This window comes from Dasypus novemcinctus, chromosome 22 (assembly GCF_030445035.2).
Source record: "Dasypus novemcinctus isolate mDasNov1 chromosome 22, mDasNov1.1.hap2, whole genome shotgun sequence".
Classification (NCBI taxonomy): domain Eukaryota; kingdom Metazoa; phylum Chordata; class Mammalia; order Cingulata; family Dasypodidae; genus Dasypus; species Dasypus novemcinctus.
The window spans coordinates 63,857,785-63,929,492 of record NC_080694.1 but is presented as its reverse complement, the minus strand read 5'-3'; the positions used below and the strand labels follow the sequence as shown (position 1 = coordinate 63,929,492).

The window sequence follows — 71,708 nt, the reverse complement described above, 5'->3', positions numbered from 1 at the left end:
CTGATGATCCCTACAGAACCACAGCAAGGCTCTTTGATAGGTCATCTTTCCCTAGATTTCAGTTTTCTCATGCATAGAGCTGAAAATGTAAATGATAAATTACACTTCTAGTTGCTTATTTGTAGCAGGCCCTGGATATTTATTTTTATCACATTTACTCCTTATAGCAGCCTCCCAGGTGGTCTATTATTTCCTTGATTTTACAGATAAAGACACTGAGACTCAGAGACAAGAACTTTTACAGTCAAAGAGTTAGTCAGTGGTATGGGTATTTTGAATTCAATGACCTCTGCATCCTCAATCTTTTTTTTTTTAAGTTTTTAATGTTTTTATAGTTTTATTAATCCTCTGATGAAAAACCTGCACAATCCTTTACTCCATCTTTTTGCCCACACCAACATTGGCCTTTGGAGACCCCCTGACTTTCTTGACTCAGCTGTTGTGCTCCTTTTCATTTTCTTCTGATATGGGCCATGTCTTGCAAGTCTGTGTTTGGGGAGGATCACTCTGCACCAGCCAATCACATCAATGCACACAGTAGGTCCTGCCTATTCCCTTGTCCACCAAGGCAACCAGTAGGAACTTTTGGTAATGGAGTATTTGATACATGGCTAGTCTGAACTGGCATCTTCTCCAACCTCCTGGGATCTCCGGGGTGTCTTGCCCATGGCCCATGGCCCGTGCAGGTGGGACTCAGTCATTTTTGAATTGAAAAGGGTAGAGGGCAGAATTGCTTGGGAATGTGTGTCCAAAAGGAGAAGCCTTCTGCTTGGCTGCCCTAAGGGCCTTGGGCACCTGCCAGGCTGGATGTGGTGACAGTCATGGGGCCACTGAAGAAATCTGAGATAACCAAAAGCTTGTCTTCCAAGAGAGTTCACAGGAATTCAATCCCATCCAGACCTCAGCACCTGAAGACAAGGGCTGCCTTTTGTGTAACCCTGGAAGAGACAGGGCAGGCGGAGGGACCGGATGGAAAGCGGCTTACAGAAGAGGAAGAATTTATCACTTCAGTTAACAAGGGATCTCAGTAAAGCTAAGCTGGCAGTGAAAAACCAGGTGGGAGAGGAGATAGCTTGGGAAAACAACTCTGGCCAGTTAACAATCCAAGCACTTTCAACAAGTTTCTTCTCTTTATTGTTTTAGGGCCTCACAATAGGTTTACATGGTCTGCAGACAGAGAGGATTACCATCATTTACAGAGATTGAGACACAAGCCCAGAGCAGGGTTTGACTCAGGGTTTAGTGCTTTTTCCCTGATAACTTTCCACCATGACTCTTTTTTCTGCTACTCCCGCATTAATGAGTGCTTCTCCCCAGGACAGATTGCTAGACAACGTGTGCAAACACTCAAGCCTCCTGTGCTGTGAGGGGTGGAAGTTTCTGGGTACAGGACAAATTCTTCTAGGGCGATGCTATTCAATCACATTGATATGCATATTGATAGCGTACATACTGATCAACTGATCTTTTTTATTTGCTGCATTTTCTTTGTCCGCTTCTGTTGTTGTCAGCGGCAAGGGAATCTGTGTTCCTTTTTGCATCATTTTGTTGTGTCAGCTCTCCGTGTGTGCGGCGCCATTCCTGGGCAGGCTGCACTTTCTCTCACGCTGGGCGGCTCTCCTTACGTGGCGCACCCCTTGCTCATGGGACACCCCTGCGTGGCAGGGCACTCCTTGAGCGCATCAGCACTGTGCATGGGCCAGCTCCACACGGGTCAAGGAGGCCCGGGGTTTGAACGGCAGACCTCCCATGTGGTAGACGGATGCCCTAACCACTGACCTTGTTTTTTTTAAAAAAGTAGATTCTGGTTTAGTGGGTCTGGGGTGGGGTTTGGAGTCTGCCCTTCAGGAATCTTCCAGGAGATTCCTGTTATGGTGCTTCATGGACTGCCCTTTGAGCAGCAAGGCTCGAGAATGCATTCATGGGGAGCGGTTGTGGCTCAAGTAGTTGGGCGCCCACGACCCACAAGGGAGGTCCTGGGTTCGGGTCCCTGTGTCTCCTAAAGAAGACGAGCAGATGGATGAGGGAGCCCTGGGTTGGGGGGGGGGCGTGCATTCTTACCTAGCCTACCTCTGATGGACCAAAAAAAAGCCATTACAGCTCCAAGTAGCCCGAGTAACTATCCGATGACTAGGCCAAATTCTTCTGTTAACCGATGAGAAAACTGAGGTCCAGAGAGGAACGGCTTGCCCAGTGAATTGCTGTCAGAGTGAATTACTAAAACCCAATGCCTTGACTCCTGACTTCAATGTTATGTTTTCCTACTACGCCCTCATTGTTCCTAGGGTAAGAGTCTAATGAAATGTTTTGGGGGACGAAGTAGGAAAGGGAGGGAGGGAAGAATGTATCTCAGGGTTTCAGTGTCATTCTCTGAGTTTTTCAGCAGCTGTGGAGAAGTAAGTGTTGGGCAAATTACCAGGAAGACCAGGGCAGTCTCTTCCCAGTAACCACTCAAGAGCTGCCCATGCCCCACCCACCCAAATTCCACCTGCCTGAACTTACTGCTCCACATGGTAGTGGATTCAGGAGAAGGGTAGGGATTGGTCATTGGCCCTTATTATACTTTGCCCCTCACTGGGCAGCGCTATTGGACAATGGCTTAAATCACATGTTTATCTGAGACTTAGTGTTCTTACTCTGCTAGATTTGCGTGTCTTTTTGTGCCTGTTATTGCAGGTTACAAGAAGTAGGTTAAAAGGACGCTTTTGGGTTGACCTTAGCATCATGAAGGAAGTTGCTAAAGCTCGCCAGTGCCACCAAAGCACAGATGTCTATACCTTCATCTTACATGCCATTGCACCGGAGTGCGTTAGAGGCCAGGAAATCACAAACAGACTCAGGAACGAGTTAAAAATGAGGAGTAAGAGTTAACAGTGGCAGCCAGGAGCATCTTAAAGTACAAGCTCCTTGCTGCTCTGGCTGCTTAAAGTTGTGAAAGTCACTCCAATGCCTCTGGCCTGATCCCTTAAATAAGGCTAGACAGGCTGAATTCTCCAATGCAGAGTTTGTGATTGTGCCCTGCCTAACCTTAAGTGCACTAATCCTTCACAACTTGAAGTTCAACTAGACGCAGGAGGCAATGGCTGAGCAAACTTTAAATACAACATTTTGTACTTTTTTATGATGTGATCTCAAAAGGGCTCTTGGAGTCTCAAAAATCAGCTTCGTCAAGATCCCTTCAAACCTCTAAGCACTCCTTCCTCCTTCCGGAGGATTTTATGACCTTTCTTGAAGGCCCTGAGGGCCTCTGGGAGGTTAAGAGTCTTTCTTATTAGATTGTTATCTGAGTCTAGTGTTTACTGTGAGATAAAGAATGTCCTGCGCTGACACTTTAGCTGAAAACACAGAGGAGTCTATTATTCCGACCCTCCCGCATCCTCAGAGATACCTTCTTTCCCTGAAAAGCTTATCTTGCAATTACTGGTGGTTTTGGATTTTGTGCTGAGTGGAGGAGGAGTGTTGAGTTTCTTTTCAAAGGCTTCTGTTACCACTGTCCTAAAAGCCCCCTATCTCGGTAGCTCCTTCCCTGGGCTGTTCCTGAGATCTTGAGTTTCCGTTCCCTGGGAGTGAATAAGCCGAGGCTATTACAGTCCTCGGGAAACGTAAAGTTCAGATGAGAAGACCTCAGCGGTCTCTCTCGGCTGCTTGATTCAATGATGTCTCTGCAACTCTTGAGGCAAACCCTCCACCCTCAACGTTTCTTGTACAGTAATTCCTTAACTGCTTTTCTGTGAATTCTATGAGCTATCTTCAGTATTTCCACGGTTAAATGAAATAAAGTATTTACCAAAGATGAGACTGCTCAGACTCACTAAACTTTTACTCCTTTGATTTTTAGATCACAGGCTCATGTTCTAATTATGACTCTGAGCTGTGCATGCCCATGATTCATTCAAATAATGCAGGCAAAAGATATGGTTCATTTATCAGATCATTGATCCTGTAGGGATCAATCAATAAAAGATCTGCTGGGGAGCAGATGTAGCTTAAGTGGTTGAGCGACTGCATCCCATATATGAGATCCCGGGTTCAATCCTTGGTAGCTCTCAAAAAACTCTGAGATTATTTAACAGTTTTTAACATCTCTGTATGTTCACTCTAGTGAAGATAATTTTTAATGAAATTACTATTATTGGACTTTTAATTGGTTTCTCAGCTTTTGCAACAACACAACACCAGGGCGGATATCCTCAGGCGTACATCTGTCTTTATATTTTCAAATATTTTTTGGCACGTAACTGTTCAGAAATGGAATTATTGAGTCAATGATTCTGTCCTTTACTACCTTCGTAGTGATAAATTATCTCCCCCAAATATTTTAACAATTAATACACCAACATACTGTGCCTGAGAATGCTTATTCAATTAAGTAGACCCCAAAGTTAGGTGTTATTCTTATTTATTTTAATTTTGTGATCTGATAGATAAAACCTGATAGCTTACTTCATCTGCATTTTTTGTTTACTTGGGAGAAACTGTTTTTCTGTACCTCCCTCATTTTCATTTCTTTTCCAGTGAATTGCCATTTTCCTGTAGTGCCATATTTCTTCTAGACTTTTCAAGCACTATGGATAAAATACACGTCTTAATCTTTTGCCTTTTGTTTACATGGAGGACGTTTTTCTCCCGGTGTCACGTTTCTCCTGCCCCTCTCATAACATGGGGGGCTGGAACCTTTAGGAAGGGCTTTTTGTTTTTCAGGCTGTAACGAAAGTATTGGGAAGTTTTGGGTGGACAAGCGAAACTCAGACGATCCGGCAGTGGCTTTCCTTCCGGGTGGTGGAGCCGGCGCCTGGGAACCGCGGGTCACCTGGGGCGGGCGGGGGCAGCCCGTCCGGGTCTAAACGCAGAAGCCTCCCCGAGCACGTGGGGATCCCACACCCCCGGGGTGCCCGGGCGGGCGCGCGGGGAGCGGGCGCGGGTGGAGGGCAGGGAGGGGTGGGGTGCGGGCGCGCTCTGCCATTGGCGCGCTCATCTTCCCGCTGGTGCGCGCCGGGGGCTCAAAAGGCGCCGCGACCCCGCCGACCTCAGAGGCGCGGACCCCTGCGAGGACCAGCATGATCCGGCACCTCTGCCACCTTTTCCCGCTGCTCCTGGTGGGCTTCGCTCAGCCGAACCCCAACGAGCCAATGATGAAGGTGAGTGTCCGCCGGACCCGGAGGCCCTCGGCCCGGGGTGGCTGCTTTGGCCGCCGGGGACGCGCGGTGCCGCCCCCTCCTCTTGTACCCGGCCCCCTTCCCCAGCCTTCTGTGCCAACTTCACGGACTGTGTCTGACGCGGGTTCTCTGCCCCCGCGCGTCTGCGGTTCACCGAGCTGGACAGGAGCGCGGGGTGAAGGCTGCTCTCCCGCGCGCTCGCCTGTCCCCTGGGGGGACAGCTCTCGAGCCACCACCACGTCTGCCCGGAGCCTGTCCCCTTCGTCTTATCCATTACTTGGCGCAGCTCGTGAGCCCGAGAAAGGAGGCTTGAAGCGACGAATGGGTTGAGAGGGAGGCGACCTGGGTGCTCCTTCCCAACCCAGGACGCGGCGGAAGAGAAGCTGGCACGAAAACGCTCTCCGAGGGCTTCCAGGGCGACGCAGCGTTTATTTCCAGGCATAGGAAAAGGCACAAGGCCTGTTGTCATTGTAGTGGCGCTGGCGTGGTGAAGGAGAAGGATTTGCACCCAATGTTACACCCTCGGGGTCCTTCACTAGATGTCAGTAGCCGCCGCGTGAAAGATGTGCGCCTGTGTCTGGGTAAGGGGGTGGGGTTGAGGGTTGGAGTGAAGAGGTTAGAGGCAGCAAGTGTAAACCTGGACAGCAGACGGACTCATTAAAAACGGCGGCCTCTCTTGTGTGGCGGCGGGTGGAGAGCAAGGCCGGTCTTCTACGGTGCAGGCCTCTCAGGCTGCAGCTGGCACCAGCGTCTCCAGAGAACTTGTTAAAACAGCTCTCCAGGCCTCCCACTTCCAGGCTTTGAGTCCAGTAGGTCGAGGCAGGGCCCAGGAATGTGCATTTCTAACGTGCTCCCGGGTTCCAGCCCTCATCGCAGGCTCTGAGTAGCTCTGAAATTGGGACGCGTAGGCTGGTGCACGCCAAACCCACAAGCGCTCCAGTGGAACCATTCCCCCTCTCTGAAATTGAGAAAGGTGACCTCTAAAGTGAATTTCCAGGTTTGCGCTCATCACTGCTGCCTGGCTGAGTGTGCATCTCCTGATGGAGAAAATCCCCTTGTGAATAAGGGCTGTGTTTCAGGGTGGCCTGACCTCTTCAAACAGACCTAAGCAAACGGGAGCAGAACCGAAACCCTAGGTGAGCTGGTCTGCAGGGCTGAGCTCTGCACATCTGCAGGGCTCTGGAATCCTGCCTGCATTCCAGCTCACAGGCGGGTTTCATGTGACTTTCTACCGTAGTAGAAGGAAAGGCAAATGCTAGAAATTGTTTAGCACAGAGCAAAGTTGGCATGAAAGCAAGGATAATGCAGGTATATTGATGATTACCCCTTCATAGGGGATTTCTTAGGCTAACAATCCCGAATGTGTGGCTCAATGTGTGTGCACAGGTGTGTACTGGTGTGCAGGTACTCAGAGAAGGGGCTTGCTAGGGTGAGCCTCCTGTCCAAGGATGGCGAAGGAGCAGCTCCCACCAGGTATCCTAATGACAGAACGTACAGACTTGGAAGATGATAAAAGAGCATCTGGCCCCATTTTCCCCACAGAAGCTCGGGATTCCTTCACTGCCTGGGGCAGGCCCTGATGGACTAAGATCTCTTATAGGCCAATTTAAATTTCTCTAAAATTCTATTACTTTCTTCTGCCTCTCCAGTAACTCTAGTTTAGATTTGACTTCTTTTACCAGATGACAACATCTTGGCATTTACTTCCAGGTCGCGTCTGCCTTTTTTCCCTGCTGTGGTTGTGGGTGGGAAGTTTCCTGCTTTCCAATTTATAATGCCTATTTGATGAGCAGTCTAAGCTGTTTCCCAACAGTACAGGGATGAGAAGAGGGGATCACTGAGGACGAATTTGGGAAGTACCAGTGAGCAACACACTGCAAAGATCTGGAAAGGATCTTCAATGGGATCCAGAGGAGGAACACTATGGGCCCAGCTTCGGGGAGGAAATTACAATATAAGAACATGTGAAATTCGTGTAGCATTTCCAGTATAAGAAACTGCAGAAATCTGTTAAGAATATTTGAAAAGAAATGGGATGGCTGGAGCTAGCAGTGAGGATGTGCAGTGTCAGAGTATAGTAGTAAAGTGTATTAATCTTCTAGGAATGGAGAAAACATTTTTAAAAATTGCTTTTACGTCAAAGACATAAATTCCAGTTTGATACAGATACTGATTAAAAATATTACTTGAAAAGGTCTCTTCCGTTCTTAGAGTTTCAAGTTATTATATGAAAGGCTTTTGAATGTTTTTGGAAAAGTCCATAAACGTTGGGAATGCTTGTTTACTGTATCGTTGCATTATAATGATTATTTTGGCTACATTCCAGACAGATTGCTACAAAGGGGTGACAGGCACCATCTACGAGTATGGAGCCCTCACCCTCAATGGGGAGGAGTACGTCCAGTTCAAGCAGTATGCAGGCAAGCACGTCCTTTTTGTCAATGTGGCCACCTATTGAGGCTTGACAGCTCAGTATCCTGGTAAGAACTCATGTTTCAACTCTTTTGGAACTAGCTTTGCCAGAGAGCATTATCCTAATGGTAGAAAGTATTGCTAATGTATTATTTTGGTGGGGGAAGGGGGGCTTGCCCTATAAGGTAGGTGATGATGTGACTTGACTCCTCTGTCTTGCCAGTGCACTGCTCTTGAGAATGCCAGGAGAATTATCTCCAGATTTGAGAACTAAGAACCTCTCAGAGATTTAGCCAAAGACCACCGGGAATACACGTGGTAGTTGAACAAGCTGAGTTTGGTACTCGATGCTGCAAGGGACAACACACACTGCAGGGAAACATGGGGCTTCTCAGTGAGAAGGTGTTAGAAAGGATTTGTTGCAGGAGCTGGACTCGTGTGGATTTTGAGAAGAGTGCAAGGAATTGAAGGATGTTGTCGGGAAACAGGCAATTCTGTAATTGTGTGTGATTAAATCATACCCTCATTGTGGGAGGAATAAAGCAAGTCTAAAGTCATCATGGGTAAAGAAGCAGCAGTCAGGCATCCAGGTTAGGACTGGGGAGTGTTTTTGTGGTTTGAAGATACTGTTAAGATTCTCCCTATGTTCAGACATGACGACGGAATCGTCTTGTTTTCACATTGACCCATCACGGTCACATGTTGAAGTTGTTTATTCTCAAGACGAGAGTGCCAAGGCCCAGCCAGGCAGTTCCTGGCTGGCAGAGCTGCTTTTCTCCTTCTCACTGACGACTTCCGGTAACAACAGGAGAGAGGACTGATCTTTCGGAAAATGCCCTTGGGCTCACCAGGCATCTCAAAATGACAGAGAAGGAGATGGGGTTTTCTGCCTGAGTGGCCTTTCAATGGGGTGAGACCAAGTAGGAGATGGCTGGTAAAACAGGGAAAGCACCATCTGTCCAACCTTAGCTCCAATCTTCAGTGGTGGCCAAGGTGGAGTTTTCTCGTTCCTTGTGCACTGCGCTCTCAGAGAAGAGTTTCTGTCTACTAATGATACAGCAAAAGAGGTTCTAGGTGGTTATATAGAGACAGCATAGTTCTTGACATGACAAGAACTTTATTTCTGCTTTAGTTTTTAATTCACATTTGTTATGTGTTGAAAAGTAATATATTCACAACATTCAAAATTCAAAAGATGCAAAAGGATTTACAGTGAAACCTTCCAAGGCAAGCGATGCCATTAGTTTATGGTGTGCATTTCTATAAATCTTTCATCCATGTACAAGCAAATGTATCTCTCTGTCTTGCTCTCTTATGCACATATACACAAATATATACACACAAAAATAGTTCTGCATCTTGTTTTTTCATATAATAAAATACCTTGGAGGTTACTTTGTATCAGAACATGATGAGTTTCCTCATTCTTTTTTTTTTCATTTTTTATTATCTTTTTTTTAAAAGATACATAGATCACACAAAATGTTACATTAAGAAACATAAGAGGTTCCCATATATGCCACTCCCCACAACCCCCACTCCTCCCACATCAACAACTTCTTTCATTAGTGTGGCACATTCATTGCATTTGGTGAATACATTTTGGAGCACTGCTGCACCACATGGATTATAATTTACACTGAGGTTTACACTCTCTCCCAGTCCATTCAGTGGGTTATGGCAGGATATATAATGTCCTGCATCTGTCCTTGCAATATCACTGAGAACAACTCCAAGTCCCAAAAATACCCCAATATCACACCTTTTCCCCACTCACTCATTTTTTAAGACACATAGTTTTCCATTGTGTTACTATGATACAATTTATTAACAATGATGAGAATTTTAAAGAAAATCTCAGTCAACTATTGCTCCATATGAGGAAATTGTGAGTATTAAAGAAACTTGCCAAAGGATTAGAATAATGGTCTGCTAAATGTTTCTGCTGAAAGAACAAAATATTCTAGATGGCTAAAGATAAGATGGAGGTAACTGTGAGAAAGTAACTGAAGAAATATATAAAAACAGGAAGGCTCTCTCCATTTAGCAAGGGTTTTGAGAAGAGATGTCAGCAGGCAGAACAAAGTCTGAACAGGGCTTACTTGTATGGATCACGGGGATTGGGTAGATCTGAACTGAAAATGGCTAAGATGGAAATGATGGTACAAGTCTGGGCAGACAAGGTGGAAGAATTCCTGGCAGGGGTAAAGAGTAACTTGGAGTTTGTGGCTTGGGGTCACATGAGGTCACTGGAATTGTTAAGAGCAGATAGAATGCCTTGAAGCTAGACTTGGAATTTCTCTGATCCCTTCTGCTACTCTTAGATTACAGCACCAAAGTTTGCTTCTGAGAATGTGACAGGACGTGTGTCATCATGGGGCACAGATTGGGGATAGAATGTCCATTTTGTTTGCCATTTTCTTAAAAATATTTGATTAATCAATCAATCCACCAACTAAGGGAGGCAATGGCTTTCAAGTCTGCCTCTCTTCAGAATCAAACAGGACCCACACATAGAGAGAATCAATATATGTTTTAAGGAAGGGTTCCCATTGGATCTTGAAGTTTTGTCAGTTATGGGAACTCCAGCACAAGAAAAAGGCAGTCATTTGGATGAGTTTCTGGAAACCTTTGTTCTAGCTTCAATCATTGTAGCCATTGTAACCTTGAGTCTCCCCTCGGTTTCTCGCGGTAAGTGGGTAAATCCAGTGGTTTTCTCTGCTTGAGGTGGGGCTGCTGGTCAGGCCACCCATGCTGTTTGTTCCCTACCTGCAGAACTGAATGCACTACAGGAGGAGCTGAGGCCTTTTGGGGTGGTTGTGCTGGGCTTTCCCTGCAACCAGTTTGGAAAACAAGAACCTGGAAAGAACTCCGAGATCCTTTTTGGGCTCAAGTGAGTACCTGCTTGGGACCCTGAAGAAGTTCTCTTAGGATTTTCCCTCCCCACTCTCCCTAGAAGCTCTCCCATTCTGGAAACTTCCGGGGTGGATAGTAGATAAATGAGCTGAAGAATACCATCTGTATTAGTTAGCCAAAGGGGTGCTGATGTAAAATATCAGAAATCTGTTGGCTTTTATAAAGGGTATTTATTTGGGGTAGGAGCTTACAGATACCAGGCTATAAAGCATAGGTTACTTCCCTCACCAAAGTCTATTTCTAAGTGTTGGAGCAAGATGGCTGCTGACATCTGCCAGGGTTCAGGCTTCCTGGGTTCCTCTCTTCCCAGGGCTTGCTTCTCTCTGGACTCAGGTCCTGTTTTCTCCACAAGGACAGCTATACTCTGTGAGGCTCTCTAGGGTTTGCCTCTCTCCACAAGGTGAGCTGTAGACTATCAGGCAAATGGCTCTGACTCTCTCCCCAGGGTGTCTGCCATGCCTAAGGAGCCATCTCCATTCCTCTGTGTTCTTCTCCTGGCTCAGGTCCTCTATTCCCGGGGCTTGCTTCTCTTTCCTCTGTGCACTTACTTCCCAGGGCTCCAGTTCAAGACTCCAGCATCAAACTCCAAATCAAAACTCCAACATCAAAATCCTCCAACTCTCCTTTGCCATACCTTTTATCTGTGAGTCCGCACCCACCAAGAGGTGGGAAATCAACACCCTACTGATGCGGTCCAATTAAAGTCCTAATCATAATTTAATCATGCCCAGGTATGGACCAGTTTACAAACATAATCCAATATCTATTTTTGGAATTCATAACTATATCAAACTGCTACACCCCTTTGATGCTTTGAATTCTTTCTTGTCCTGATGTCAGTGCTCAAGTATTCTCTCTATCTTTGAGGGCTTTGATGGTGAGACCAGAGGAAGAGCTAATGGAGAAGAAGCACAGAGAGGCTGGGTCCTGGTTAATAGGTTAGGGGAAAGGGGAGAATGCAGAAAGTGGAGACAAATCAGGAAGCTTATGCTCAAAATAAAGCCTTTCAATTTTCTTGGAATTCTCTTTGGCTGAATGAAGCCTGAAGTCCTGATTCCCAGAGACCTCTCTTTCCTCACCTTGCCTATCTACCCCTCTCCCCCACTTCATTTCCTTTTATGGTGAAGTTGTGCCATTATTATCCATCCTTGTCTTAATCAAGATCCTCCTGGGATCACTTTGTCTCATTGCAGGTATGTTCGCCCAGGTGGTGGCTTTGTCCCCAATTTCCAGCTCTTTGAGAAAGGGGATGTGAATGGAGAAAAAGAGCAGAAGGTCTTTACCTTCCTGAAGGTGAGTGAACATGTTCCTAAACTGGTCAGTCAAGGATGCTCTGAAAGCAGTGGGACTCATGTCTAGGACTGGGATTAGACTCTTTGTAAAGAGATGCTCAGATTCAGAAATCATAGCAATATTTGCTGTGTGGCTCTGGCTTCAAGTAGAAGGAACATGTAATGCATGACAACACTTACCTATACTGACCTCTCCTATTGAATGGTAATGATTAATTTATCCAACAATCAGTTATTAAATCCCAACTATGTGCAAGGAACCATGCTATAAAGTGAGGTAACAAAGATTAACATGGCATAATCACTTCCCAGAAGGAGCTCATATCTAGTTGGGGAATCAAAGATAGAAGTGAATGTGTAGACTGTCTTCTGTAATAGGTGCCTTTTTTTTATGTATTTTTTATTTTTTTAAATATATTTATATTACATAAATGTTATATAAAAAATATAGGGTATTCCCATATGCCCTTCTCCCTACCCCTCCCACATTAACAACATCCTTCATTAGTGTGGTACATTTATTACAATTGATACACACATTTTGGAGCATTGCCACTAAGCATGGATTATAGTTTACATTGTAGTTTACTCTGTCTCCTGTACAATTTTGTAAAGTTATGGCAAGATATATAATGGTCTGTATCTGTCATTGCAATGTCATTCAGGACAATTACCAAGTCCCAAAAATGCCCCCATATTACACATTTTTTTCCCCTCTCTTTCCCCTCAGAACCTCCAGTAGCCACTTCCTCCACATCAATGTTGAAAGTTCTTCCATTGCTAGAATCGCACTAAGTCTATAATAGAATACCAGTAAGTCTACTCTAGTCCATCATTCATTTCCCAATCCTGAGGATTCTGGGATGGTGATGCCCACACCACCTCTAATTGAGAGGGGGCAGACAGATAGGACTATCTTGCATGCAGTTGCAGACTCTCTCTGTACCTTGGGATGGGCATTGTCCTTCGTCATCTCCTTGTTTGTTGTCCTGGATGAGTCCAATGAATTGGAGAGTAGATGCTGCAATTCCCTTGAGATTCAGGGCCCAGCTGGCACATGGACAGCCAAAAGATTTGAGTCTCTTGGACATACACCTATCAACTCTAGTACTAACTATAGGTTCAAATAGAAGGGGTGGAAGAGCCATGTGTAGGGAAACCACAAATGAATCCAACTGTCACACTGGGGAGCATAAATTCCAAAGTAGGGCCCACTGGCAGGGCACCAACCTCCTGAGATGTCTGTCCTGCCTATAGTGTCTGGATGTCTCCAGAGCCCTAAGGAGCCACACTATTTGAAGTAGTTTTTAATCTGGCAGTCAATGAGATCCTGCTGAGATGTGCATAAGTGTATCCTCTGAATGACCTCCTAACTCAGTTTGATGTCTCTTAGTCATATAAACTCACTTGTCTTTACCTTTTCCCCTTTTGGCCAAAGTCTTTTTCCAGTTGCATTGCTTTATGGTACTTGGTAGTAATCCCTCAGTGCTAGGGAGGTTCATCCCCAGGAGTCATGTCCCATCCTTGGAAGAAGGTAATGCATTCATATGTTGAGTTTGGCTTAGAGAGAGGCCACATTTAAGCAACAAGGAGGCCCTCAGGAGGTAACTCTTAGGCACTCTATGATACTAGGCTAAGTTTCAATTTCAAAAGTAAAGAGTCATAAGTACAGTCATCAATATTAAGGACCCTTCAATGGACCATCCTCCTTCACTAGTCACTGTCCCTATACTCAGGGCATTCTTGCTGTTTCTTTAGAGAATGTGGCAGAGCTCCCCAGGATGGTAATTTGATAGTTTTTTGGTTATTATGTGAATATTCACCCACCATGACAGTGCCCCATGAACACTTGAACACATTTATATGCTTTATAGGTATGCCCCTGGTGAACCTCCTCCCATGTATTCCCATCACTGACATCCCACCTCAATGATCCTCCCGTCATTGTTGTAACCCTTTTGTGATCCAAAACTTCTTTTAAAAAAATGAACCCAACAAAATATCAAATACAATTAATAAGGAAATGAAATAATTATGATAGTTTTAAAAATAAGAAATAAATTTTAAAAATTAAAAAATTTTAGAGTAATGAAAAATTTTTAAAGATTTATTTCATTTATTTATTTCTCCCCACCCTCTCACTTGTCTTCCTTGTTTCTTTAGGAGGCACCAGGAACTGAACCTGGGGCCTCATTTGGAAGAGAGGTGCCCAACTGCCTGAGCCACCTCTGTTCTCTGCTTTTGTTGTGTCTCTCATTGTGGTTTTTTCTTCTTGTGTCTCTTGTTGCGTCATTTTGTTGTGTCAGCTCACTGTGCCTGTCCATCATGTCAGCTTGCTGTCTTGCTCATCTTCATTAGGAGGCACCAGGAACCTCCACTCCCTGCTTTGTCGTATCTCTCATTAAGTTTTTCTTCTTGTGTCTCTTGTTGCATTATCTTGCTGCATCAGCTCACCGTAGCTGCCTGTCAAATCACCTCGGTGTCTTCTTTAGGAGGCACCAGGAACCAAACCAGGGATCTCCCATGTGGTAGGCAGGAACTCAATTGCTTGAGTCACATCTGCTTCCCTGAAAAAATTATTTTAAAAATTTTTTCGAAATTATGTCTTTTATTACTATGAGATCTGTCATCTTGTGTGTACAGTGACATTTTCTTCCATTTATTCCCCCAGTGTCTTTTTTTTTTCATTTAGTCTTCAAAGAAGCTTTAGGTTACAGGAAAGTTAGGTACAGAATATAGGGGATTCCCATACACCAAACATCTTCCCCTTTATCCCTTTTTCCCTATTAATAACATTTTACATGTGGATGGTATATTTGTTACAATTGATGTACAAATATTGAAACATTTTTACTAACCATGGTCAATGATTTACATTATGGTTTACATTTTGGACCATACACTTTTTAAAATTTGGATGAATTTAACGTGGCCTGTATCCATCATTACAAGATCATGTAGTATAATTCCATTGCCCCAAATGCCCCATGTTCTGTGACATGTGCCTTTAAAGTCACAGAGTGTTGGGACCACAGAAAACCAGCACGGAAGGTCCTCAAGGATCTATTAGTCCACTGGTCCAAGAACAAGTCTGGTCCTTGCTAAAATTTTCATCCATCCACAGGAAAAGGAGAAAAATAAGACAATGTGGATAGCTTTGTTTAAAGCTCAGCTTAATGAATATAAAAGATCATTATTTATTAATATTATGTTGGACCATATAAATTTCCATTTTTCTTGCATAAAAATTGTGATATCAGCAATCTTACGTGGTTCATCCTAATATTTTAAAACCCTTTAATTTTTGGATTTATGATTATAGTAGACTTCTTAAATTTCCTTATTGTCATGACAAATGTTAATTGTATATTAATTTCCAAAATAATATTGAGGGAAACGGACTTGGCCCAGTGGTTAGGACCTCTGTCTACCACATGGGAGGTCCAAGGTTCAAACCCCGGGCCTCCTTGCTCCGTGTGGAGCTGGCCCATGCGCAGCGCTGATGCGCGCAATGAGTGCCCTGCCACGCAGGGGTGTCCCCCGCGTAGGGGAGCCCCACGCGCAAGGAGTGGGCCCGTGAGGAGAGCCGCCCAGCGTCGAAAGAAAGTGCAGCCTGCCCAGGAATGGCGCCGCACACACTTCCCGTGCCGCTGACAACAACAGAAGCGGACAAAGAAACAAGACGAAGCAAATAGACACAGAGAACAGACAACCGGGGGGCGGGGGGTGGGGTGGGGGAATAAAATAAAATAAAATAAAATCTTTAAAAAAAAAAAAAGAATATTGAAATTCTACTGGCCTATGAAGCAACAAACTTTGGGAATTTCTCCAATCCAAACCAGTATTTTTCAGCTAAGGAATCTGAAGCCATAGAAATAGCATGATTTGCCCAAGAAAAGATAAAATATTTTTTTGAAGGATCATTATATAATCATGGGAATAGGAGGAGAGACTGAGAAAGGAGGAATGTTTTCCACTTGCCGTCACACTCTTTAACTCTTAGTTGTTTGAATGGTAGTTGCTGTATTGGTGGTGGCGCATTGAAATGCCTATGGTTGATTGGGAACATGTCAGGTTGTTAGGTTGAGGTATGTGATGGTGAGTACAGTAACTAAGGGTGGGGATCAGACTGGAACACAAAGAAGCAGAAATAAACTTATCTTTCTATTTTCCTATCTCTGCTCCAGAATTCCTGCCCTCCTCCCTCTGAGCTTTTTGGCTCATCTAGTCAACTCTTCTGGGAACCCTTGAAAGTCCATGACATCCGTTGGAATTTTGAGAAGTTCCTGGTGGGACCTGATGGAGTTCCTGTCATGCGATGGTACCACCGAGCATCAGTCAGCACAGTGAAGTCAGACATGCTGGCTTACCTGAAGCAGTCCAAAACCAAGTAGGATGGGCCCGAGATGGGCAGGAGTAGCCACCCTGCCTCCCGCCATCTTTGCTCCACACTCCTTCCTACCAAGGCTCCATATGACCAAACCATCCTGGACTCCCCAAGCAGCTGCCCAGGCACATGTGTGTATGCGAATGGATATGTAGGAACATATTTGTACGTGTGAATTCTGAAAATAAGGGAAAGAAACACATCTCCAAACCCTCTGTCCCCAATACATTGATATTTCCCAATCCATTCCAAATGAAAATCGTCCTCCAGGTCGATGGTTCAGAATACCCCATGTCCCTAAAAAGGCAATCCCTAGAAGCTCTGACACCAATCCTTTCCCTGTCCTGAAGCAAAAATGGGCAGCAAAACTCTCTTGTTTCCCCTTGTAGCCTCTTCTCTCCCTAATTAGTCTCTTTCCCCCCACTACCTTGTAGTTCTCCTATAGGACCACTGAAAGCAGGGTAAGAGCAAGACCCTCACTTCACATGAGGAAAAGGGCATCTCCATGATGGTGGGTCCCAAAGCCTCTCTGGGTCAGACCCCACCAGAGCCTTCTCTGGTGCCTGTCCCTTAGTGCATTCAGGTCATGGCACCTGGGCAAGGATGTCCCTTCACTCTGAGTGATGGCCTTTCTCCTCTTACCCCAAGCTTCCTCAACCTTAGATTCTTTTTTATCACTGTCTCAAATAAAAATTCTGCAGCAGCTGGGCTCTCTGTGGTGTTTCCTTAATCTCATACCTGGAGTCAAACCCACCACCCTCTCTTACGTTTTCCATGCTCTCTTGACCACCTCACCTCGTTCTTCAATATTCTGTTTTTCTCAAACCTCTCCAGATCCCTTCCTGGCCTGCCCAAAAGCACCTGGATGCTTATAGAGTGATTATGAATGCAGACCTCTTGGAATTAGTCTTCTCAAGGAGTCTCCTCTCTCACAAGAAAAACACATATATCTCTGTTTATAAAATTAATTCATACTCACTGACAAAAATTTGAAAATGCATAAAAATGGAAGAAAAGCATAACAAAAACTCATCCTAGGAGCAAAGGACCTCCTGGGAAGTGCTATCTAAACCATATTTTAAAATTAAAATTAAAATTCAATCATTTCTGTGATGGAAATTTCAGAAAACTATTGGCAAAAACTAAGAATATTAGATGAGGAAGTGAAATAAAAGAACTGTTTCTTTTCCTTTTCACAGGTTATTTTGAACATAGGTAACAGGACTTTAAAGTATTTTTTCCATTCATTAGTGAATAACATCAAACACAATGGGAGTCCTGTTATTACGATATTGATCATCATTATCATCATTGGTATTGTTATTACTGCAGATGTTTTCAAAGAGGTTCAAAGAACTTGTCATGCAAATTAAAACTACAGCTAACTGGTCTCAAACGCAGCTGTGTTTGCATAAACCAACTTGCAAACTACCAACCAAGTATCTGGAATCACTAGGGCTCCACTGATTTCAAAGCCTTTGAAGAGAGACCTTGGGCAGGATGTAGAGGGTCTAAAGTCTCAGAGAAAAAGATTCTGACCCTCTCTGATCCCAGACTGGTGAAGCAACCCAGTCCTCTGGAGGTATGACTCCAGTAGGGTGTCTCCCACAACAGTTAATGTGTGGTTGCAGCACTCTCTGTGGGCTCTGCCAGTCCCAGAATTTCTGTGAAAGAGTAACCCAAAGTCCATCAGGGCACATCAAAGCCTTGTTCCTGGGGTCTTATTACCATCCTTGACTTGGGTTCTGCTCTCTTGGGTAAACAGAGCTTGAGATAAGGACACCGGCACACATGATTGATTGCCAGAGTGCTGGCAGAAGACTGGGCTCTGGGCTTCTAGGTTCTTGGCTTCTGTCACATCACCATAGGGTAGGCAAGGAAGTAAGGAGTTTATTAAGAGACAAGAAAACAAAAGTACACAGTCCGAGGCGTGGACTCTTGGCACATTGCAAGGTGAGTGACACAGGGAGCCCCAGGTCAGACCCTTCTAAAGTCTTTCCTTCTCCCCTTCATAATGTTGGGGCGGGGCCCCAATTATTTGCTGTTTTGATTGGTTGCCCAACCTGTCAGTTCTCCCAAACAGGATTCTCTTCCAGATGGGATTCCCATGACCAGGGCCTCAGGGGGTTGTTGCTGCATCCTTCCCCTCAGGAGGTTTCCCAGCGGGGTCTCATGGCCATATGGTCTGTCTGCCATGTGGTCTGTCCCCCTGTCTGTCCGCCATGTTTTCTGCCTGGTCTCAGCCGCCTTCCTCCTTTCTCTATGCTAACCTGCCTCAAGAGTAGTCTTGGGAGAAAAGGAATCAATGAAGCAGGACAGGGCAGGGGAAGAAATGAAGGCTCTGCTGTAGTTCACCTTCAGCATAACTTACACGAAGCAGAAGGCGAGACCTTTCATACCCTATGACAGTCAACTGTTTGCCAGGGGCTGATTCCGCACACACATCCCCCCAGGAGAGAGAAGCATAACCTTTTGGGCGAGGAGGCTTCTGTTGACCGAGGGCAAGTCTCTGAAGGGGGCCACTGGGCACCGTTAGCAGCCAGCACTCTGAGCAGTGCCCACTCAATAAAGGGAATCTGACGGGACTGTGGAGAGCAGCTCCTCTACTCCACACCAACTCACTATTCAGAGAAATCCCCAGTAATGACCCCAAGAGACGGATATTGACAATCTTTTATTTCCCCACTCACTCATTATTTTCTCTTCTTGCCTTCCATCTCTAGGGCATTGGTTCCCAAAGTGTGGTACCCTGTCCTGCAGCAGCAGCAGCACTTGGGAAATCATTGGGAATGCAGGTTTCTGATCCCACCACAATCTACTGAATCAGAAACTCTGGGGTTGGGGCGCAGCAATGTGTTTTAACAAGTCTTCCAGATGCTCCTAATGCAGGCTAAAACTTGAGAATCGCCCCTTCAGGGAATGGAGGATCTGCAGAACATGTCATTTTGACACAGGGTTAACAAGGAGAAAGTTTCCTGTACTTGACGTGGCTACCAAGCACAGCCATAGCCATACTGCTGCCCCCAGTCAATTATTACGTGCTCCTGAGATCCCAGGTTGACCTGGACAATCCAGCCAACTGCTTGGTGTTTTAGTTTCCTCAGTCTCCAATCCTCATGGTCTCTATTTGGATCCAAATTCAAGATGTGTTTTCCTCCCAAAGACTCAGATGTCGATTTTTATTTGAAGTCAAAAAAATATTCTCACTTTCGTGTTTTCCTTTGCCGCCTTCCAGTCTGCCACCATCCATTGTGCTAATTAGAAGTTTTCTCTTGCTCTCAAGTTTCAGCTCAAACATTTTATTTGATTTTCTGGGAAATTCCTGTGTAGAAATTCTAATTCTCAAAAAAAAGTTTTCTTTATGAATCCATATATCTACCCTTTCTTGCCTCCTTGCAAAATGCAAGAAAGAGAAAAATATTTTTTAACCTTTGACTCCTTTTGGCCTCTGGAATAGTGACCTCAGCTTATGTTCAAGACTTCCATAACCTCAGTGCGCCACCTACAGTTTGTGACTGCTTGTTTACCTTTTTGTATGTAGAGCTCATACTAATTCTGAGACTACAACCAGTAAGAAAGGTTGATTATCCCCTAATCCACTGGAGGTACTAGGACCTCATTTATGCGAGGTAGTCACCAGTGAGCTATACCCACTTGGCTAATTCATTTACTTTTTTAAAAAAAGATTTGTTGAATTTAATTTATCCCTGTCCCCCACCACCACCTGAGCTTGCTGTCTGTTCTTTGTGTAATTCATTTACTTTTGAACCTTCTGACATAATCCTGGCCAAGGATGTTCTATCTTCATCTAGAAGGACTCAGACATTTCTATTCAGGACCCGGACATCCTGAGCTCCTGTTCCAAAAGGCCAGAATGCTCAGTTGGATGGGTTCATGAATTATGAGCTTGCTGTATTATATCATAATATTCTGAAATAGGAGAAAAGAAAACAAATGGGATGTATTAAGCCTATGTAGGTAATTAGCTAGTAGCTTATGAGATAGAAGCAAAACTCATAGGGTGTGTTAAATATAAATTATGAGTAAGCAAGTAGTTCTTGAGACAGAGGCAAATTTAAGTTGTGTTAAATATGAATAGTAATTTAGTAACTGGAAGATACATTAAAAATAGAAAAAATGGAATATATAATGGAACAAACAAGAACGTTACTAGAAGGGGTGGAAATGTCATAGCTCTCTAGGGTGAGAGCTATGTCATGCCCAAACCAGCCACCAAAGGATGTCACCCACTATGGCCCGACAAGGGCTCTGCCCAAGAAACACTTAGGGTAATTGTCTCGTTACAGTTGTGGTCAAGAGTATTTGCCCCTGCAGCTCTCTGCCAAGAGGTGGAAACAGCCCAAGTGACAATCGACAGATGAATGGATAAATAAAATGTGTATATACACACAACAGAATATTACAGGGCTATAAAAAGGAATGAAGTTTTAATGTACTTTACAACCTGGATGAACCTTGAAGACAACTCGTTGAGTGAAATAAGACAGACACAAAAGTATAGGTATTGTATGATCTCACTGATTTGAAATAATTAGAATGTGCTAATTCATAGTCAGAAACGAGAATACAGGTTATTAGGGGCCAGGTAAGAGTAGAAAATGGGAAGTTTCTGATTGGGGTGATGGAAAAGTTTTGATATTAGATTGTGATGATGGTAACACAGCATTGTGTTAATTAACACCACTGAACTGTATATTTGAATGTGATTAAAATAGGACATTTTAGGTTGCATATATGTTACCAGAAGAAAAAAAAATTAAAGCCATAGAAATGTACAATACAAGCAATGACCCCTGATGTATACTATGGACTACAGTTAATAGTATAATAATAATGCTTCATCGATTGTAACAAAAGTACCATCACATTAATGCAAAGTGTTAATAATGTGGAAAAGTGGGGGGTATATGGGAACTCTACTTTCTGCACTATTTTTCTGGAAATCTATAACTAATTTTTTAAAATTTTTAAATGAGGGGCAGGAGTGGGATTCAAATCCCATTAGACCAGGAAACCTGTCTTCATCCAAGGCCTTGGACCAGTTAGGAACTTACCTCTGGAAACAAAATAGTAAATTATTTGAGTTATTTCTAGTGTTCAAAGGACATAAGGAAGGTAGCTTCAGTAGGAGCTTGTCTATGTCCCCCTTCCTGGATGGGAAACAGGCGCTCACCATCGGCGCTACCTCCGCTTCCCTCTTTCCCCTTTCAGCTCACTCCTCTGGAGCTTCACGATCTTCAACCTGGCAACATGAGAGTTAAAAATTCCCACCTGCCGAACGCCAGCGGCTCCATCCTCAAGATCATCGACCCTGTCATAGCCCTCACGGCTACCGAGAAAAACGGAATTTGGCTTCGGGTGGCGTCCACTCTGTCCAGCCAACCAGAACCCAGACGGCGTGACTCTCGCCCCCGCGCCGGCCCCTCCGGACGCACAGGTGTGTTTGGGGAGGCAGCGAGAGAATAAAACCCGTCACATTCTAGAAACACCAACCACTGAGACAACACGTCAAAACCAGCAGGGCCCGAGTGGCGCGGGACTCTGACGACGCTGAGACAAAAAGGCTCTAGCTGACCAGCTGCGAAAAGTCCTTCTGAATGTCCCCACGCAGACCAGCGACCAGCTCTCCGCCCCAGCGCCAGCCCCAGCCCGGCCTCACCCAGCTGCAACTGGCGCCTCGGCTTTTTGGAAAGACTTGGAAGCACCGATCTTGGCGAACAAACCTTCCGCCTTTTAAAAGCTGAATGTGTTCCCGGTGTTAGTTCCCCAAGTCCAAAGAGGGGTCCGTTTGCATTTGCTGCGTCCTCCCGGGGACGTGTCCGGCCCGGGTCTCCCCGCCGCTCACCCCCGCCTCCCCATCGTCTCAGTCCTCGCAGGCCCCGGACCCTCGGTTTCACGCGGACTCCCAGAGCCCCTCCTCTGCTTCCTTTTTCCCCTGAGGAGTGGGGGGCGACGCCCCGGGGTGCTCTCTGCGCGCCGCCGCGGGAGATGCCCCTCGGGGCGGGGCGCCAGGGCGGCGGCCACGCGGGGTGCACCGGCCCGCTCGGGGAGGCGAGGGCGCTGCCACCCCGCGAGCTGCGGACTCGGGGCAGCGCGGCGGCGGGAAGCCCAGCCCGGGCGCGAGAAGAGGGCACAGGCGAGGGAGGCTGCGGCGCTCGAGCCCTCGGCTCTTCCTCCCCGGCCGGGCTCTTCTGGAGTTCACCAGATTCCCTGAGGTGGGGCCGCCAAGGCGCCCGGGCCCCGCCCCGACCGGCAGGCTCCCGGGGAAGGCTGTCGGGGCAGATCTTCCCGCGCCCGTGCAAACGGCCTTGCGGGATTGGAAGGGAAACCCACGCGCCCACCCCCAGGCTGCAGGTCTCCCAGCTCCCAGCGCGCTCGGCTCCGCGTGGAACCTGCAGCCCCCTGCCCCCGCTCACCCCCGCCCCTCCTTACCAACCTGCAGTCCCACGGACCCCAAGCGAATTACGTTGTTACTTAAGCCGCTGTTTCTTTTTCGTTCCGTTTGGAGGTCTTCGCCTCGTATGGCATAGCCTGGACTTTCTGGCACCAGCTGCTTGGTAGCTTTCCTCTTGGATCCTTAAGGCTGCGGCGCGCCTAGAGCGAGCGAAGCGTCTCGGTGGACTTGGCTATGTTCGGAAGACATCGGGCAATACCGGGTAACGTACTTATTGGGTCACCTAATCGGAACAAAAATTACCTTACGTCCATCTGGCCCCGCGGCTCTATGGCTCAGTTGGTTAAAGCGCCTGTCTCGTAAACAGGAGATCCTGGGTTCGACTCCCAGTAGAGCCTTGCACTCTTCCTGAGGAAGCTTCTTTTTCTGGGGAGCTGTTTTATATTGTCCGGTGAGTGCCTCTCCACCCATCCCCCAAGTGTCAAGAAATTTACAGCGCTTGAACCCAATCTGATGCAGTTTCCCTGCTTTTGACAAGTAGGTTCTTAGAGAAATGATATTTTAAATACAAACCACTGCCAAAAAGTAATGCAAGTTCAGTATGTTTTGCATTCAACTGTGGTAAAATATTTTTGACCCTCTCCAGTGTGTAGATTCATGAGGTCTGGTGAGTCTAACAATCTTCAGCTCTATAATGGATTGCATAACAGTTAAGATAAATTAATAAACAATGAATTCACTATCACCACAAAGGAAAATTGGGATTTTGGCAGGGGCATCTTGCTATTTTGAAGAGTATATGCTGAAGAACAATTGTATTTCCATGTTGATCCTCTTAAAGAAAGAATTGGAAAACCTTAAAAATGATAGTCAACTAGAAGCCTAAATATCCCAGACCACAGTATACCCAGAGCTGCGACAATATTGTTGAAAGAAAAGAACAGGTTGGAGAATTCTGCCAAATACTAAACTGGCTTAGCTTCAGCCCTAGGGATTCATAAAATTTCTACGTCTTTGTGTTTCCTTCATTCATTAATTCAATAAATACCCCTCTACCCCAGGAGATAGCAGGATCAAACCCAGGACCTTGTACATGGGAAGTAGGCACTCAACCACTGAGCTACATCTGCTCCCCATAACTTCTGATATTTTATGTACCTGGCATGTTTCTAAGCACAGGAAATACAACAGTGAATGAAGATAAAAATCACCACTCGCATGGAGGCTTATATTCTGGTGGAGGTGACACAAAACAAAGAAATGAACATGTGAAAAAAAGTAAGCATATCTGTGATGAAGTCTATGGAGAAAATAAAGCAAGAAGGAGTGTGGGAAATGTATAGGATGGGCACGAGGTAATCACAGGTATTCCTGTCTTGGATAAAATCACTGGCCAATGCTTGTCAAATTTTGTAAACTTTTTAATAATATTCACAATGCGGCTAAAATTTTACTTTAATTACCATGTGGAGCAAAATTAACTTGTTCCCCAACGATGCCTAAAATTCACCTCTGTTCCCTTGACTGAGATCAACTGGTTCATAGTGCCTCTTTTTTAAACCTCAGATGGCCCACTTAATAACTAAGGTGAATTAGGCAAATTGCTTGCACTCAACGGAGCTCTCTTTCCTCCGGTGTGAAATGGAAATAGTAATCAGCCTAAATGGAGGACCTGATGATTAATACAAATAAACGCTTAGAAGGAAGCCTGGCATGTAAATAAGCAATCAATGAAGTTCAGTACTGTTGTTTTTATCTATCATTATTCTTATTTATTGAACATTTATTGTTTTGTGCCAAGCATTTAATCCTTTCAATAACACTCTGAGGTATTACCCTAAATTTACAGATAAAGGTTCCACATATTGAACCAAAATTAGTACTTTATGCTCCTTTTGCTGAAGGCCTACAGGGAAGTCCACAGAGAGAGAAAACGAGAGGGAGCAGCGGGACGCTGGAGGTCAAGGGAACCGGAGGGAGGAGGGAGGAGCGAGGAGAGGCCGCCACGTGCACCGCGAGCTACGGAAAAGCCGAGGAGCGCGGATCCCCGCAGCCAGCCCGGAGCGCCTCGGTCCCCAGAGAGCGCGTCTCCTTCACGGCGCCTTGGACTTCTCCTAGCCTCAAAACCGTGAGCCCATAAATTCCCACTGTTTAAGCAAAAGAAAAAATGCGCGTGTGTGTTTATAGCACACGCCGAATCCAAAGCATAGCAACTACAGCACAAAGACTCAAACGGGGAGTAGAGTTTTAATGTTGTAAGTTTCTTTTACCATACAGGAAGTCTACTTGAAGGTGCTTTGATATGTTGAAATTGTCTACTCTAAACCCTAAAGCAACAACTGAAAAAGGAAACCAAGAGGTAGCAAAAGAGCAAATAAAGGAGGTAAATGCAATTTAAAAATATGAAATGACTTCAAAAGACAGTAGAAGTAGAGAAAAGGGGGGATGAAGAACAGAGAGTGTGAAAAGAAAACAAATATCAGGATGGTAGATTTAAAGCTACCCTTATCAATAATTATATTAAATGCCATTTTAAATTATTTAAACACAGCAATTATAAGGGATAGATTAAAGGAACAAAAATTAAAGGATGGAAAATGATTTTAAATGCTAATACTACTGTATTAGTCAGCCAAAGGGGTGCTGATGCTAAATACCAGAAACTGGTTGGTTTTTATAAAGGGTATTTATTTGGGGTAGGAGCTTACAGATACCAGGCCATAAAGTATCAGTTACTTCCCTCACCAAAGTCTATTTGGAGCAAGATGGCTGCCGACATCTGTGAGGGTTCAGGCTTCCTGGGTTCCTACATTCCTGGGACTTGCTTTTCTCTGGGTTCAAGGTTCCTTCCTTCCTGGTGCTGGCTTCTCTTTCCTCTTTCCTCTGTGAGCTGACTTCCCAGGGCTCCAGCTTAAGTCTTCAGCGTCAAACTCCAACATCAGAAAACCCTCAACTCTGTGCTTTGCCATGCCTTTTATCTGAGTCCCCACCCTCCAAGGGGTGGGCCTAATCATGACTCAATCATACCCAGGTACAGATCAGATTACAAACATAATCCAATATTTTTTTTTGGAATTCATCAATAATATCAAACTGTTACAACTACCCAAAAGAAATCTGAAAAGTAGCTATGTTAAAGTCACAAAGTAGATTTTAGAGAAAAAAAAAATATTAGCAAGGACCGAGAAGACCATGTCCAAATGATAAAATGACTGATTCATCACGGGGACATAACAATCCTAAATATTTTGGTATTTAATCATAGAGTTCCATACTACATGAAGCAAAAGTGATCAAACTTGAAGGAGAAATGGGCCCAAGTATGACCAAAGATTTCAATACCCATCTCTCAATGATAGAATTAGTAGACAGAAATCAGCAAGGCTATAGAAGATATGAATAAGACTATCAACCAAATTAAACTATGTGGCATTTAGAGAACACACTTCCAACAACAACAGAACACATATATTTTTAAAAAGACATGCAATATTTATGAAGGTGGATCATATTGTGCACCATAAGAAGTTTGCTATTAATTCAAAAGTATTCAACGGGAGCCAATGTGGCTCAGTGTTTGAGTGCTAACTTCCCACAACTATAAAGATATGTTCTCTGACAGTAAATTAGAAGTCAAAACAGAAATATATGTAGTAAATCCCCAAATATTTGGAAACAATATATTTTTAAATAATACATAGGCTAGAGAAGAAACCACAAGGAAAATCAGAAAATACTTTGAAGTAAATGAAAGCGAAAATATAATATGTAAAAATTTATGGAGGGAAGCAGACTTGGCCCAATGGATGGGGCATCCACTTACCACATGGGAGGTCCGCGGTTCAAACCCCAGGCCTCCTTGATCCGTGTGGAGCTGGCCCATGCACAGTGCTGACATGCACAAGGAGTGCCCTGCCATGCAGGGGTTTCCCCCAGCGCAGGGGAGCCCCACGCTCAAGGAGTACGCCCCGTAAGGAAAGCCACCCAGCGGGAAAGAAAGTACAGACTGCCCAAGAATGGCGCAGCACACACGGAGAGCTGACACAACAAGATGATGCAACAAAAAGAAACACAGATTCCCAGTGCCAATTATAAGGATAGAAGCGGTCACAGAAGAACATAGCAAATGGACACAGAGAGCAGACAACTGGGGGGGGGGCAGAGAAATAAATTAAAAATAAATCTTTTTTAAAAATTGTGGAATACAGCTAAAGCGTTCTTGGAAAGAAATTTTTTATGTTAAACACAAACACTAGAAAGGATAAAAGGTCTCAAATGAACTTGCTTCCTCCTTAAGAAACTAGTAAAAGAAGAGCAAATTAAAAACTAAATAAGGGAAGAGTATGTGGCTCAAGCGGTTGAGCTCCCCCCTCCCACATGGGAGGTTCCAGGTATTACCCTAAATTTTGGTTCCCAACCCACCACCCAGCCTCCTAAAGATGCCACAGCAGGATTATGTCCTGAGCAGATCTTGGCTCAAGCCTGGGAGGTCCTGGGTTCAATTCCAGTGCCTCCTAAAAATGAGACGAGCACACAACAGACACAGCCAGCACAAATAAAGCCTTAAGAAAATAAAAGCTAAATAAGAAAAAGGAATAAAGAGCAGAAATCAATGAAATTGGGCGGGGGGGAGGGGGAAGCAGAATATCAAAGGGACACCCCCAATCCACACTGGTGAGACCAAACACACCAAGAAGGTATGAAAAAGCTTATTACTTAACAATTGAGGTTTCTGAGGAGAACAGTGTATGCCTCTCAATAAAGTTTACTATAACTTGAGAGAGCAGAGAAAGGCGACAGGCCTGGTTTGTATTGCGGTTTGGGGGTGGGCTCTCAGCGATAGTTCCTGTGCATGGGCAGTGGCTTGCATGGTTTGAATCTCCCTCTGGTGCCAAAACAGAGAGCACCCAGACTTTCCTATCAGTTTGCCCAGATGTATGGCAGAAGGGGAAAGAGGAGTGGTAGGGCTTGAAATCTGTCAGTAGCAAAACATTAAAAAAAAAATAGACTCCTTATTACAAAACCAAAAGTTATTTTGGAGGGAAGATATAAATAAAAGAAATAAAATTCTAGGTAGGCTGATAAAAATAAAGCGAAACAAAAAGATCACTACAGGTCCTACAAAAATTAAAAGGAGAATATTAGAATATTATGAACAATATTATGCTAATCAACTTGACAACTTAGAAGAAATGAAAAAAAAAATCTTTGAAAGACAAACTACCAAAACTCACTCAAGAAGAAATTGAAAGCAGTAATAGTCCTATAACTTTTAAAGAAATTGAATTTTTAGTTAAAAACCTGCCTATAAAGAAAGCCATAAGTTCAGATGACTTCACTGTTGATTTCTGCCACAAACTTAGGGAAGAAATAATACTAACTCTATATAAACTCTTCTATAAAATTTATGTGGAGGGAGCACTACCCAACTCATTCAATGAGGTCAGAATAACCCTGACATCAAATCCAGAAAAAGATATTCTGGAAAAGAAAACTATAGACAAACATCCCTAATTAATACAAAAGTAGAATTTTGTAGCACATTGTATCAAACAATATAAAAAGGAAAACACAGAATAACCTTACCGGGTTTACACCAGGAATGTAAAGTTGCTATCTCATTTGAAAATTGATCAGTGGAATTCAAAGTGTGTCTTAGTTTTGCTATACTGATATCAAAATACATAAACGGTTTTGGCTTAAACAGTAGGAATCCATAGGCTCACAGGTTCAGAGGCTAGAAGGCTTGCTTTCTGCAGCGGTCACGGCTTTCTGGATGGCCAGCAGTCCTTGGGTTCCTCGGCTTTCCCATCACATGTTGATGTTCTCTCCTTTCTATTCCATGCTCCTTGACTTCTGGCTTCTGACTTCTCCACATGACTTTCTCTCACAATAAGTCCTTCTGCTTATAAACAATACTGGTAATCCTCATTAAGGCCCACCCTTTATTCAGTTGGTTCACAACTTAACTAAAGGTAACATCTTCAAGAGGTCTTATTTATAAGGGGTTCACTCACACAGGGACATGGATTCAGATTAAGAACCTGTCTAAATTGGCATATATAATTCAATCTGCCGAACAGTGTTAAAAAAGACAAAAAATAATCTCAATTGATGTTGAAAAGTCATTTGACAAAATCCAAAATCAATTCATGATAAAAACTCACAGCAAACTAGGAACAGAAGGAAACTTCCTCAATGTAATAAAAGGCATTTATGAAAACTCTACAATTGATAACATACTTAAAAGTGAAAGTACTGCATGTTCTCCCTCTTAGATTGAGAACAAGGTAAGGATGTCTGTTCTCACAATTTCTAAATTCAGCATGGTATTGGAAGTCCAAGTCAGTGCAATAAGGTAGGAAAAATAAATACAAAACATAGATATTGAAGAACTGAGTAAAACTTTCTTTATTCAAATATTACATGATCTTCATCTGAGGGGGAAAAATCTTCTAGAATTAAGGAGCAAGATTAGCAAAGTTGTAAGATATAAGGACACTATACAACAATCTTGAATTTCTAGAAATGGACAACCAAAAATTGAAATAATAAAGCAATACCATTCACAGTAGCATCAGAGGTACAAAATTCTTAGAGATAAATATGACAACGGATACTCAATACCCATAAACGGAGTATTACACAACACTGCTGAAAGTAAAAAGACCTGAAAAACTGTGAAGATCTTCTATGCCCATGGATTGGAACACTCAATATTGTTAATATGTCAGTTATCCCCAAATTGATCTAGAGACAATATCATCCAAATCATACCCCAAGTGGGTTTGTATTTTTGTTTGTTTTTAATAAAAATTGACAAGCTGACTTTTTAATTAATTCAGACATGCAAAAGACCTAGAATAACAAAAACAACTTTGAAAAAGAACAAAGTTGGGGGACTTATAATTCCCAGTTTCAAAACTTATTGTAAAGCTACAGACCATCAAGACAGTGCAACGTTGATTAATATATAGATCAGAGGGTGGATTATGTGGGTGGCCAATGAAATCCTAGAAGGGTTGAGAGAGAAGGAGATGTGACAGGGGAGGCACAGGTCAATGAGGTGGCTGTGAGTCTAGGAATCCGTGGCCTCCAGAAGCTGGAAAAGGCAAGAAGGAAATCTTCCCTGAGCCTTCAGAAGGAGCGCAGTTCTTCCACGCCTTGACTTTGGCTAGGTAAGAACCATTTCAGACTTCTAACCTCCAGAATTGCAAGATAAATTTCTGTTATTTTAAGCCACTTAATTGTGGTAATTTGCTGCAGCAGCCATTGGTAACAAATATAGATTCTGGGATCAACATGCACTGTAGTCAGTGCATTCAAAATCTGCTGCTACCGAAGGAAACTGGTAAAGTTCCTATGGAATCCCCTGGGACGTGTCAGAAATCAGAGATTCTACACAGCCCCATTTTAACAGCATCGCCCGAGTTAACTAGGATTTAGTATGGGAAATCATAATCTTCTTGGCTGGTTTGCTTTTTGCGACTCTCAAGTTCGCACTGACAAAAGCACTCTGCCCTCTCTGAGGTTCGAACTCAGGACCTTCAGATTATGAGACTGACGCGCTGCCTACTGCGCTAAGAAGGCTGGTGATGTCGCCGGCTTGGGCAAACCCTTTGATTCTAAATTTACATTACATTCTCCAAAGATTACGATATAGTAAGACTGGTGATTCGATTTTTTCTGAGCCAAGTTATCAGCAAATTGTAAACAAGTTCTTGAAGTAAGAGTCTGAGGAGACGGGAAGTAGCCGAGATGAGAGTGTGTGTGTTGGGGGGTGGGGGGGGGGGGGAGCTGGTAAATGAATAAGGGGGAAAGAGGAAGAAATAACGGTTAGAAGCAGAGCAGTGAGATCAGGAGGCTTCGTAATTAACGCTCACTACCGTTGGTGCTTACTACATGCCCAGCCTTATTTTGAGCGTTTTTTACGTGTTAGTTCATAGGGTACTTACGACTGCACTATGAGTCACGTATTGCTGTTATTGCCCCCATTTTAAGAACGAAAAACGGAGGCACAGAGAGCTCAAAAACTTGCCCAAAGCCACACAGTCAGCAAGTGGCAGAGCCAGCCTTTGTGCCGAGACAGACTGGCAGGAGTGGATCAGAGATTCTGTTTCTGTTCTCTTGCCTCTTCCGATCAACGAGCCGATCACGGCACCCGAAGGTCGAAAGTCCTCCAGAGGGCGACAGCTCTTGGGGTTTACATTTCTTGAGACCCCAAGAAAAATGTAAACAGAGGTGAGATTCGAGGTGAGATGATTGAGAATGGAGAAAGGGTTCTCTCTGGCCAAGTGGAAATTGTCCTAAATTTGAAATTGTAGGATTGGGGTGAAACTCCTCCATTCTCCATCAATTAGCTCAGGAAAAATAATTCACTTGATTTCCTTCAGAGTTCGTTACTTAATTCTCACAGTGTTATTTAAAATATTGAACACGACTCAGAAAAAGCTGTTCTCTGAATACTCGTAATGACACAAACGAGAATAGTGATTTTACTGCGTGCCTGTTATGGGGCAGGTGCCCTTTCTGGCCATTTGCGCTTATTTCCTAATCAAATTCCGCCGTCAACTCTTAGGGCACCTTCGACGACTGCCTCCACTTTACAGACGAGGAAAGTGAGGGCGGATGAGTAAGTGCCGTGACAATGTCCTGGGGCCGTCGAGGGGCCGCTGGCGGGGGACGGGCGGGCCCGAGCGAGCGGCTGCGCGGGGAGGTCGCAGTCAGGAGGGGGCGGGGACCCCACCAAACAAGAACTGACCCCGGAACTTGGGGGCTAAGACCCTGCGTCGGCACAAGGCAGGTCTGCTGCGCCGTCGGGGCCACCCCCGCCTGAGCCAAGGCCCCGGGCCCGGGGCTCGCGCCCTGGTGGGGACGGGGCTCCTCCGGGCCGGCTCGGACATGCCACCAGCTTCCTCCGCAGACCCAGGGACAGCCGCGCGTCGGGGGCTTCCCGTCAGCTCCGGGGCTGGGTCTGCTCGAGTCCGGAGGCGTCGGCTGCTGTCCCGTCGCGCTCGGGGTCAGGCGCGGGCCCAGGAGGACCCGCGGGCTCCACCAGCGGGACGGGCGCCCGGCCGCGCCCCTGCTCGCAGCCTTCGCGGGCAGTCGTGCGGGTGGAAAGGCTGTAGAGAGAATGACACGGTGGAGAGCTGGCAGCTCTAAAACAGAGCTCCTCAGGCGGTAGCGTGGCCGAGCGGTCTAAGGCGCTGGATTAAGGCTCCAGTCTCTTCGGGGGCGTGGGTTCGAATCCCACCGCTGCCAACTTTGCTGTAAGCCAGTTCCACTTTAAAAGCCGACTGACTTCAATCCTGAGTAGTAGGAATTCACTGAGGATTGGAAATTGTTTGGAGCCGAGAGCGTGTTTAAAACACGGGTATGCTGAGCAAAAACCTACAGGTTCTGATTCAATTCAGTATTTTACAAATAAATTGCTGGTACTTCATATAATGCCTGGGACTTTATAAATACTGTTACTATAATACAAAGCGGTGGTAAAAGTGTGGGGAACGAAGCTTGCTGCTTTGTAGATTGCTGCTGGGAATATTTTTAGGCAAAATAGGTTAGAATTACCATTGTACATACACTTTGCTTTAGCGATATCACTTCTAGAAAGTATTCACACCCATTTAAGTGTCAGTTACGCACTATTACTTATTGCAGTATTGTTTATGTTGTTCAGAAGGGACGGGTCACATACATGATAATATATCCATTCAATGGAACATGATGCTGCCAATTAAAAGAATGAAGAAATCACCACATCATACATGAAGGGGGGAAAAATGCAGGGGAATGTGTTCAGAATGCCCTTATTTATAAAATATTATCATAATATAATATGAATTTCTGTGTATGTGGACAAAATAATATACCGGAGAGGATACCCAAGAACCGAACATGTTTGCCTGTGTTGGGGAGGGGCAGGCTGGGGGTGTTGAGGGTGATTGGAGAGATTGGGGGAGGGTCGAGAGTGGGGCTTTTCAGGAGAATTGCATCCAGCATCCATGTGGAATCTAAGCCCCCTCTTGATAGAGATGTGGAGTGGACACAACCATTCTAAGGTCCACAGGATGGAGGAATAGAGTATGGATTAGAGTGGACTTACTGATATTCTATTCATGAACTATTGTGATTAGTAATAGAAAAAATGTGGCATTGGTGTGGAGAAAGTGGCCATGGTGGCTGCTGGGGGTGGGGAGTGGGAGGAAGAGATGAGATGTGGGGGCGTTTTCGGGACTTGGAGTTGTCCTGGGTGGTGCTGCAGGGACAGTTACTGGACATTGTATGTCCTGCCATGGCCCACTGGGTGGACTGGGGGAGAGTGTGGGCTATGATGTGGACCATTGACCATGAGGTGCAGCGGTGCTCAGAGACGTATTCACCAAGTGCAGTGAATGTCTCATGATGATGGAGGAGGTTGTTATGGGAGGAGGAGTGGGGTGAGGGGGGTGGGAGGTATTTGGGGACCTCATATTTTTTTAATGTAACATTAAAAAAATAAATAAAGACAAAAAAAAAAAGAGTGGGACTTTTATACTTTTTGAATTTTGAATCGTGTAAAAGAATTGCCTTTTTTTTTTAAAGAAGTACTAGGGAGTGAACCCAGGACCTGGTTCGTGTGAAGCGGCGTCTACCGCTGAACCACTCCTGCTCTTCGAAGTGTTATCTCTGTTGATACCACCTTCGTTTAAAATAGAAACTACTGACCCTCTAGATTTGAAATACTGTCCTCAGTGGCAGAAGTAGGGGGGAAGAATGACAGTCTTACTACTTTTAAAACGGTCACTCTTCTTTCACGAGTGGGGTCAGCGGGTAGCGTGGGCATCGTTTCCAGTCGTTTCCGAAGCCTCCGCCCTTGTTCTCACAGTCCAGGCCACCTGCCCTGGCTCTGCCCTGCGTAATAAAACGGCTGGTCAGGTGAATGGTGATGTGGTACAGATAAAAGAGGAAGAACCAGTGAGGGTGATATTTGAGCTAAAATGCACCTGCAGCAAACTATGGACTGGAGTGAATAGTAATGTATAAATACTTTTTCATTAGTTGTAATAAAAAAGAGAATTATCCAGACACAAAGTACTGCATATGTTTGACTCCATTTATATAAATTGTAACTATAAATCAAATTATAGAGATGAAATTAGATTAGCATATCTGTATGGCAGTGGAAGGATAGAGGGATTGAGAAGTGACTGCTAAGGGGAAGGGTTTTTTCCTTCTCTGGTATAATGAAAACGCTCTAATATTGATTGTGGTGATGAATGCAATGATTATACCAAAAGTCATTGAATGTACTCTTTGGCTTGATTGCATGGTATGTAAATATATCGCGATAAAATTGCTTATAAAATCAAGAACCAGTGGATACTTCTAGTGCACCTCACACGGAACACAGCAAGACACTGGTAAAGGCAGGCCCCCTGCAGAAGGTGGCAGAGGGACCTGATGCAATAGTTCAGACAGGACTGGTAGGTAATGTAGAGCTTGATGAAGGTGCAACGGATGCTCTCAGTGAATCTAATGAAGAAGGAGCTCTGTCTATACTATAATAGTTCCAGGAAAGTGACTTATCACATGTCCAGAACAAAAGTGAGTTTTTATGTGGAGTTAGGGAGACCTCCAGGCCGAGGAGAAACAGGGGAGCAGGCGCAGGAGTCCCTAAGGGACGTGACGAAGCAGAGGTGGAGGCCCCGCTTGAGAGCACTGGGTGTACTTTGGGTGGTCTTCCACCTGTCACCCTGTTCTCTGGCATGCAACCTGGAATTGGATCAGAGGTCTTGGTAGGTGAGATACCAGGAGATTTACATGAGGAAGAGTTGGTGTGCTTTTTCAAGATCGGCTGATCCCATGTGGGATCTAAGTCTTACGATGGACCCACTTCAGAGCAGACCCTGTGCGTTTATCCCTTCTGTGGACAGGCAGCTGCACAGGAAATTCATCCTGTAAACACCTCGGAGTGTGCATTTCCATGGCAAACAACAGGCTTTTTGATGGATCAAGTCCAAATAATAAGACTAAAGAAAAGATTCTGGGAGAATTCAGTACAGTTACAGAGGGTTTGGTGGACGTTATTCTCTACCATCAACCCAAAGACAAAAGGAAGAGTCGGGGCTCTGCTTCTTGAAGGTGAGGATCACCAGTCAGCGGCACAAGCCTGCTGGCGGGTGGAAAAGGAAACGCGTGGGGAAATGCAGTTACAGTCGAAAGGGCTGGCTCTGTGCAAGACCCACACGCAGAAGTCACGGCCAAGGTCACCGTTTCGTTTGTGAGAAGTTTGGTACTATAGTGACAGAAGAAATATTATAGAAGTCATTTTCTGAATTTTGAAAAGTTGAAAGATTATGCATTTGTTCATTGTGAAGGCCCAGGAACAGCTGCAGGCTGTGGATTAAACGAATGGCCAAGAAATAGAAGGGGAAAAAATTGTACTACTCCTAGCCAAGTCACCAGAGGAGGACAGGAAGCGAGCCAAGCTGCCTAGGGGCCTTGAACCCACCTGGAACAATTGGGGAGCCTGGACTTTTACTGGATTAACCGAATTAATTGGACTTCCTTCGATTAATTGAAGCGTTGATGGTGCTAACTTGCAACCTTTTCAACTTGTCTTAGCTCGGCAGCCCATGAGAGTTAACAAAACGTCTTCAAGAGTTTTCCGTCGTATTAGGATGAATTGCTCTGGATAGTGTGGAGCAAAAGGTCATTTACTTGAACAGGACAGATTCACTTTTAAAGTAGCTACAATGAGGGCTCTATGGCTTAGTTGGTTAAAGCGCCTGTCTTGTAAACAGGAGATCCTGGGTTCAAATCCCAGTAGGGCCTTTCTTCTTTAGTTTCTGGAAAAACAATCTTTCCTCCCTAACTGCTGCGGTACCGAATTCCCCACCCCTTTAGCAGGTGTCAAATTGTGATCCAATCAATTATAAGCAATTGGGACTGCACGATTCCCATTTCAAAAGGAAAAGTTACATGCGTTTTTGCATTGAATAATTACAGTGGTTCCTTTTCTCCAATAAATACTAAGTCTCTTCTATGAGTTATGGACAGATCAAAACAGAGAGAGATGTAGATTATATCGGCTCTAGAATCCAATAAAGTCAGCGCTATAACTGATTTCAGAAGAGTTCAGGTGAATTAACGAAGTTACTCCACCATGAAGTAGAGGGAAGATTAGGATTTTGCAGGGTCAGAGCTGCCTTTTGCTGAGAACAGGAGGAAAACAATCACAGACCCCCGTTAATCCGCTCACAAAACTAACACCCTGGAATGATGACCAGTTGGAGGCCGCGTTGGTCCAAGGCTGTACATCTCTGGGACTGAGACGAAAGCGCTGAAGTAGAAGAGCAAACTGAGGAACCATTTTCAAATATCCTAAAGCCAGGAAGCTCCAACTTTTGGGATTGCTTTCATTTTCATGCGTTTGCATCTCCCATGCTTTTGACCATTAATCCAACAAACATTTATTGACTGTCTTCTGTGTGGCAGTGTTCCAAGTGCCAGGTTAAAGCCAATAAAACAATCCGTGCCTCGCGGAGTTTACAATATGAAAGAGAGAGAAAGATAATATGCAAATAAAATTGTAGAATGCATGCCACGTGAGGTAATGATTATAGATAGCCCTGCGTTTCTCAACAGCCCTTTAGAATCTCCCCCACTGCCTGTCACAGCAGATTCCAGGGATAGAATCTCCCCCACTGCCTGTCACAGCAGATTCCAGGGCTTGAACCCGGATTTCCGGGCTGCAAGGAAGACACTCACCCCCTGAGCTACATCAAGCCCCCTGCCTCCTGCTTCTGAACAGCAAGCCCTGAGAGATCACCGTGAGCTCGGCCCGCACGTTAAGCTCGAGTGCTTAGACTTCTCTCCCAGAAGCTCCGAGGGGGGTCGGTTCTGTGAGCTGCTCGCGACGCGGTCACTGCCCCGGGGCGATCTCTGCGCAGGCCTGACCCTAAACGCTGCGCTCCGCGGGATCAGCTCCCCGCGCCCCCAGGCCCTCTCCAGCCTCCAGGAGACGCCTCCGCTAGGTGGCAGGAGCGGGTGTCCAGCCCCACAGCGCCACCCTCTCTCCCGCCTCGGAGGAGGAGGATTTAAACCCTGACCAGGCCGGGACTCCGCGAGAAAGATCTCCCCTCCCACCGCGGAGGGCGAGGCCCGGGCGGGCCCGTAAGTCCCCCAATAAACGCCCGCTCGCTCGCCCAGCGGGACTTGCCCGAGGCCTTCTGTGGTCTGACACAGCTCAGTTTGGTGGGAAGCTGTCACTTTACAGGGTTCCCTGCTGTGCTCAGAACAGTGATGAATACTACAGAAAAAAAATTACGCAAGGAAGATGGGAAGCATGTCCAGGAGGAGGAGTAATCAAAGAGATTTTCTTTATCCTTCTAATAAACCATTAGCAGGTTTGTTTGTTTTCTTTTATCTCTTAAATCAGAAGAAATCTTAGAGTCACCGTGACCTCCAGGGAGCATCCCTAAACAGTCTATTAACCCTCGGCTTGCCCTGTGCTGCACCCCATTAGATGGTGCCCTGTGACTGGGATCCACTGGAAGTCATCACGCAGCTGTCCCTTTAAAAGCTGTGTGATTTTGGTAAATTGCATAATTTTACTGGACCTCATTTCCCTTCATTTGGTTAATGATAACAGAGTCGATGTGAGGATTTGAAAAATAAATACAAATAAATTGCTTTTTTTACAAAAAGGGGGAGTGGGGAGAAAAAAAAACCAGAATGTATTTATAGGAATTTTTCGAAAACACCGCGAAGGGTATCTTATCTTTACTCACAGAACCGAGTAAGAAGGAGAGGAAACCAAGACATACTTGTGATTTCTACTTGTGGAGCTGAAGGTGCTCAGGTTCTGTAGTCACAGACACACTTTGTGTCAAATTTCTATTTTACCACTTTCTGGCCATGCAACCTGATAAATAGAAATAACATATTCTGCAGACTAATTTTAAGGACTGAAAGTACCTATCAAGTATGTAGCACATAATAAACATTAAATAAATAGCAGCTGTTACTACTATTTTTAATCTGCATAGATAAAATATGCAAAGAGTACTGCCTAAAAGGTAATTAATCCCATTGCTTTACAAAGCCTATTCAAACTCTTCAGTCTTGTTCTCCAACTTTTACCCAGTCAGTCCCCACCTTATTACACACCATGAGAAACCCTCCTGCCTCAGGTGACTATCCTTGGTCTCTCCAGAACTTTCTTGGTGACATCTTTGCTGATGCTCCTTCCTGTCCTCTCCTTTTTGGTGGAGACAATGAAAGTGTTCCCCAACCTTAAAGCCCCTTTCTGAAGTCCCATGTGATAGAATATTGATCCTAGAGAGCCCATCCTTGTGTTATCTGCCTTATACATGATTTTACAAATATTATTAAATTATAACAACAGTAATTTATAATTGCTTATGTGTCCTCAGTCCTTAGAGTTTTAGTCCCAAAAGAAATAAACAAATTGGCCCCACTGGAAATTGAACTTCAGTTCTCCAATTTAAGAAACAGAATGATCTTCTAATGCAGTTATTCCCAAACATGAATGTACATTTGAATCACCTAGGGGGGTTGTTAAAATACGGTTTTCATTCCAATTTGGTGAAGACTCCAGAAATGTGCACTTTTAACAAGCCTTCCAATTTACTTTGAAGCAAGTGAATCACATTTGCAAAACTCTGGCTTAAAATAACATACACAGAGCTGAACTGACAGTGAGGCCCACCCATGTCATCAGCACTTTTGTACTGACCCAGAAACACTCACTTACCCTCTTACCATCAAGGGGAGCAGTTGGCATTACCGGAAGGGTACGACATTCCAGGTGGTTCCCGACATAATCTCATTTAATCAGCCCAACGATCTGTGTTATAATCATCAGCTCTTTGATGATGCTCAGGGTATCACAGCTACTAAGTGTCAAAGCTCAGTTTCAAATACAGGAATGCCTGACTCTGAAATTGATGCTTTCTCATGACACTTAGTTTTGTTTTTGTTTTTTGTTTTTTTGTTTTTGTTTTCTGGCTGAGTACATTTTATTGTATCTGTGGCATAAATATTATACAAATATTAAAAATAAAACTTACGGGGGTATATCTTGTTAAGCATGAAAAGAAATGTGCTGGATGACCACAGTTTAGAGAAAAAAAGGAACAGAAGAAAATCAATACAAAAGGAATCAGGCATAACAATACAGAGTTCAAGTAAAAGGTATTAAATGGACAAAGAAGGGCATTTCATACTGGTTAGCATGCAAGCCACCAAAATGCAATAGTCTTGATCCTTGTATACACAAGAACATAATTTCGAAGTTTGTAAAGCAAAACAGGAAATAAATGGAAACTGATAAATCCACAATCATTTGGCAGATGTGGACAGAGTCCTCTCTGGACTCAACAGAATAGGTCGACAAAAGCATCAGAAAATGATTTAGAGTGATTATTAATGTCAGCACACTTTTTTTTTAACAAACCAATTTTATTGATACATATTAATAAAGCATACAATTCATCCAAAGTACAATCAATGGTATTTGGTATAATCACATAGAGTTGTACATTCATCACTTCAATCATTATTAGAGCATTTTCATTATTTCAATAGTAATAAACAGACAAACAAGCAAACAAGAAAATTTTCACTTCTCAATCTCTATGCTTCCCCTGCTGTACATAGCCGCTACTCTGCTTCCATTTCTCTAGTTTATTTGTATTTATATTTTGCAAAACCAGTCTTACATATGCAATATCATGACATTTGTCTTTATTAGGGTCAAGGATGAAGTTTTTGGCTACACAGCTAAACAAAATTCAGTGTTTAGACTGGACTCAAATCTTAATCCCTTGGGTAGTTTTCTGCAAAGAGAAGATACAGCTGAGTGGTCACTCTCATGTAACTCATTTAACTCATGAATGTGGAAATGTAATCAGGAGCCTCCAAAATCCATGCAGGACGTTCTCCATGAAGAATGAACAGACTGAACTAATTTTCCCCTTCTCTTAGGCTCTAACTATCTGCTTCTCCTTGGACATGCTCTCTACATCCCCTGATTCCTTAGATTTAAGAATAGGGAAGAGGGGGAAGCAGCGTCCGCCTACCACATGGGAGGTCTGCGGTTCAAACCCGTGGGCCTCCTTGGTGTGGAGCTGGCCCATGCGCAGTGCTGATGCACACAAGGAGTTCCCTGCCACGCAGGGGTGTCGTGTCCCCCATGTAAGGGAGCCCCCACGTGCAAGGAATGAGCCCCATAAAGAGAGCCACCCAGTGCAAAAGAAAGTGCAGCCTGCCCAGGAATGGCGCCGCACACACGGAGAGCTGGCTCAGCAAGATGACGCAACAACAAAAAAGAAACACAGATTCCCAACAGAAAGCAGACAAAAGGAAGAACACACATGGACACAAAGAACAGATGGTGGGGTGGGGCGATTAGGAGAGAAATAAATAAAATAAATCTTAAAAAAAAAAAAAAGAATAGGAAGAAGGGCAGTTGTAGGGCATGGTTCTGAACAACAGTTAGTCATGGCAGCATCTAATAACTTCTGAAGTGCTTCCTGGAAAGTGAGACCTGTGGATGTGAAGAAAGTCTTGAAATAAAAGTTTTGGGGAAATCCCTATGTCCTACAGTTAAAGTAAGGATCTGGTCTTTAAAGCACTTTTAAAATTGCTTTTTCAGCTCTTCCTTATCCTGAGGGGTGGCTTGCTCTGAGACACTGTTCATGTGATGGCGATAGGCTGCAATTGTACTAGCCCACGTAATAAATAGAAGGAAGCCAGTTGAAAAAGAGGACATGAACCTTGTCCCCAGGGAGCTTTCAATCTGGTTGAAAAGACCAAACAAGGGAAGTGGACTTGGCTCAACGATAGAGCAATGGCCTACTACATGGGAGATCCACGGTTCAAAACCCAGGCCTCCTTGACCCGTGTGGAGCTGGCCCATGTGCAGTGCTGATGCGCACAAGGAGTGCCATGGCATACAGGGGTGCCCCCGTGTAAGGGAGCCCCACACGTAAGGAGTGCGCCCCATAAGGAGAGCCGCGAAAGAAAGTCCAGCCTGCCCAGGAGGGGCACCGCACACAGAGAGAGCTGATACAGCAAGATGACGCAACAAAAAGAAACACAGATTCCTGGTGCTGCTGACAAGAATAGAAGCAGACACAGAAGAACATGCAGCAAATGGGCACAGAGAGCAGACAATGGGGGTGGGCAGGGGAGAGAAATAAATTAAATAAATAAATAAATAAATAAATAAATAAATCTTAGAAAAAAGAGACCAAACAAGCATATAGCCTAAAACACTACAGAATAAGCAAACTAAATGTTTACTCTTGGCAATTGCAAAGCATTCCCTTGGTGTTTGAGTTCTGGAAATGTGTGAGCCCTGAAAACCTTGGACAAATTCCTTACCTTCTGTAAGTTCCAAGTTCTTCAACTATTCAATGAGGACAATAACAGTACACACTCCAAGGAATTATTAGGAGCATTACATGACATAATTCACATAAGGTGTCTAAGATACAGTAAGCTATTATTGTCAGTACTATTAACACAAAATTCGTATATTTTCTGAAAATTGGTGGGCTCACTTGTGCTCTCCTTTGCTGTTAAGATAGGAGCAATGAGTGGAAGAACTGATGTAATCTATAATCATAACCAAAACTGTAAATAATAGACTCCAGGGAAATTCATTTACCAGTGGCAGCCTAATGGTACCACCTGCACACTGGGAGAACTGGTTTTATCTGCCTTTGAATCTGATTTGGAACCAGGAGAAACTATTCCCTGCCTCCAGATTTACCTGTGCCCTACCTGCCGTATCAAGACTTTGGCAGCTCCTATTGGAGACCTGGCCTGAAGGTACCTGCTTCCCTCTTTCAGGATTTTTGGAATCCAACCCTTTGGAAACCTTTCTGCTAACTAAGATCCTGCAGCTGAAGATGGTTGCTTAATGCAGGTCCAGATGAGAGGGGTATGTTCTGGTGATGCCACTTTCTACTTACAGCCTAGGATGGCTTTGGGTTTTGCTTTGTTTTGTTTTGTCTTTGAAGAGAACCTGAGGGCTTTGAGTTTTGGATGGCATCAGTAGAGTAATATGCCTCAATAAACTAAATGAATTCTCACTATGCTGGACCAGTGTCTGTCACCTCTTCACCTCAATCCCAGAAATATGCCCAAAATATCGAGTTGTCTAGGAGGCAGGGATGAATAAGAACTCAGGTCAAGTCACTAAACATCGATTGTCTAAATGCTAATATTTTGAACATTAATTTGAGGATCAAACAATATAAACAAAGACCACTGAGCCAAAATGTGGAATATTTGGGAGGAGGGGTTCAGGGCCATGTTTTACTCTTTTCCTCTGTCATCTTATGCACATTCATGGACTTCCTGTCAAATACATTTTACTATCTTTCCTGCCTTATCAGAAATATCCCCTGCCACTGCTGTGGCCCATAACTGTTCCTGTCCTTGACCATGGCTGTTAAACACCTGTAACGAACAGCCCTAGCCATGGATTCAGGTAGTTGTATCATTTGTGAATGGATTGGTCAATTTGACCTACCAGTATCTGGGAAAGTCAGGATTCCATTCTCTGGTGACTGAATCCTCAAGGCCAATCCTTTAAGACAAAACTCAAAATTCACCTTTCTTAGGAAGCCTTTCTTGATTAAAGCATCCACTTCCAATCAATCTTTACATAAACGTCCCTTTCTGTAAATGGCATCTCTACTCCCCCAGCACTTTGTTTTTTTGAAGTTTGGGTCAAAACCTTGCCTTTAATTTCCACCACCAGTATCCTAGTAAATGTTCTCAGCCTCTCCCTCTGAGATTCTTGCAGTAGCCTTTCAGATGATCTCCCAATCTCCTGTCTTTCCTTCTTTAATCACGTCTTGTACTGCCATATTAAATGTTCTAAGTGCTGATTCAATTATTCCATATCTCTCTTGAAAAATCTTCATTTGGCCAAACTTCTTAACCTGGTATTGAAGGTTTTCTATATTCTGGACCCAAGTAATTTTTACAAGCTGATTTTCCACTATACCACTTTATGCATCCTATGCGGCAATAATTAATGACATGTGCTTTTCATCCTTTGAAACAGTGCATGTCCTTCTAATGTCATTTGCCTCTATTTATAAATATTCAGACCCCAACCATTCCTAATTATTTAATTTTCATTTATATTAAAGAAATACATGTTCAAAGTTAAAGAAATCAAATAATACAATGGGACTTCTGGTTTCCTATCTGACACAGAAAGTGCTTGGAAATTGTCACTTCTGTCCTCATAACAAGAAAAAAGTGAAAAAACAAAATCAGTAGTTCTTTTTAGATCTATCAAAGAATTGCGGTCACATGGCAAACCATTGCTCCCCAAACCAGAGAGATAGACAGATACAGAGAATCACTGCTTGCCAGGGGTAGAGATAACCACACGGGCCAGCAATGGGTAGGACTAATGAAAGGATAATAGACTAATTGTTGGAGAATGAATGTGGACTAGCTTGACAAAGATTCCTGAAGACCCAGCCTTAAGGAGACCCCACACTTTCATGAGTTTTACCTCCAGGAACCCTGCCAGGTTCCCACTGTGAAGATTAGAGAAAAATCTCCTGCGCTTCCAGGGGGGAAATATTTCCAGAACGTTCTTTTCTCCTTAACAAAGCCCAGCCCTCGAAGGATGCCATTTTACCAGAGCCTAACTGAGTTGGGGAGAGGAAATAACCAACTCCAGCCCCTCTAGCCTTCTTGTCTCAACCAAGGAGTGGGGGGAAAAAGCTGCATAGCATTTGTGAAGGTGGCTCAGGCTCACCAGTGCACTGAAAGATAGAGCCCTAATCATTAGATTGGGAGGGTGGGGGTTATATGGGGACCTCTTATATTATTTTGAATGTAACATTTAAAAAATAAAGAAAGAAAGAAAATAAATAAATAATCATATGATTATCCCCTTCCCCTACATTTTACCAATAGAACTCCTGTATAATAAAGGGGAATAACAGTCTTAGACACAGGGGAAGGAGACTCCAGGGAAACCCAAAGACAACTGGGGAGACAAAAACAAAGACAGGAAAGGAAATTTTGGCCTCTTACACCTACAGCTACAGCATACAGTGAACACAACCTAACTCCTAGGCAAGTATTAAACCTTACACTGAAAAACTATTGATCACAGTTCCTTTTATGCACTACATCACATCCAACTTTCAGCAAAGAATTCCCAGGCATGCTAAAAGGCAAAATTCCCAGTCTGAAGAGACAGCATCAGAATTAGATAAGATATGGCAAATACTTTGGAATTTATATAATACCATGAGCTTGCAATAAACAGTAGCAATTCCCTTTCTTCATTATTCCTCACTCCCAATTACTGTTCCCCTGAGCCAACAAATTTTTTAAAGATTTGTTTTTATTTATTTTTCTCCCCTTCCCCCGGTTGTCTGCTCTCTGTGTCCATTTGCTGTGTGTTCTTCTGTGTCCACTTGTATTCTTGTCAATGGCACCCAGAATCTGTGTCTCTTTTTGCTGCGTCAGCTCTCCATGTGTGCAGCACCCCTCCTGGGCAGGCTGAGTTTTCCGCGCAGGGCAGCTTTCCTTATGGGGCGTGCTCCTTGAGTGTGGGGCTCCCCTATACAGGGGACATCCCTGTGTGGCAGTGCATTCCTCGCACACATCAGCACTGCGCGTGGGCCAGCTCACCACACAGGTCAGGAGGCCTTGGGTTTGAATCCTGGACCTCCCATGTGGTAGGCAGACACTCTATCAGTCGAGCCAAATCCACTTCCCAAATTTTTAATAATTTCAGTGTTTTCTTCTGTTTACCCATATTTCTTCACTATGAGCTTTTATGCTTATTTGTATTATTCAGTTTTCAATATTATCTAATTATTACCTACCATAAACCAGATTTTTAACCCTTACACAACAAAGAGAAAGTAATGGTGCAAAAGAAAGATCTCAGACGATCTTCTCATCAGTCCCATGCGATACTGATCACCTTCAGTTGTACCTGTTTCCTCCAATTCCTAAGCCTTCTAGTTTTTCCCATGACTCTACTTGATGCCAAAGATTTCTGCTTTCCCACGTCTTCTAAGATAGTTACCACCCAACCCTATGCTTTCCAGCCTCCAAATGTTGACTTTTGCTCCCATCATCTCCTCCATATTCATTCTCTCTCATAAATTTATACCTTTTTTATTCACTTATTGCCATGTTGGTAGGCAGAGACAAATCCATGTGTTAAATATGCCATGTTCAACTGGAAATCCATGTCTAATGTTCAAGGTCCAGTTCGGTACCACCTGTCTTCATGGTATCACAAGCCTCCTTGATTCCCACCTAGAAGTCATTTTTTCCACCTCCAGACTCTTTCTTTCTTCTCTGCACATCTAGGATGGCATGTTGTTCATTCTTAGTTGTTTATGCACACACAGAGGTTCTGTTGTTTATTCTTCTTGCGGAAAGACATTGGGTCTGGCTTTCCTGCACTACACTGCCTCCTACTGTGCCCTGTGCTTGGTAGACATAGAGTAATGTTGCTTCAGTGCAGAAATGGATAAATAAATGAAGCAATAAGTGAATCAATCAATCTATTCTTTGAATTTAAATAGCAAAACTTCATTCCCCTTTGGGGAATGGTAGATATGTTAATTTTCTTTTGTACACACTTCAACTTATGAAATATTTTGCCTCTATGATTTGATTATAAGGTCCTTAAATGAAAAAGCCAGGTGTTTTGTTTCTCTAATATCAGTTCTTGCAATTATTACCTTGTTCTTCGGATGCAAAGTTCTCAATAATTAATTTCTTCCAGGTGGGAGGTAGATGATGTATAGAGTAAATTTGGCTCTCCTATTAATAGAGTGACTTGGGGGACTCCCATGCCATCTGGAAATGGGTTTGGAGACATGAGGTTACTCAATGTATAGATGAAGTCTTATGGTTTGTAAGGAATATGGAATGATCTGCAACCTTATATCCATTCCTCCAATTCTCATTTTCTTCTCTAAACAGATCACTGTAGTTATTGCTTATTCTAATGGGCAGCCCTTTACTCTCTTCTACTTGAGGTTTATACTGTACCCTCTGCTTGAAAGGCTCTTTCCCCCAAATGCCCATGGCTCACTCTCTTCACTATATTCAGGCCTCTGCTCAAGATGTCAGTTTTGTCAGTGAGGACTTCCTTACCTCCCTACATACAATAGAAAATCCCCTCAGCAGGCCCCATCTCCTCCTATGGTGCAATATTGTTTTCTCTAGTACCTTTCACTACCTGGCATGTTGTATATTTATTTCCATATTTCGTTTCTGTCTCTCCCAACTAGGAAGGAAAGTCTGTGATGACAGTATCTATTTTGTTCAATTATGTGTCTACAGCACTTAGAACAGTGACTAACACAAAGTAGGTAATCAAATAATTCTTGTGGAATGAAAAATTTCTTAAAGCATGAGTATTTCTTAAATTATAATCAAAAGGCCACTTGCATCATCTGAAATACTGGTTGAAAATGCCAGTTCCTGAGCCACACCAAGGATTACAGAATCAAAGTATCCGAAAATGAGAAACATGAATATGTATTCTAAACATGAATATGTGTTCTAAACAATTACAACATCAAGATGAAATGGCTTAAATAAGTGTATTAAGCCAAATGCCAATAATAAAGTATTGAAAAATATTGAAAACTGGATGCATTGGTTCACAGGTAACCAAAAAAGAAGGGGGGGGGGAAGAGAGAGAAAAAAACGGGGAGGAGAGAGGAGGGGAAAGGTAGGGAGGGGAGGGGAGGGAAAGGAGAGAGATTTGATTGGAAGCAATCAGGAGAGTCTCTTGGGTTTGACATAGTCATCCAAAGTGGCATAAGTAAAGTAAGAGACAAGTTTTGGCTTAGAGCTCGAGGAAGGGCAGTCCAGCTGGATAAGGGGTAAGGGTATCTGGAAAAACCTGCTCCAGCGTCAAATACGAGAGAAAGGTGAGATTTAGAACAAGTAGAAACCACTTTCAGTGATTCATTTTTAATATACCCTATTCTCATCATATTTGTAGATCAGTCTAGTTCTTTTAATGGTAAATCAGATGCCTGTCTCAAAGAATTTCACATGATATAAACATTCATTATTATTACCCATTTTTTATACAAAATCTCCTCCTCCATATACTGTCCAGCTAGAATTGATAACAAAATCAAGGTTTCTTATTCTTTGGGTTGCTTTTTAAGCAGAGGAGATGCTTTGAGCTGAACCATTGTTACATGAAATCACTCATTTAAAAAATTATGGTCTTCTTCCTTTGAAACCAACTGAACAATGTGAAATGATGATTTTTGTCTTTCTCACCAGCCTTTCCTCTTGTCTCAACAGTACCAGCAAAATCTGGTGCTGTCACCAGGGTACATTAATCACAAAAGCAGCTGCTCTGAATTCCTGACAATCCCCTTCCCCCTCTCCAACCCTTTGCAACATTTATTTCACCACAATTCGAACCCTAAGTGGGAGTATCTGATTGACCATGACTAGGTTACACACTCCCTTCATTTCCAGGAAGTTGGTAAAAAGAATATACTGCCACTCCACCACCTCCAGTGTCTTTTCTAGGAAAGCCAATAACTAATGTCCACAAAATCTTCACATGGGGCTTTGATTTATTTTAACAAATATGTATTGCTGTGTGATACCTGTTGAAAATGTGCCCCATCTCTACTCAGAGTTAATTTTTTCTTAATGTCTTCAGAACGTTTTCCAACTCAGGGTTTAAAAATATTATCCAGTCTTCCTTGACTTTAGCAGGTGCCTCCCAAGAAACTGACATGAGTCAGTTTCCCAGGGGATTTCACTCTCATGGGATTTACCAAATATCCATGGTTGAATCTTCCTCTCTTCTTTGTCCTCCTGACTGCCTACATTTTCACATTGTTGGGAAACATTGCTATTATTCTGGTCTCTCAACTAGACTCCCAACTCCAGAGTCCCATGTATTTCTTCCTTACCAGCCTCTCCTTTTTGGACCTCTGCTTCACCACCACGACTGTGTCACAAATGCTGTTCAACTTAGGGGGACCCAACAAACACATCAGGTACATAGACTGTATGGCCCAGGCCTGTGTCTTTCACTGGCTGGGCTGTACTGAACGCGTCCTGCTTGACATCATGGCCTTAGACCATTACGTGGCTGTGTGTAAGCCTCTGAGGTACTCCGTAATCCTGGACCACAAGCTCTGTCTGCAGCTGTCCAGCACTGCTTGGCTCACTGGTCTGACCAATTCACTGCTGCAGTCCACGCTCACAGCCCAGCTGCCCCTGTGTGGGAACCACGTATGACCACTTTTTTTGTGAGCTGCCCAGTCTTATTAAGATGGCCTGCGAGGACACCAAAGTCAATGAGATCACTGACCTTGCATTGGCGGGCACTCTCCTGATAATGCGTCCCCTCTCGATGATTCTTGTCTCCTACAGTCACATTGCCAGAGCCGTATTCCGAATCCCTTCTATTCATGGGAAACATAAGGCTGTCAGCACTTGCTCATCACACTTACTGGTGGTGTCTTTATTTTATGGCCCTGGCATCTACATCTACATGCAGCCAGTAGGCGATGAATCTCAAGACCTTGCCAAAGTTCTGACCCTGTTTCACTGTGTTATCACTCCTATGGCCAACCCATTCATCTACACCCAAGGATGTTAAAGGAGCTTTGAGGAGGCTTCTGAGGAGGGCCATTTCATCCAGGAGGATGTGAGAAAATGATGCTTTATTCTGAATGGAAAATCCCCACAATAACCTGAGATATTTCCTTCTCTATGAATTCCACCAAAACCATTCTCAAAAATTAAAAAACCTTTGCTTCTTAAGATAAGCACCTTCATAACGTCACACCTAATAGGCAGTTTGAAAATCCACTGGAATATTTAATACAGTAACAGTGAAAAATGCTAAGGGCATGTGAAGTTCTGAAACAAACAAATCTGAATGGAATTACCTTAAAAAAATGTCTTACTCTGTTAGAACTCTACAAATACATACAAACCTTTAAAAATAACTATCAAAGCTGTATGGAATTTTCTTTTAAATATAAAACTATCATATGGGAAACGGACTTGGCCCAGTGGTTAGGGCGTCCGTCTACCACATGGGAGGTCCGCGGTTCAAGCCCCGGGCCTCCTTGACCCGGGTGGAGCTGGCCCATGCGCAGTGCTGATGCGCGCAAGGAGTGCCCTGACACGCAGGGGTGTCCCCCGCGTAGGGGAGCCCCATGCGCAAGGAGTGCGCCCGTGAGGAGAGCCGCCCAGCGCTAAAGAAAGTGCAGCCTGCCGAGGAATGGAACCGCACACACTTCCCGTGCTGCTGACAGCAGAAGCGGACAAAGAAACAAGACGCAGCAAACAGACAGAGAACAGACAACTGGGGGAGGGGGGGGAATTAAATTAAAAAAACAAAAACAAAAACAAAAAACTATCATATGAGCTATTACATTTAATTGTTTTGGGAACTTGTCAAACCAGAAGTATTTCGACAATAGGGAAAGAAAGGACTATTATTAAACAATATTGATCCTATGGGGTGTTGGTATGGTGAATAATTAATGTGTCTATATATCACACCACAAATTATGATAAATTAAATTTGAATCAAAAGTTAACATTTAAAACACTTTTCATTTAAAAATGTAATTCCTTTTCTATTATAATTGTGGAAGAGAAATACATTACTGGCAATTGAATAAGACCAAAACCAAGATGAATAGAAATGGTAAATAAGTGTATAACAAAATAAATATCAAAAGTAAAGTTGTTAAATTTAAAATGTAGCGAGATTATATAAAGACTTAACAGATATATATGGATAAGATCCTGCAATTACTAAATTAATAGTACAAAAATAAATGTACGCTACTTTACATATGGGAAATATAGGGACCATATCATCATGTGATAAAACTCAGTCTTAAAAACAAGCTGTTAAAAATGCAGGCAAGGTTGCAAACTAACATGCATTCCTGGTTCCTTCCAATTATCCAACCTGGGAAATGTGGGAAAGTAGTCGATGAATAGCAGAAACTAAAAAAATACAAGAAATCTTTTAGGATATAACAGTTAGCTGAGTTGTGTTTTCAAGATTGAGGAACACCCCAAAGAGAAGTTTGAGAGCCGAAGCTAGACGGTAAGCTGGGCCCTAGTTGTGCCCTTTTCTCTCCTCCATATTGTGTTAGAGAATGCTTGCCCCTTGCCTTCATCTTCATACTGAGATGAAAACAGCCTTCCAGTCCAGTGGGTCAGTCAAAAAAAAGACCTACCAGGGAGAGGCCAGAGCCTGGCGAGGACAGGAACAAATAACTACAGTCTGTTCCCATTTCCTACTTCACCCCATGGGCTAAGTAGCAACAGAGAGAGACAGTGGCTGTAAAAGATCATTGCTTGAGCCAGAGATTCAGGGACAGGGATATTCCCGGAGAAGCAATACTGGTGTCCTAGAGTATGCTGCTGTCCTCGAATATGAGCTCACAGAAGAAAAGAATGAAGCAATGGAGAAATACTTGTACTTTAAAAGAAAGACAACAAATGGAAGTATGTAGAGCAGATGAAGGAGTGTATATGGGCCAGACATAATACAAATCAATATAAGCATAATAATAAATATTAAAAGGAAATTGTGGGAAGTGGACTTGGCCCAGTGGTTAGGGCGGCCGTCTACCACATGGGAAGTCCATGGTTCAAACCCCGGGCCTCCTTGACCCGTGTGGAGCTGCCCATGCACAGTGCTGATGCACGCAAGGAGTGCTGTGCCACGCAGGGGTGTCCCCCGTGCCCCACGCGCAAGGAATGCACCCCATAAGGAAAGCCGCCCAGTGTGAAAGAAAGTGCAGCCTGCCCAGGAATGGCACCGCATACACGGAGAGTTGACACAAGAAGATGATGCGACAAAAAGAAACACAGATTCCTATGCTGCTGATAACAACAGAAGCAGACAAGAAGAAGAACACGAAGCAAATGGATACAGAGAACAGACAACAGGGGTGGGAATGGGGGCAGGGGCGAAGGGGAGACTAATTAATTAATTTTAAAAGGAAATTGCAAAGCCTACGTGAAAAAAAAAGTTTATGAAAATTCTGGCAAGTTATAAAAGTAGACCTAAACAAATGAAAAGACATGCCATGTTCATAAAAATACCAATTACCCCCATATTAATTTTTTTTAAGATTTTTATTTTTATTTATTTCTCCCCCCCTCCCCCATTGTCTACTCTCTGTGTCCATTCGCTGTGTCCTCTTCTGCATACGCTTGCATTATCAGGCAGCACTGGGAATCTGTGTCTCTTTATTGTTGCATCATCATGCTGAGTCAGCTCTCCATATGTGCAACACCACTGATAAGGATAGAAGAGGTCACAGAAAAACACACACTGAATGGACACGAACACAGAGCAGACAACTGGCGGGGGGCTGTTGGGGGAGAGAGAAATAAATAAAAATAAATCTTAAAACAATAAATAAAGCATATTATAAAGCTTCTACAATTGACACAATAAACAGATTGACCAATGATCACACATAAAATCCAAAAAATACTCAAATGCATATGGAAATGATAAAAATGATATTTCAAATCAGGAATATGTGTACTTCTTTTTTTTTTTTTTAAAGATTTATTTATTTAATTAATTTCCCCCCCTCCCCTGGTTGTCTGTTCTTGGTGTCTATTTGCTGCGTCTTGTTTCTTTGTCTGCTTTTGTTTCTTTGTCCGCTTCTGTTGTCGTCAGCGGCACAGGAAGTGTGGGCGGCGCCATTCCTGGGCAGGCTGCACTTTCTTTTTCACGCTGGGCGGCTTTCCTCACGGGCGCACTCCTTGCGCGTGGGGCTCCCCCACGCGGGGGACACCCTTGCGTGGCACGGCACTCCTTGCGCGCATCAGCACTGTGCATGGCCAGCTCCACACGGGTCAAGGAGGCCTGGGGTTTGAACCGCGGACCTCCCATATGGTAGACGGACGCCCTAACCACTGGGCCAAAGTCCGTTTCCAGATCAGGAATATGTGTACTTCTGAGGAACTTAGAATCCTACCTTATATCAGATACTAATAAAAATTTCCAGTGGGCATATATGTAAATATGTAAAAAGGAAACCATACAAGTACTAGAAGAAAACATCGTGTGTGCACACCTGCACATACATATACACACAGATAATCTCAGAAGAGAAGAAAGCCTTTCTAACTATCATATAACACCCACAAGTACTAAAAGAAAACAACACTATAGTAGATACACAAAAGAAAAAGAAAACTTTTGCATACAAGATAAGCAGAGTCAAAACCAGTAGTAAACTGGGAAAAATATTTGCAAATTATATCACAAAGAGTTGATATTCATGCTATGTAAAAGTCTCTGAAGTTGAGCTAAAATAGCCAGTCATCAGATAGGAAAATGGATTAAATTAAATAAACAGATAGGTCTTAGAAAATGAACTCTAAGTGGCCTTTAAAGCTATGAAAAGATGTTCAACTTCACTCATAATTAAAGCAATGTAAATTGAAACAAAACTAATTTACTATTTCTAAACTATCAGATTCTAAAAATCTGTTTGACAACATACACTGTGGGCGAATCTGTGGGAAGTAAATATCTCCATATACAGCTGATAGAAAAGTAAATATTATCTCCCTTATGGAGGGTAATTTGGCAAGTACGTCAGGAAATGGGACATGCATTTATTCTTTTAATCCCAAATATACACTAGTAAAAATGCAAAATAATATATTAACATATAGTGTTGTTATTTTTGGAGCAAAAGCCTCCAAATAGCCACAAAGTCCACATGACAATTTTAATTTAGTGAATCCAAAAAAAAAAAGATTATGTTTTTAAACTAATACATTCCTGTGGTATGAGGCCCTTTGATTGCATTAGATTCAGTTAAGGGACTTGATTAGATCATTTGAATAGGTCTCTTTTGACTGGACTACATTAGTGAGGCATGACTCAGATTGGGTCTCGCTCTCTTACTGGAGGTTATATAAATAGAGACACCCAGGAAAGGAAGCTCTGCCCTTTTGACCCAGCCATGTGAGAGAAAGGACTCAAGGTTCGCTAGCAGCTGAAGTTGAGGCACGAAGTTCCCAAGACACTGGGCCCACGACGCTGCTCAAGGCTGAAGAGACAGCCATATGCCTGATCACCCCCAGCTGAGCTCCTGGAGACATGAGGCTGGAAGGGAAGGCAGGGACCTCAGCAGAAATTGGCAGCCAGCTTGCCTTGCCACACAGCAGGACACCAGGATCACCAGTAGTTGACTTTGGTGATGAAGCATCTCTGATGGTACCTCAATTTGGACATTTTTGCAGACTTGGACCTCTAGATTTTACCCCCAAATAAATGCCCTTTATAAAAGCCAACCTGTTTCTGGTATTTTGCATCAGCAGTCTTTGGCAACTAAGATAGTCCATCAGTTGAGAACTGAATAAATGTTGATAAATACAGACAATTGGTTACTATGCAGCTGTAAAAAAATGAAGATCTCTAAATAGTTCTACAGAGTAATATCCAACTTACAGAGTTAAGTGGAAACAAAAGCAAGGCACAGAACGATTTATATAATATGCCTTCTTTTATAAGGAGTGGGCTAAGAGGAGAAAAAGAAAGAAATGGAGTGGATACAATATGAAAAAACATATTTCCTATATTTGGAAAAAGAGAAAGAAGAGGATATTGCCATGTGACAGAAAAGCCAAGGACTGAGGACCAGCTCCAGATTGCCATAGCCATTGAAGACAAAACATCACCTTACTGACATCTCAGATTTGGACTTCTCTTAGCCTCAAAACAGTAGCCAATAAATTTCCATTGTTTAATCTAACCCATTTTATGGTATTTGTTTAGCAGCTGGGAAACTAACACAGTTTTCGGTATTGTAAAATACAGTGCTGATAGCTGGAAAATGTGCTTATTGAAATTGCTTCACTTAAGCAGCTTTGAAAATTCTAAAACTAATTGCATTGGTTTTCTATTACTCTAACTTTAGAAGTTTACTCTTTGTACTTAGTTCCCTGAAGGATTGAATGGGACCTTCTTAGTTTTGCTTACAGGAATAGTAAAATGTCTCAAAGCAAAACCAGATAGAATGGTGTAAATCTGTAACTTTTCCCAGAAGCAAAAAGTTTGATGCCCTAGAGCAGTTGCCTGAGAAAAGAGCCAGGAAGGCCTTGCACCTGCACAACCACATCTAAACTGCAGTTTATTAGCTGCTGAAATCAAGGACAAGTTTGATGTGTTTGAGACAACACGGGACTGAGAAATTGCATGTACCCTCCTCACAAAACCTCTGGCATCCCTTGTTTTTTTATTGTTGTCGTTTTTTTAACTTATTTTTCTTCTCCCTTTACCCTCTCCTTTGCCTTTAAAAATCCTAGTTCCCATTCTCACTTTGAACTGGTTTTGGTACAAATTCCCCAGTTCCTTGCTTGTGCATCACCGTCCCACTAAAAAGCATGTTCTTCGTAGCATCAGATAGGAAGAACCTGTCTATTGAAAACAACCATCCTTACAGTAACCGTGTTGCTATTACGAAGACCTAAACATGGGAAAACAGCTTTGGAATTGGTAATGGGTAGAGGCTGGAAGAAGTATCTATCAAGCGTGACTTGGTGGGTAAAGCCCAGATTGCTTTGAAGAGGCTGCTGGCAGAAATATGGATGCTAAAGGTATTTCCAATGGGGCCTTAGAAGGAAATGATGAATGTGTTATCAGAAATTGGAGGAAAAGCAATCCCTGTTATAAAGCAGCAGAGAACTTGGTAAAATTATGTTCTGGTTTCATTTAGAAGGCAGAAACTTGAATGATGAACTTGGATATGTAGCTGGGATTTCTGGGTTAAGAGCAGAAGGTGCAGCTTGATTTCTCCTTGCAGGTTAGAGTAAAATGTGAGTGAAGGGGATAACCCGAGAACTAAACTCTAAAGCACAGAAGAACCAGAATTTGGTGACTGTGAAAATTCTCAGCCTTTCCAGAGAGTGTGCTCCGAGACTAGGACAAGCAGCAGGTCTATCAAGAACCTCCCTGAGCTTCCAGGAAGTGAGAACCCAGAGAACAGGGTCTGTGTTAGGGTTCCGCTGAATAACTCCTTGTGAAAGAGGGTGTGATTGAACACGGAGTCAGTCAATCATTTCAGTGAAAGTTTGGACTGGAAATTACCCAGGAAGGATCTGTGGAAAGTCCTTTTGTCTGATGGTTGGAACCTCCTTGAATTGCACGTAAAGATGACAAGGTTTTTGTGAAATCTGGATGAGTAGGACCATTGCCAACTTAGCAACTGAGAAGGGACAGGTTGCAGGAAGAATGGCTTCAAGAGCAGAATCACGGAAGCAAAGGTCTGGATTGAAGAGCTCTTCTCAGGCCAAGCGAGTGGGCCCACCCATGTGTGTGGAAAGGCAGGTGTACCCTTGCACTTGGAAGATGTAGTTTATTATCCAATGAACAATAATTCATCTGACTTCTCAAGATAAATGGAGAAGTTATAAGAAATGGAATACTTTCAAAATTCTAAAAGAAAACAACTGTCAACCTAAAAAGTAAACTTCAAGAAGGAAAGTGAAAATATTCTTTAAGAATGAAGGTGAAAGAACTTTTTCAGACAAAAACTGAATTAACTTATCACCAGAAGACTTACAGTAAAAGAAATACTAAAGAGTGATCTTCAGGAAGGAGAAAATGATTCCAGATGGAAGTTTGAAGAAGCAGAAAGGGAGAAAAAGCAATGAAGGGGAGCAGATGTAGCTCAGTGGTTGAGCACCTACTTCCCATGTACAAAGTCCTGGGTTCAATCCCCAGTACCTCCTTCAAAAAAAAAGCTATGAAAATAATAAATATTAGTGTAACATTAATATTGACTGATAAGAAAATAACAATGCCTTGAGGACTTTAAAATATAGAAAAAATTAAGCTACATGAAACTAATAACATGTAAACCATAAGGTCTTGCATTATCCGAAATAGAGTGTAAGTCCTAATTCACATTCTATTTCATGAGATTATAACATATTATAATCTCCAAAGTAACCAGAGTTAAAATAGGTTGGATAAGTATAATACTCAATCCAATCACATCTCTAGATCAAATTCCCAGTATACATAAGAGTTACATAAGATAGAAGAACAAGGAACAAGTTAAGTACACATGAGGAAAGGGTCTATCAAATCCAGAGTATCAGATTGTTTTAGCTTCCTAGGCTGCCAAAATGCAATATGCCAGAAATGGGTTGGCTCTTTTTTTTTTTTTTTTGGCTTTTACAATGGGAAATTATTAGCTTACAGTTTGAGGCAGTGAGATTGTCCAAATCAAGTCATCATCAAGGAGATGCTTTCTCCCCAAAGAGACCAGCTGCTGGCAATCCTTGGGTCCTCTGCCACATGGCAAGCACATGGCAGTTACTGTTCATCTCTCCCTTTTCTTCCAAATTTCATCGTTTTCAGCTTCTGTGGATTTCTCTCTCTCTCTCTCTCTCTCTCTCTCTCTCTCTCTCTCTCTCTCTCATTTATAAAAGACTTCAGTAAGAAGATTAAGACCCATCCTGAATGAGGTGGGTCAATACCTTAACTGAAGCAGCCTCATCAAAAGGTCCTACTTGCAGTGGGTCCACAGATGGGCTGGCTTTTTACAAGGGGGATTTATTAACTTATAAGGTTACAATTCTGAGGCTGTGAATTTGTCCAAATCAAGGCTTCATCAGGCAACATTTTTCTTATAGTCTACTGATGATCCTGGAATCCTATCTCACATGGAAAGGCAAATGGCAGCATCTGCTGGTCTCTCCCATCTCTTCCAGGTTCCTTTGCTTTCAGCTTCTGGCTTCCTCTGGCATTCTCTCTCAGCTTCTGTGGGTTTCTCTCTGCTCTGTGGCTTTTTTCTCTGTCTTTCTCTCCATATTCATCTTGTATATAAAGGACTCCAGTAAGAGGATTAAGACCCACTCTGGTTCATGACCTATCAAATAATCTAATCAAAGGAAGGTCTCACCTACAATAGCCACAAGGACATGATTTTACCAGGGTCCATAATAGCCTCAAACTACCACAGGGACATTCTATGATGAAACTGGCTTGCTTCTGAAAAAGCTCAATGTCTTTTTTTTTTTTTAATAAATAACTGTTATAGATTAAAAGAGCCTAAAGAGGGAGTGGATGTGGCTCAAGCAGTTGAGAACCCACATGGGAAGTCCCAGATTCCATTCCTGATGCCTCTTAAAGAAGACAAACAAACAAGAGCAGGTATCAAGCAGATAAATGAGGGAGCCATATGCGGGTGGGAGAGACTAAACTTGATTAAATCCTAATTAGAAAAGTATGTTTGTATATCTAAAGAGCTAGGTAAATAGATTTTTTTATTGCCCCCCCCCCCCATTCTCCTCCTCCCACTCTGCTTTTTTTGCTGTCTGTGTTGTCTTCTCTTCTAATTTTTTCTCCTCTCGGATTCACCAAGATTCGATTCTGGAGACCTCTGATGTGGGGAGAGGTTACCTGTCAATTGTGCCACCTCAGTTCCTGGTTTCTGCTATGCTTCACCCTGACTCTCCCCTTGTCTCTTTCTTGATGCACTGGCTTGCCACTCAGGCATGCTTTTTCTTCTTCTTTTTCTCTAGGATGACTGAGGGATCGAACCCAGGTCCTCCCGTGTGGTAGGGGGAAGCTCTATCACTTGAGCCACATTCACTTCCCTCTAGGTAAGTAGATTTAAACACAAAAAGACGTTCATTTTGTATAGTTATTATTCCTGTAGCTACAAAAGATATTTGGAAACAATTTGGGAAATTCGATTATGAACGAAACACTAAGTACTTGAGAACAATTTGATTTTTAAGGTATTTCTAGTTTTTTAGGGTAATAGTCTTATTATTAATAGAAACATGCTGAAAACTTAAAGGTGGAATGTCATGCTTGCCAATTTCCTCAAGAAAATCTTTTGAGATTTTGATTTGCACTAGTAAGACCTATGACCCACAAAAATTCAAGGATGCAGGATAGTTCAAAAGAAATGTGGACAATGCTTTAGAAAGATGACTGCCTGTTTTATGAGGAATTGATTAAGGAGTACATTAGTAGTTGCAGAGTAGTTGGGAGGTCCGTGCAAAGCCCAGGAGAGATGGCAGCTTAAGGGATGGAGGCAGACAAAGTGGAGAGAAATGGATGCATTCGAACAATATTTTGAAGATAAATTCAATAGGACTTTTTTTTTCTGAAAGGAGTGTCTTTATTACTTGTTTATTACTTGTTATTACTTGTATTACATAAAAATACAAGGGTCAGGGAGAGGCCGGTGGGGATGGGGGAGAATTGTCTGATAAATGACACACACAGGGAAAAAAGGAAACAATACCCCGTGGTGCCCTTCTGTGAACTGCCCAGTACTTGAGATGGGGTGCGGGAATCAGAACCATAAAAACTAACCACCAAACACCTGGAGATGTCGGGTGGGTGGGGAGGGGGCAGCAGTGGGCAGGCAGCAGGTGGATCGTCCCAGGTGGTACCCCGAGCCTCTGCTTGGGGTGCTTCTTAAGCAGCCAGCAGGCAGGGGCTCGGCGCGCGGGCCGAGCGTGCGCGGGAAGCGGGTCTCCTCCGGGAGGATGAGCGCAGGAGCCGCGCGTGGTGCGGGCTGTGGAAGGACTGGCGGCCGCTCACCGTCTCGTACACGACCACGCCCTGTCCCCACCCCCGCAGTCGGTGTCCCCCAGCATCTCGGGCACTAGGTGCCCCAGAGTCGCACAGAATGTCTTCGTGCTGGCCCCGAATGCCTCTTTGCACGTCCTTGGTCTTGCCGTGGCCACCTGCGTCCAGCCTGAGGCTTTCCAGCTTGAGGTCGCGGTCCACCACGTCGCGCGAGGGCGAGGACTCCAGCGCCGCGTCGATCTCTGCGCCACACGCCCCCGGGACAGGCGCCAGGTCGGCTCACCACGGTGGGCGTCCTCCAGCGCCAGGCGCAGGCGGCCGGGGTCCGCAAGGCGCGCTTCAGTGCGCTGAGCGAGGGGTGTCTGGTGTTCCGGGGACCCCTCCTCGGCGAGGGAAACCGCCTCCCGCAGCATCTTCCTGGCGGGGGCGCGCCCGGGACCTTCTCCCGCCCCGGGCTCACCTGGCCAAAGGTGCCCTTGCCCAGGAGCTTGCGCTGGTCGAGGTCATCCGCGGTGACCTTGGCCCGCGCCTTGCTGCAGGACCAAACCTGTAGGCCACGGGCTCCCGGCCGGGGCCGCGCTGCTCCAGGCCGTTGGCGACCCTGCGCTGGCCGCATCCACTGCACCCTGTGCGGGGCGCGCCGAGGAGCCGTGGGCCCCCTCCTCTGGAGAGCCCACGGGTCGGTCCCTCGAGGACCGTGGTCCCGCAGGCAGCTATGACAAGGTGCTGGGTTCTCGGTCTCCATCAGCCGGCATTCTGCTGTGGAGACGCCGCTTAAGGAGGTGAGGGCTGGTGGGGGGTCTCGGGCCTCCTGACACCCCATGAAGGAGCCGTCACTCTGCAGCTGCAAGTACCTGCGCCCCCAGGTCTTGATGCGGCCGCCTGTCACCCGCGGCCCTCCAGCCTCTCCCGCGGGCTCCACTCGCGCCCGTGGCCTCGCTGCGCTTGCTCCTGCTCCTTGTGTTTCCCCGCCAGGCCCAATGGCTCTTGCAGCGCGGCCTGGTGTTCTCTCGCCCAGGTCCCCTAGGTATGATTTTATTTATTTATTTTTAGTGGGTACTGTGGATCGAACCTGGGGCCTTGTACACGGGAAGCCGGAGCTCAACACTCCCTTAATATAATTTTGATGGCTTTTATGTGAGGGTGAAGAACTGGGATTCATACGTTTCTGGTTGAAGAAGTGGATAAAGGGGACCTTGGAAGAGGATCAGGATTGGGAAGGAGGTGCCTTTAAGACATATATCAAAGAGTAGAAAGATCAACAATCATGGCATTCAGAGACAAAACTATGGAGATAGGAATTTGAGACACTTCAGTGAGTAAAATAAAAACAAGATACAATAAACTTTCACCAAAATGTTAGAAGAGCTATTAAGACCTGTTGTTCTTTGAAATGTAAGATATTGCAGCCTTTTGGAAAGCAATCTAGCAGCATCTATTATTAAAATACATATATTGAGAACCAGCAAGATGGCGGCCAAGTAAGGAGCTCCTAGAGTCAGCTCCTGCTGCAGGGCAGTTAGCAAACACCCAGAGCTCTCTGAGCTAGCTGAGGCACCTGTTTGGGGGCTCCAGGAAGCCAAAGAGCATACTGCAACATACTTGTAGGAGTGGAAGGAGGAGATGCCCGTCTGCAGAGAAGACTCGTAAGTAGAGGCTCCACACCCTGGGGGCCAGTGCCCATCCTCCACTGGAGGCACAAGCCACCTGGGGAGCTGTTACCGGGGTGGAATCGAAAGCTCCACTTCCCCAAAACAAGGGAGAAAGAGACAGGTTGGGCACCGATTTCAGCTATGATGAGGAAATTCAGTGGGCTACAGTATGATCCTGAGAACAGCTAAGGTTTGAGCCTGTCCAAGTCAGAAAGAGGCCCAGAGCTGCCATCTGAACTCCGCACCTGGCACTAGGGGAAGCGGGGAGGACTGAGGATCCCAGTGCTGGTGGGGACTGACTTCTTCCTATCCAGATCATATAGCGGATCTGGCCTAAGCCCCAGCGCCACCTCCAGCAGGGAGGAAGCTGCAGGGACCTGCACCAGCCTCTCCAGGAAATTCCCGGCCAAGCTGGAGGAGGCGGGTTATTATCCCTGTCTGGCAGCACAAGCTGCCCCAGGAGCTGCTCCTCCCCCAGCCTGAGGGGAAGCCGGGCTGACAGTTTCTTTCAGGCAGATCAGCCTGCCGCCCTAGCCTAGGCTTCAGCCCCGCCTCTGGCCGGGAGGAGGCTCAGGAGCCCTGCACCAGCCTATACAGGCATCTGCAGCTAACTTTGGCTGGCATAGACTAAAAATCAGAAGTAGTCTAGCACGGCAACTGCATTCATCTTGGACCCACACTGCTTAGATTGCTGCCCACACCTACAGCTCTATCCCCGCCCCAGGTAGGGGAGAAAGGGATGTGAAGCTTCATCAGTCTCTCTGGGCAACTACAGTCTAGGCCTGCACATGGATTATTCCACATAGCTGTGACTCTCTGTCCCTACCCCTGGCAAAGGAGAAAGTTGGAAGAAGCTTCATTGCCCTGGTGTAATGAGGGCAGCTTGAGCCTCCACAGCTTACAGTACCAACTACATACTTGGCTCCTACTGCATAACGAGCAAGGTAGAAACGATAGGAAGCCCTAAACTAAAGAGAAAAATTGCACCGAGAAATAATAATCTAGTAAACCAGATGCAAGAACACCAACCAAAATTTATAATCCACACCAAGAAACAGGAAGCTACGGCCCAGTTAAAAGAACAAGATAAGCCTCCAGATGACATAAAGGAGTTGAGACAACTAATTATAGATGTTCAAACAAATCTCCTTAATAAATTCAATCAGATGGCTAAAGAGATTAAGGATATTAAGAAGACATTGGAGGAAAACGGACTCTGGCCCAGTGGTTAGGGCGTCCGTCTACCATATGGGAGGTCCGTGGTTCAAACCCCGGGCCTCCTTGACCCGTGTGGAGCTGCCCATGCGCAGTGCTGATTCGCGCAAGGAGTGCCCTGCCACGCAGGGGTGTCCCCCGCGTGGGGGAGCCCCACGCGCAAGGAGCGCGCCCGTGAGGAGAGCCGCCCAGCGTGAAAAGAAAGAGCAGCCTGCCCAGGAATGGCGCCGCCCACACTTCCCGTGCCACTGACAACAACGGAAGCGGACAAAGAAACAAGACGCAGCAAATAGACACCAAGAACAGACAACCAGGGGAGGGGGGGGAATTAAATAAAAAATAAATAAATCTTAAAAAAAAAAAAAATTGGATGAGCACAAAGAAGAATTTGAAAGCATACATAGAAAAATAGCAGACCTTATGGGAATGTAACGTGCAATAAATGAAATGAAAAAAACATTGGAACCATATAATAGTAGATTTGAGGAAGCAGAAGAAAGGATTGGTGAGCTTGAAGAAAAGGCCTCTGAAAGTGAACATACCAAAGAAGAGATGAAGAAAAGAATGGAAAAAATTGAACAAGGTCTCAGGGAACTAAATGACAGCAAAAGGTGCGCAAACATACATGTCATGGGTGTCCCAGAAGGAAAAGAGAAGGGAAAAGGGCCAGAAGGGATATTGGAAGAAATAATGTTAGAAAATTTCCCAGCCCTATTGAAGGACATAGATACCCCTGTCCAAGAAGCACAATGTACTCCCAAAAAAATCCAAATAGACCAAGTCCAAGACACATATTCATCAGAATGTCAAAGGCCAAAGACAAAGAGAGAATTTTGAGAGCAGCAAGAGAAAAGCAATGCATAACATATAAGGGATATCCAATAACATTAAATGCTGATTTCTCACCAGAAACCATGGAGGCAAGAAGACAGTGGTCTGATATATTTAACATACTAGAAGAGAAAAACTTCCAGCCAAGAATCTTATATCCAGGAAGACTGTCTTTCAAAAATGAGGGTGAAATTAGAATATCCACAGAAACTGAAAGAATTTCAGGAAATACTAAAGGGTATGCTAGAGCCTGAAAAGAAAAGACAGGAGAGAGGGACCTGGAAGAGAGTCTAGAAATGAAGATTGTATTTTAAAACGTAACTAAAAGTGTCAAAAGTGGTGAAAATAAAATATGACAGATAAAACTCAAATAGTCAGGAATAAACTTAACCAACGGTGTAAAGCACTTGTATTCAGAAAACTGCAACTCAATGTTAAAACAAATCAAAAAAGCCCTAAATAACCAGAAGAACATTACTTGCTCATGGATTGGAAGACTAAATATCATTAAAATGTGAATTCTACTCAAATTGATAGACAGATTTAATGCAATCCCAATAAAAATTCCACCAGCATTAAAGAAAAAATTGAAAACATGATCATTAAATTTATTTGGAAGGGTAAGGAGTCCTGAATAGCCAGAAACATCATAAAAAGAAAAAGCGAACCCTCATCTCCAGACTTTAAATTATAATACCTACCTATAGTGGTAAAAACAGTATGGTACTGGCTTAAAGACAGACACATAGAGCAATGGAACCAAATTTATGGTTCAGAAACAGACTCTCACAGATATGATCAAGTGACTTTTGATTAGCCTGTCAAACTCACACAATTCCGGCAGAACAATCCATTCAATAAATGGTGCTGAAAGAATAGGACATCCATAGCTGAAAGAAGGAAAGAGGACCCCTATCTCACACCTTATCCAAAAATTAACTCAAAATTGATCAAAAAACTAAAAATAAAAGCAAGAACCATAAAACTTCCAGAAGAAATTATTGGAAAATATCTTCAAGACCTGGTGGTAGGTGGTGGATACTTAAAGCAGATAAGAGTAGGACTGAGTGGACTACTGATGTATAATGTATGTAGAAGTTTTAATTAACTTTACTGTAAAATTGTGGAAATGTATAGAGTGGATGGTAACATACAGGGAGTAACAGCTAGTTTATAAATAGGGATGTGACTGAAAATGGTAGTCTAGTTATGTAAATGCCAATTGACAGAATGCTTGAGAATAACCTAGGAAGTGGATAGCACAGTAAACCAAGAGGTGGGTGAGAATTGTGGTTGATGCCACAGATGCAATATGTCCTTTGTTAGCTAAAACAAATGTATATCACTACTGCAGGGTGTTAGGAATGTGGAGAAGCATGGGGAAAATACAGGTAGAGAGACCTACAGACGGTGGTTAGTAGTAATAATATAATATTCTTGCATCTATGCAAAGGTGTCCTGTGTTGATACTGAGATGGTATGGAAAATGTGAGCCAAATGTACACTATGGACATGGCAATAATCTTAAGATATTATTTTATCTGTAGCAAATGACACACCACATTATGTGTTGATGGAGGGGTGTTGTTTGGGAATTCTGCATATGTGCATAATTGTTTTATAAGTTTACAACTTCTGTCATAAAAATATATTTAAAAAATAATAATAGAGTGAGTTGGGGAAAAACACACTAAATGTAAGAAAAGAACTATGATTAGTAGTAAGATTTTGACAGTGTTCTTTCATAGTTTGTAACAAATGTCTCATGACGATGCAAGGTGTTGGTGGAGGGTTGATGTATGGGACCCCTGTATGATGTTATGCATGTTTGCTTTGTATGTTCACAACTTTTACTACACACGTATTTGTTTATGTTCATATATAAATGATATAAAGATAATAATAATCAGATTGGTTAGGGGAAAAATACTTTGTTTAGTAATATTTTTACAATGCTCTTTAATCATTAGTTAAAAAGGTTTAAAAACAATGCAAGTTATTGGTGGTAGGGTGAGATGTTATATATGTTTGTTTGATGTTATATATGTTTGTTTTGTAAGTTCACAACTATTATACATTTATTCTTTATGTATGTTTATATATGAATGCTATATTTCAATCGATTTTTTGAAAATTTTTTTAAAAAATACATATGTTCTTCCACCCAGCAACACTACTTGTAAGAACCTATCCCCTAGAAATAAATTAATTGGTATAGAAGACATCATGTATAATAAAGTTTATTGCACACTTATTCTTTATGACAAAAACTAGAAACATTATAGTATGCATGATGAAAATAGATTAGCTATTAAAATAAACATGGGAAGTGGAAGGGGCTCAACTGATAGAGTGTCCCTCTACCACATGGAGGGTCCTGGGTTCAATACCCAGGTGCTCCTGACCCGGGTGGTAAGCTCGTCCATACACAGTGCTGCCGAGCTCAAGGAGTGACCTGCCACTCAGGCGCACGCCCGCATAGTGGTGCCCCACACGCAAGGAGAGCCACCTTGCATGAAAAAAGCACAGCCCCCCCAGGAGTGGCAATGCACGCATGGAGAGCTGACACAGCATGATGACTCAACAAAAAAGAGATGCGATTTCCTGGTGCTGCCTGACAATGCAAAGGGACACAGAAGAACACACAGTGAATGGGCACAAAGAGCACACAAAGGGGGGGGAGGGGAGAGAATTAATAAAAGAAATCTTTAAAAAAAATAAAATAAACATGGTGACCATTAAAATGATGTTTAAGAACCATTCAAGACCAATTGGAAGGGTTGCTAGTAGAACTATAGAAGTATAAATATAATATGCAAGAAAATGTATATAGAGTATGCCCTATTTTTATAACACAATCCCCCCCATACACACACACAAACAATATACATATGTATATTATTAGCAAATATTCGCTCATTATCTACTGTGCTCTGGGGCTCTTGACATGTTAACCATTCAATACCCACAATATCTCTCTGATTTACGTATTATCCTCATTTTACAGTTAAGGAAAATGAGACAGTGAGATTGAATAACTTCATTCTTATGACAAAACTATCAAGTTTTCAGGTCAAGCTGAGAAACCAAGCTCTTAAGCCCTACGTTGTGTTTGTATATAACTATGCCGTGTAGGTATGCATATATCTAATTTGTCAGTGTTGATTATACGAGCAGGGAGAAAAATGTGGAAGAATGCACACTGAGGTTGACATAGGTTGGGGGAATGGGAAGATGTGATCTGGATAGAGGGAGATAGGGGAGATAAACGCAGACAGACAAAAAAAAAAAAGAACTAGGGAGAAGAAGAAAATAAGACTCCCCAGACAAGGTGATCATCCCTGGACTGATGGGTGTTCACGCGTGAGGGCGGTTTGCTGCGGAATTTGGGGGTCATGCGGTTTGACGTTGGGACGCAGTCGTGGGACCACGGCCGGAGGCAGCAAACCATAGAGACGGGGATTCCTAGAGGGGCGTGGCGGCGCTTCCGGGACTACGGCCGGGCGGTAGTGAGACGTTTTCTGGGCTGCGGGGTGAGTGGGGCCTGGCTCACCTCCGGGCCGGGCGGCGGCGGGCTCGCCCCAGTCGGCCCCAGGCTGGATGCGGGCGCTCCCATTCCAACCCCGGCTGCGGGCAGCAAATTCTCCTGGAGAGACGCCTGGCTGGGCCCTAGCGAGGAAGGGACGAGGCTCGGTGGCCCCGAGTTTCCCGCCCCGGCCGAGCCCATCTCGGCCACTCGGAATAGACTCCTCTTTTCTGGAAGTTTCAGAGTAGAGACTCCCGAATGTGTGTAAGAGGGATGACTTTCTTGGAATCTGGTGGGTCTTAGACGCCTATAGAACAGGAAAACTTTTAGCCAATCCTTGGGGTCAGAAGGTTTTCGAAATCACATTTTGCGGGATTTAAAAAGGCGATATAATAAATCGTAATGCCGAACGGCCCAGGAGTCTGGGGCAGCCCCATATTCAAACATACTAATACTTATGTATTTAAAATATGAATAGTCATTCTATGCCTATAAGTAGTTCCATGTCATTTCTAGCCAGGTTTTGTCAAAAAATCAATTTATGTCACTTCGAATATTGCCGCCAAATGACTTGTAAAAATACTCTTGGTTTTCAGATTGGAGATTTCAGACTTGTGGGAAAGGGATTGAGGGCCTATTCTAATGTTCTCACTGTCTTATTTCTCTAGTATTTGTTTATCGTACAATATAAAAGAAATAATTCCTGAAAAGTTTGGAGACAGTCTTAAATGTAATGCCTTCTCTTCTTTTTTTTCCAACAGATATTTATTGATCACCTACTGTGTACCAGGCACTATTCTAGATACTGGAAATACTGCAATGTACAAAACAGATAAAGCACCCACTCTTACAGCAATTATATTATTGTGGGGTAAGAAAAATAAATATAATGTCAAGTGGGGGTGAGTGTTACAAAGAAAAACATAGTAGGATAAGAGAATAGTGGTGGGAAAACATTCTCAAATGGAATGGGCTAGAAATACCCCTTTGAGGAAATGTTTTTAAGCATTCTTTTATGAAACAAAGGTCTTTCTCATGAAAATATCTTGGTAAGAGCATTCCAAGCAAGTGTGAAGGCCCTCAGATGTAATGCATTTGATATGTATTAAATAGAAAAGGATTTAATTGGAGTAGAGTGAACACAGGAAAGAATGGTAGGAAAAAGGTTATTTTTTTTCATTTCCAAAATTGAGTCATAAATTCTCATTACCAAAAATGGCAAATCCTCAAATCGTTTGCAACACTATCAGCTAAATTTCAAATAACATTTTACATTTTCTTTTCCTAAAGAGAACTGGGCATTGGTCTTTATAATACATGTAGTGTTTTTTTGTTTTGTTTTGTTTTTGCATGTACCTGATGAGAATTTTCTCATCTTACTTATATTTTAAGGGGAATCTTCCTGGAGTATTAACCCACCTATAGGAAACTCCTCTCTTGAGTGAAAATGGCTACAGATTTTATCATCCAGGATGGAGAGGAACAGGAGGGACCTGCAATAATTAAGATGGAGGAAGATAAGTTCTTTGGACAGAAAATCGACTTGCAGCAGAACACCCAGTCCAGCCAGGAGGTCTTCCGCAAACGCTTTCGACAGCTCTGCTACCAAGAGACACCAGGGCCCAGGGAGGCTCTAAGCCAACTCTGGGAACTTTGCCATAAGTGGCTGAGGCCAGAGAATCATACCAAGGAGCAGATTCTTGAGCTTCTGGTACTGGAGCAGTTCCTGACCATCCTGCCTGAGGAGCTTCAGTCTTGGGTGCAGGAGCATCATCCATTGAGTGGAGATGAGGCTGTGTCTTTACTGGAAGATTTGGAGAGAGAACTTGATGACCCAGGATTTCAGGTGGGAAAGGGAGATGTGTTTTGTGGTGGCAAAGTATAGCATTTATTGATGAGGTCGGTAGGAAAACAGTGAGAGCTTAGTTACTGTCTTTTGTCCCAATCAGGCTTGATTGGTTCTGTAGCTCTGTCAGTTTCTTTTTCTGTCTCCTCTGTGCTACTTAGCTCATTGAGTCCTCTTTCCTGTCCTGTTTCCATGGGAGATGTTTTCTAAGGTTGTAACTCTAGTTCTCATAGTGGTTTCCTCCCAAGCCCAATGGTCCCTAATTGTCTCCAGGGCTCATCCCAAGCAGATGGACAGAAAGTGCTCTGGGAGGAGGTGATATCTCTGGGAGCCACACAGCATTCACCAAGTTATCAACTCCAGCACATGGAGACCCTGCTCGAGCATGACTCTTTGGAACCCCATTCCATACAAGAGAGAGGTGAGAAGGAAGAGGAGAAATCTATCTGGGTAGGGGGGTTAGGGTAGGGGTCTCCTGCTTGGCCAACCAAAGCCATCCTTTATAGCATTGCCATTAGTGTCTCTAACCCTAACTCTCCCCAAAACTTTCCCAGACTCATCTTTTTGCTTTATGAAATACAATCTTTATCCTTGGCCTTTAAGGAAAAGGCTTCTAGGCTTTTTTCACGTATCTATCTTTACTTTTTAATTTGAAGCATTAAATTATCACATCTTTCTGTTGATTTTTATACGCCACTCCTTCACAGTAACCTCTTAAATGTGTTCTTTGTGTCCAGCCTCTGTCCCTTTATGCTTTCTCAAACCATCAGTGATAAACCCATCCTCTAAACTTCATGTTTCTCTTGTCTTCTTCTGCATGAATTTCTTTACTCTCTTCATGTCATTACCTTCCCCTGTGTGTCACTCAGGTATAGATTAGGCGCCCTTTTTCCTTTCCACATTTTCTGCATTTCAAATAGCTTTCCATTTATCAAGCATTCCCCTTTTAAATTCCTGATTCCCTTCAGAATCTGTCTCCAAAAAGCAGGAATAAAGAGACTAGGAGAGTGAAGAAATCTGTCTGTCTAGTATTTCCTTTGGAATCTCTCTTTTTTTCCTTTACTCCAAATCTCACTAAAATGGATTATTTTTTATTGTGTTTACAGAGGAATACTCATTCTTGTTTATATAAAGGAATTATTGTTTTACATTGAATCTGAAAGCAGTGTCCTATTTTGGGCAAGACCACAAAGGGTTTTCTTTCCAAGTAATAGAATATGTACTTTATATTTATAGTTTATCCTTTATGCTATCATTGCAATTGAATGCAAATTTAAAGTACTCTTTATACACTTAGACTTTTTCAAAATGCTTTGATGTTTTGTCCCCTTTTTTTGGTGGTAAAGACTCTTCCTAATCCCCCTTTACTCTTAGAATGTCTATTTCCTATTTCCTTTCTTGCTAGAAAGTTCCTTAATTGAACTGAAGAGGTATTTATTAATTTTGAGGGGAGCATGTTTAAGAAAGAAATATATGATTCCTCAGGAGTTTAATACTTAATCAGTTAAAAAAAGATGATATTTCTGTTTTGTCTACTTTTATATTTATTTAAAATTTTCCATAATAAAAAGTTAAAAAAGAAAGTGACATTTGAATGATCCATTTCCTGTTTTAGAAAGTGCGACCAAGCCTGAGACTGGGAAATTGGCTCCAAAGCAGGAAGCATCTAAAGGAATGGAATCGCAGAGAACAGTATTCAACAGTATCTGCAGAGACAGGAATGTTTTCCAGGGTACTCATTTTGGAAACCTTCATGAATACAAGGACAGGTTTGAAAGGCATCAAGGAAATTCAGAGGAAGGAAAAGAACACAGATGTGATCAATGTGGGAAAAGCTTCATGCACAGTATTAGTCTTATTGGACATCAGAGAATCCACACAGGGGAAAAACCCTTTCAGTGCAAAGAGTGTGGAAGAACCTTCGGTCAAAACACAACCCTTTTTAAACACCTCATAGTTCACACTGGTAAAAAACCATATCAGTGTACCCATTGTGGTAAAAGTTTTAGTCGAGGCTCAGTCCTTGTTAAACATCAGAGAAACCACTCTGGGGAGGAGTCTTATGAGTGCAGTGAATGTGGCAAAATCTTCAATAATAGCACAGGACTTACTCAGCATCAGAAATATCACACCTTAATAAAATGTTACCAGTGCAATGAGTGTGGGAAGGCTTTCAGGGAAAGTTCAAACCTCACTAAACATCAGCGAATTCACACAGGAGAAAAACCCTACGAGTGTGATGAATGTGGAAAAGCCTTCAGTGGAAGTTCTGACCTTACTAGACATCAAAGAATTCACACTGGGGAAAAACCTTATGAATGTGATGAGTGTGGGAAGGCCTTCCGTTTGAGCTCACATCTCACTGAACACCAAAGAATCCACAACAAAGAAAAACCCTATCAGTGTAATAAATGTGGAAAATTCTTTAGACAGAGGTCGGGTCTCTTTCAACATAAAAAAAAGCACAACTGATCAAAATCACATTGTTCTAATTAGTGCAGTAAAAATGTTAAGCAGCATTTGTTCCTTGCAGAACTCAGAGAAGCCACAAAAACAGTCTCCATATTTGTCACCATCTCCATCTCCTCTAACATCAAAGTATCCACAAACTAGATTCTAAGAACTAGATCAGATTTTCTTTTTCCAGGCCCCTGGCTTGGCTAGCTAAAAAGGCATAGCTTCAACACAGCCAATGTCATCTCACAAGTCAAATTTAGAGAAAGTGCACACCCACAGCCCAGAGTTGAAAGTACCCTGTAACATCTCCCAAGGGAGTAATTAAAGTTAGGCACGTTATTTTGATTCTTTACATATTCTTCCTTTATCAGTGTGTTGTGATCAGCACCTTAATAACTTATCTGAGATGTTGCTTTTTAAAAGGGGCAACCTGGAATAAGGAAAGAATACTAGATGCTAGTATCCACTAAGCCACTGAATGACCTTATATAAGTACTTTTTGGGCCTTTGTTTCCTCATCTGTGAATTATGGACTTAGAAAATATAATCTCTCTAAGGTTCCTTCCTCTCCTACAATTAAGTGATTTTTGTGAATGCCATTTAGCCATGGTGGAAGATATGGCTTTGTACATTGAAGTGTCCCCTCCCTAAATTTGTCCCATTCCTTCCAATTTTATTTTTCTTTGCTGTTCTGTAGGCACTCTCTGCCCCTATTATACTCATCTTCCTTTCTGCAGGCACCCATTGTGCAATCTGGCATCCTTGTCTTTGGATTACATTCCTCCCACTTCACATCCTGAATGTTGTCTCCATCTTGTTTCCCCAGCTAGAATTTAGGGTCTAAGAATGCCCACACCTTCCTGTGTAGAGTTTCTTCATGATAACTTGGACATAATAGGTACTCACTAAAAATGTATTGATTGCTTAATTTATATGTTTAACTGTAACCCCACTTACAAGAAATGGGCTTTCTGAAAGCTGACCCTCCCAGAGTATGGGTGGCAGTACTGTAAGATGACACTAAAAATGTGCATGGCTTAAAGATTGGTGGTCCCATTGGGCACCTACCGTTGAGCGCCCTGGACAGTTTGCCCATGTGCTTTCACTTAGGCTAGTAGCAGTTAAAGAAGAGAAGGACGATCCCTTCTGGAGTACTGGAAAAACACCAGTGCTCAAAGAGGTATTGGTTACCCTACCTGAAGAAAGAGGCTGTGATGCTGACTCAGCCACGCCAGACTACAGTGGAGTTCAAAGGAAGCATCTTCCCAAAGGAGACTCCTCTATAAGTTGCTGTTTCCACTTCACACTGCATCTAGGTAGAATAGTCCCAAGAGGAAGTGTTTCTTGTTCAGGCAACTTTATGTTGGTGCAGAGAAAAATAAAATTAGTTGGGTCTGGAGAAGAATTCTGAGGTCACAAAGAGGGTGGAAACTGATGCAAATCAAATGATATCCCAGAAACTTTACTGGCTAAGACAGCAGGGCTCAAGGCAGGGAAGGCCACTGATGAACAAAAGTATACCCTAGGATGGGGGCTGCCAGATAAAAGTTGATTTTTCAGGGACTGAATGACTGAGGGATTAGCTGTCATTGCTGTTGAGTCAGCTGTTAAAATCTGTTGAATTTATAGAGCTATTGTTTTGATAACATTAGCCACTGTACTTGCAAGTGGGCAGATCATGAACATCCCCCGGGTTTCTAAGGGAGAACTAAAATCTCCAGATGTGATAACCCTTGAAGGATAACAACAGCACTTCAAGCTATGAAGCTAGAGACACTTAAGACTTGGGAATGACAATATGGTATTTAAACATTAATGGCTGGTGAACCACCTAATGCAATGCTGCTCTTGCCTGTTCTTTGTTACACTTTTTCTGCATCTTTTCATCCTTCAATTCACCTTTACCTCTTGGGAATCTCCCCTCTTTTCTGTCCACCTACTCTCCTACGTCATAGGCATCATTTCTTTCTA

The 71,708-nt window shown here is 43.4% G+C and overlaps 2 protein-coding genes, 4 non-coding genes and 1 pseudogene across 9 annotated transcripts in view; 6 read left to right on the top strand and 1 right to left on the bottom strand.

Moving 5' to 3' along the window:
* The first annotated feature begins 4,960 nt into the window (after positions 1 to 4,960).
* GPX6 (glutathione peroxidase 6) lies at positions 4,961 to 16,866 on the top strand. Its single transcript, XM_012531253.4, has 5 exons — positions 4,961 to 5,138; positions 7,483 to 7,636; positions 10,344 to 10,461; positions 11,678 to 11,777; positions 15,964 to 16,866. The coding sequence occupies exons 1-5, from the start codon at positions 5,058 to 5,060 to the stop codon at positions 16,168 to 16,170; spliced, it is 660 nt and encodes a 219-aa protein (XP_012386707.2). The 5' UTR covers positions 4,961 to 5,057; the 3' UTR covers positions 16,171 to 16,866.
* Positions 16,867 to 21,434: 4,568 nt separating this feature from the next.
* LOC131275290 (heterogeneous nuclear ribonucleoprotein R pseudogene) lies at positions 21,435 to 35,141 on the top strand (annotated as a pseudogene).
* On the top strand, positions 22,903 to 22,976 carry TRNAT-CGU (transfer RNA threonine (anticodon CGU)). Its single transcript has one exon. It is a non-coding gene; the product is annotated as a tRNA-Thr (tRNA).
* TRNAM-CAU (transfer RNA methionine (anticodon CAU)) lies at positions 30,096 to 30,168 on the bottom strand. Its single transcript has one exon. It is a non-coding gene; the product is annotated as a tRNA-Met (tRNA).
* Positions 31,758 to 31,839, top strand: TRNAL-AAG (transfer RNA leucine (anticodon AAG)). Its single transcript has one exon. It is a non-coding gene; the product is annotated as a tRNA-Leu (tRNA).
* Positions 35,142 to 35,320: 179 nt separating the features above from the next.
* On the top strand, positions 35,321 to 35,394 carry TRNAT-UGU (transfer RNA threonine (anticodon UGU)). Its single transcript has one exon. It is a non-coding gene; the product is annotated as a tRNA-Thr (tRNA).
* A 29,979-nt stretch (positions 35,395 to 65,373) lies between these two features.
* LOC101417415 (zinc finger and SCAN domain-containing protein 31-like) overlaps positions 65,374 to 71,708 on the top strand; it is an 8,014-nt gene continuing 1,679 nt past the window's right edge. Inside the window, exons 1-5 of one of the 4 annotated variants that reach the window (XM_058285389.2) lie at positions 65,374 to 65,441; positions 66,196 to 66,305; positions 66,827 to 67,280; positions 67,554 to 67,701; positions 68,896 to 71,708. The exon at positions 68,896 to 71,708 is cut by the window's right edge and continues 1,679 nt beyond it. In XM_058285389.2, coding sequence (XP_058141372.1) covers positions 66,882 to 67,280; positions 67,554 to 67,701; positions 68,896 to 69,752 — 1,404 coding nt within the window. In that variant the 5' untranslated portion in view covers positions 65,374 to 65,441; positions 66,196 to 66,305; positions 66,827 to 66,881 and the 3' untranslated portion in view covers positions 69,753 to 71,708. Of the gene's footprint in view, positions 65,727 to 66,195; positions 66,306 to 66,826; positions 67,281 to 67,553; positions 67,702 to 68,895 lie in introns of all 4 variants that reach the window. The other 3 variants (XM_004474167.5, XM_058285388.1, XM_058285387.1) reach the window with 3 other exon arrangements.